The sequence below is a fragment of the Cervus canadensis genome, chromosome 21 (assembly GCF_019320065.1).
Source record: "Cervus canadensis isolate Bull #8, Minnesota chromosome 21, ASM1932006v1, whole genome shotgun sequence".
In the NCBI taxonomy this organism is placed as follows: domain Eukaryota; kingdom Metazoa; phylum Chordata; class Mammalia; order Artiodactyla; family Cervidae; genus Cervus; species Cervus canadensis.
Window position 1 is genome coordinate 8,905,814 of NC_057406.1, and position 70,409 is coordinate 8,976,222.

General features: G+C 51.2%; 2 protein-coding genes and 1 long non-coding RNA gene across 6 annotated transcripts in view; 1 reads left to right on the top strand and 2 right to left on the bottom strand.

The window, feature by feature from the left end:
- Positions 1–2,918: 2,918 nt before the first annotated feature.
- Positions 2,919–29,437, bottom strand: TAB1 (TGF-beta activated kinase 1 (MAP3K7) binding protein 1). Of its 2 annotated transcripts, none has more exons than XM_043440101.1 (11): positions 29,300–29,437; positions 15,358–15,494; positions 14,857–15,010; positions 13,860–13,946; positions 13,227–13,365; positions 12,167–12,280; positions 11,085–11,196; positions 9,273–9,417; positions 7,531–7,753; positions 6,386–6,548; positions 2,919–4,863 (listed from the first exon to the last, which is right to left on the bottom strand). In XM_043440101.1, the coding sequence occupies exons 1-11, from the start codon at positions 29,330–29,332 to the stop codon at positions 4,656–4,658; spliced, it is 1,515 nt and encodes a 504-aa protein (XP_043296036.1). In that variant the 5' UTR covers positions 29,333–29,437; the 3' UTR covers positions 2,919–4,655. The 2 variants fall into 2 exon arrangements, with proteins under 2 accessions (XP_043296036.1, XP_043296035.1); XM_043440100.1 differs by lacking the exon at positions 29,300–29,437 and adding an exon at positions 15,849–16,004 and having other exon boundaries at positions 15,358–15,491.
- A 51-nt stretch (positions 29,438–29,488) lies between these two features.
- On the top strand, positions 29,489–32,809 carry LOC122423257. Its single transcript, XR_006264112.1, has 3 exons — positions 29,489–29,609; positions 31,876–32,076; positions 32,559–32,809. It is a non-coding gene; the product is annotated as an uncharacterized LOC122423257 (long non-coding RNA).
- Positions 32,810–48,728: 15,919 nt separating this feature from the next.
- The window catches only part of SYNGR1 (synaptogyrin 1), a 31,324-nt gene continuing 9,643 nt past the window's right edge, over positions 48,729–70,409 (bottom strand). The window contains exons 2-4 of one of the 3 annotated variants that reach the window (XM_043440102.1): positions 58,108–58,345; positions 56,585–56,730; positions 48,729–52,492 (exon numbers count right to left, since the gene is read on the bottom strand). In XM_043440102.1, the coding sequence (XP_043296037.1) occupies positions 52,271–52,492; positions 56,585–56,730; positions 58,108–58,345 (606 nt within the window). In that variant the 3' untranslated portion in view covers positions 48,729–52,270. Of the gene's footprint in view, positions 52,493–54,988; positions 55,293–56,584; positions 56,731–58,107; positions 58,346–70,409 lie in introns of those variants that run through there. The other 2 variants (XM_043440103.1, XM_043440104.1) reach the window with 2 other exon arrangements.

A 70,409-nucleotide genomic window follows, 5' to 3' on the forward strand; every position in this document is an offset into this window, starting at 1 on the left:
GCCTTCTTTTCCTTCTTTACCCAGCTGAATGCTCCTTCTCTATTAAGATGTCACCCCACTCCCTCCAATCTCCCAGGAGCCTTCGAATCTTGGTCAGGTATAACCCCATACTGCGAGCCAGGACAGGGCCATAGCCGATTCCTGCCTGGTCTGAAGTTGAGGGCCAAGTCCCAGTGTTGGGGAAGGCCTGGTACCTCCCCTGTCCCCAAATCCCAGAGGACAAGTCAGACCCGGCGAGAAAACTCCAGTGTGACCTGTGATCTCAGAGGGTCCTTGTGAAAGTTTCCCTCCTGAACCCGGGGAGTCAGGATGTGTTAAACCCGCACTGAGGGACTTGTCAAATCCCACCTCTCAGGCCTGGAAGGTCCTTTGAAAATCATGAGGAAACCTCCTGGCATAGAGAAAAGTCTCAGGTTCAAATCCCTGCTCCCGTGTGATCCTGGGCACCAGCTTATCTTTCTGAGTCTTGATTTCCTTTTCTCTGTGGTGAGGTCACTGACACCTGCTGCTTGCCAGATTGTTAACTATTACATGAGACGTCATGTCAGGTACCTGCCTGGAACATCATTACAATTCATTAAATGATAGTTGTGGGCTTCGTTTTCACAAAAAGCTGAGCTGTATACCCTCATCTGTAGCTGAGACAGGGATCACAGAGCTTTGGGGCCTTATCCAAGGCCACCTGGGGCGGAGATGTATCACTCACAGAAGCACCAACTCATGGAAGGCCACCCGGGGTGGGCAAGCAGGCAGAGGCCATGCAGCTCAGACTTCAGTCAAGAACTCCAGGGGTACCTGGTCCTGTGGGATTCCAGACCCAGGGGTTTCCCTCTGGAGGTGGTGATTTGTGAGTCCAGGGCAGGGCCAAGGAATCTGTATTTTTAACAACTATGCCTTCTTCAGCGCCACACGTCTCTGACGGGCTGGGCCTACAGCTCAACGCTGCCGGCTCCATCAGATGCCAGGGTTGCAGCTCGGCTCACACACCATAAAGATGGACATCTCCATCTTTATGGTGTGTGCAGGTAGCCCCCTCTGACATTCAACAACTCACAGGTTTACTAGAAAGTCCTTATCCTGAGCAGAGCTCTGTCTCCTGATCACTCTTCAAACTCCCATCTGTGCTTTATTTCTTCATTTCTAAAGTGAGGACTAGGGACTTCCCTGGTGGTCCAGTGGCTAAGGCTCCATGCTCCCAATGCAGGGGGCCTGGGGTTCGATCCCTGGTCAGGGAAGTAGATCCCACATGCTGCAACTAAGACCCAACACAGTCAAAGAAATAAATAAAAACAAATATAAAAAAAAAAAAAAAATAAAGTGAGGACTAACAAGAGGACCCAGGGGACCTTCAGGCACACATCCCTGCCTGGCAGCACTGGGAGGAATGTGGGGGGCGGCCACCCTGAGGGTCTCCCTCACAAGTTAATGCCTTGCAGGTTCCCACCCGGTACGGAGTAGGTAAGAGTTTTATAGGGTCACCTGGGTCCCTCAACCTGGGAATTGCTGGGCTCCCTGCGAAGTGCCGAGGCCTCCGAACCTACAGGTCTGACATGAAGCTCTTCCTGAAGCATCAATTTACTTGATAATAAGTAATTAACTCACCTAGATATTCAAAATAAGTTATAAGACATCTAATTGCTTACACTTCCAAACTCTGGGGAGGGGGTACTGATGGGAGTAGTTTTCTATAGGGTAGAGATGTTTCCTATAGGAAAGTTCTAGAAACTTTCCCCAGGCGGTTCACCCACTGCCTGGTCTTGCTCCTCTGATGTTCCTTCGACTTGCCCAGGGGCTGGCCCATTGGTATGACCGAAGAAGAGGGTTTAGGTTGAGGGGGCGAAGGAGAGGAGTGAGCAGAGGACCGAAACACAGCAGGTGTCGGGAGGTGGAGGCAGGAGCCATGGAAGGTTCTTGAGCTCAGCATTGCCTGGACAACAGGAAGGCTTTGCTGAAGAGACAATTGCAGGCAACAGGCAGGGGCTTTGGCCTCGAAGGAAAGGGTGGGGCTCTGAGGTTGACCCTGGCCCACTGAGTGACTTGGGAGAACAAGGCAAGCAGGGGCTGAATGAGCCAGCTGGTCCGATAGCCTGAAGGTGGGGGGTGGGGGGGTCACAGAGGCAGGAATGGAGACCATGAACTAGTGTCAATACTCCTCAAAACTGGCTGCCTGACACTGTCTGTCCTCGAGGAGTCCCCCCAGACTCATGGAAACGCCCATCTTCACGCTGGGCTGACATCACCTCTGTGTGATAACAAAGTGTGTGCTCACGCCAAGCCTGTCTGGGTTAGCAGGGATCTATGTCTTTGTTTGGTTTCAAAGGACGGGGCCCAGAAAGAAGAATCATGAAAGATGCCCTTGTTGGAGGAAACGTTTGGGAGCCTGGCTGACAGCTTCCTCTGGGCTTCGCTGAGAAGAGGCAAGAACCACACCCGTGGCCCAATGTCCGGGTTCCTGGGACAAGCGCTGGTAGCACCTGCTACATGCAACGACTAGGCAAAGTCTTCACCATACATGACTTCACAGTGTTAAAGGGACGAGGTCTTAAGTCCCATAAAGCAGGAAGAGGCTCTTTGTGGACCAGTATTCATAGAATAGCTTCCATGCAGACAAAATCAAAACGAAGCTGAGGGACCCTCTCAATGTGTACTAACCGGTGAGGTTAGTTAGACCTGTCGGCCTCTCCAGATGTGCAAGGACCTGGGGGGGGGGGGGGGGCCTGGACAACACAGAGCTCTCCCTGGGGCTGGGAGACGGCAGCACTGGCCCAGTCAGGAGGCTGGTTCGCATCCCTGCTCTGCCACCCCGGCCTGGGGGGCTGGAGCTTCCAGGTGCCGAGCAGGGCAGGCAACAACAGCCACCTCCTGGGGCCTCTGAGAGTTACACGAGATACGAGTGAAAGACTCTTAACACCATGGCGTATAATACCACCCTTTATTATTTCTTTACTGCGGTAAAAAAGTGATTCTATTTCTAGAGACCAAACAGCATCACAGACACTCTTGGAAGAGAATTCCCTTTGTTCCCAATCCTCTGTGACTGATCTGAAATCTGCTCACCTGCACAACAGAGGCGGCCTCATCGTCGGGGTGGGCTAAGGGCTCCCTGCTGAGATCCGCGCCCCATGGAAACTGGCACCGTACTGGGCCCTGCCCTACCACAGGGAAACACATTCCTGGACCACAGAGCCAACAGGGACCTTGGAACTGGCCTCTGACTTTTCACACTCCAAGCACACTTGAGGCCACACACTCTGGCCAGTCCCTGGTGAGCTGTCTGGGGAGTTGTGGGCAAGAGGCTGGGAGCAGGAGGGGGTGGCAAGAATCCAGGGGCCCTCAGAGACTGACAGAAAGATGTGAGCTCTGCTCCACCACTAACTGGGCTTCCCAGGTGGCGCAGAGGTAAAGAATCCGCCTGCCAATGCAGGAGATGCAAGAGACATGGGTTCGATCCCTGGGTTGGGAAGATCCCTTGGAGGAGGGCATAGCAAGTACACTTGCCTGGGAAATACCATGGACAAAGGAGCCTGGAGGGCTACAGTCTATGGGGGTCATGAGAGTTGGACTCAAGTGAGCAACTAAGCCTACATGCCACCCCTAACTGTGTGACCTGGGCCTTCTTCCTCTTTTGAAAACACAAATGGCAATTCTCGCTGAGAGCCCTGGTGGCACCCCTCCCCACTGAAGGCAGACCACATGCGTGAAAATGGTCTAACTCAGGGCCTGGGCTGGCCGATCCTGCCCTAACAGTCTGTAGAAACAGTGCGTGTCTCCAAAGCTCTGGGCCACCCAGAGCAGCTCGTCTCCAAGACCTCTTCCCTTTCGGAACCATTTCCCACTGTTCCCTGTTTCTAACGAGCCCCACGGCCTGACCGAAGGCCTGTTTGTTACCCTGGAGATGACAGAGACTCACAGTCAGTGGTAAAGATCGCAATCTTAGCGGCTCCCCAACCTGGGGCTCCCGCCTCTAGGAGGGAAAGAGCCGCGCCGGCTCCTGAAGAGCAGCCACTGTCCCGCTCAGGCTGGGCACGTCCTCACCTCTCCTCCACCCGGCTCTGAGGGGGCTCCAGGACCACTGCTCCTGTTAGACCAGTTCCTTCCAGGTCCTTCCCCCATGACTGCCCCTCTGCAGTCATCCCAGTCCACCTGAACACAGGTGGGCCCAGGGACAAGTATAGGCCTCAAAGGTGCAGATGCCAACCGGAGTTCCACTCTGGAGGCCGGAGAAGAAAGGCGGGAACCACCACTAAGCTGGGTGGCGGGGGGGAGGAGGCGCCAGCAGTGGCCACAGGCTCCTCCAGGGCAGGCAGGAGCAGGAGGAGGCAGCCTCAGGAAAGCAGCGGCTGCGGGCCTGCGGCATGCAAGGCCCCACTTGGTGGGCTTGTGGCTGCCGCACTCGTGCCCCGCGTTCGGAGAAACACAGCGGTCCTGGCTGAGGCAGCCCCGTGCCGGCGCCGTAGCAAGGGGCCCAGTTTGCGCTGGCACACTCGGAGGACACTCTCCGCAGCACTGAAGGCTGTGGGTGCGAGAACGACGCAGGCTGAGGACAGGGCCCCTGTCGGCCCCCACGGCACAGGCAAACGGCAGGAAAAGGCCCATCCTGCCCAGAGCTGGGCCCCGTCCCCAGGCCCCTGCTCGGGCGGCACTCCGTGGCTGGGCTACGGCGCTGTCACCACACTCTGCTCGCCGTGGTCCACGCTCCAGAGGCGGTAGAACTCGGCAAAGTCCACGTAGGGCTCCACGCGGCCGTCCTCGCCAGGCGGGAGGGAGTGGGCGGGCCGGGAGCGGAAGAGGCCTCCGTCCGAGCTGGAGCTGCTGCTCTGGGTGTGCGTGTTGGTGGACTGCAGGGTCAGGGTCGGGCTCTGGCTGTGGGCACGACAGGGGCAAGTCAGTCACAGGCCTTGGCTCCCGGCCTGGGGACACAGACCACCTGCCCTGGCCAATCCCTCCGGGCACAGGGCTCTCTGACAAAAGCCATCACGAGAGCCAGCCCGGCCAGATGTTCTTTAGGGCAGATGAAAAGTGAAAGGCATTTGTGAAGTTCTAGCTACAAGTAGCTATTTAAATTAACTGGAATTAAGCAAAACGGACCACTCACTTCAGTGCTCAATAACCATGGGTGGCTAGCAGCTACTGTGCTGGACACAGAACATGTCGCCCTCCAAGCTGTGCTGAGCTGGACGCCATCCATTCCAGACTCTCTGAATCCATCCTACTCCAGACCCCACTGACCACAGGGAGGCCAGGATTCTTCTCCCAGAAAACCTCCTCACTCCTTCTTCCTCTGCTGGGTGGGCCAGGCCCACCCAGGCACCCACCCTCAGAGCCTGTAATGTCTGGGAATTACCTGCCAGCCCACCGTCCTGCAAACGTCCCGCACTGCCTAGCATTCAGCACTGGGCCAGCTCCGGGGGCTTAACTAAGCTCCAGTGCAGGGTGGAGGAAAGAGGCTGTTTGGAGCCCTGCGGAGCCAGAGGCACAGAAGAGCGGCTGGTCTCCCTGCCTGGTCTGGGACGACCGCTACCACGCCCCGCCTTTGTGGACACAGCTGGTGGCTCCTCTGCAGGGGCGGGGAGATGTCCATCACTCAGCGGCCTGGCAGCCCACTTGAGCCCACAGTGGCAGTGGTGGGGGGAGGTGGGCAGGGAGCCAGAAAGGCCCCCTGCAAGATAGAGGGAAACCTTCCTGGTGGCCCTTTCAACTGGCCAGCTCCTGAGTGGGCTGGGTGTGGCATCTCTATTATTCTGTGCGGGGGGGTTGGAATGTGGAAACCAGATCCTACCCCCTGCTGTGGCGGCTGGTGGAGGGGGACACACTCCCCAGAATGGAGGGGGTGGGGTGGACACCAGACCTGTCTGGCAGGTCTGCCCTGCGGAGTGAGGAGGGGGCCTACCCGCCACACCCCCAGGCTCCAGACCCCCGAGCTGTGGCCACCTCTCCCCAAGCCTGAAACTAGAGGCCTCACTTCAAAGTTAACACTGGACACTTTAGTCAGAGTGCACCGGCTCCCACGGGCCAGCACAGGTCAAACAATGCCCCACAAGCACGGGTGCCATGGGGTGGCCTCCCAAACCACACACTCCAAGCTGGGAGCAAAGAACAAGAGGAGAACATTCCTATTAAATGAAAACTGACTCGCGGCACCTGCAGGAAGAAGTGAACAGCAGGCTGTTGGCATGAACCGCCTGTTCCCACCCCACTCTGCCCGGCTTGGGGGAGCTGCTGGAACCGGATCTACACAGGCCTCCCCAGGGATGTGGAGTTGGGAAGTTCGAGAGGAACAAGACCCTACAGGATGCAGCCTGTGGCCACTCCATCCAGGGACCGAGGGCTGTCCTCGGGAAGCAGGCCTGCCTGAAAGCGGCTGGCGGTGGGCGTGGGTGCTTACTTGGTGAGGGTGGGAGTGGCCTCGTCCAGGGTGGAGGCGCTGTGGGCCCCGTTGACCAGCTGGCCCTGGGAGGGCATGACGAGGGACAGGGTCACGCTGGTCTTGCTGGTGCTCTGGGCGCTCGAGTAAGGCACGGACACGGGATACACGCGTCCTCCGGCGGCTGTGGGAGGAAGAGAGTGGTGGGCCACGGGGTGCGGCTGGCGGGGAACCCTGGGGTGGCAGGAATAGGACTGCGCCGGGGGTTGAGAAGATAGGCGGGGGCCCAGTTCGGTGCTCTGAGCTCGGCCCTCTGCCCCTTGAGACGGTGAAGGAGTATCTGGCAGAGACAGGGGCCTGGCCAGGTGGGGACCTACTCTCAGCAGCAAAGCATCGCTGGTGCTCAAGCAGGAGGAGAAACCAGGGCTGTGCTGCCTCAACAAAAGGGTTACTGCCTGGCTTCCCACAACGCTTTAACCCGAGGGTTAAGAATGCTCCTGGTTGAGGCTGGCCCAACAAAAATATGGTTGCAACAACAACCTAATACTACAGTAACCCCGCTGTCCGTGGGAGAACAAATCTCTCTGTGGAGGCCTGAGTGCTGGGGCTCGCTTGTTTGAAAAAAAAAAAAAGGAAACGCAGCCTCAGGAACTGACGGTCTTGACACTACACAGCACTGGGAGGGAGGGCAAAAGCGCAGTCACCTCTCTTCCTGGGCAGCTCGATTCAGAATGAAATCACCTCCAGCACACCCGACTGTGCCTAGGTCCCTTCCTTCTAGGGCCTCGGTGTCCCTTCTGTAAGAGCTCGTTAATGAGGATGTAAGGAAACACGCAGCTGAGGTGCCTGGTGCAGAGCAGGCCCTGGGCCAGCGGGTGCCATGGTCCCAGAGATGCGGCCCGTGGCGCTGCAAAGTGCTTCCCGTGGCTCAGGTCTTTTGGGGGAGGCCAGGGCAGAAGGTACTGTCCTGGTTTCACAGACAAAAAGGGAAACGTAAGCGCAGCTCAGAGAGCTTTCAAGTCAGAACCCGACCTGGAAGTGCTCAAAGGCAAGCCTCCCAACTCCACTCCACCCAAGGCAGCAAGGCCCAAGGCCTCAGCCGCTCTGCCCGACTCCAGCCCTGGACAGCGGCCTGGGATGCCTTCCTGTGCACGGGGCATACATACCTGGGGCTGGGGAGGGTGCGGACTGGCTCATCTCGCCCAGGGGGTAGCCAAAGTTCCGCACCAGCAGGGTCATGTCCTCATGCCTCGGACAGAACTTGGCACGTTCCCCGCCACTGGCGAAGGTGTCGCTGTGGATCCGCTTCACCCGGTCCACCACGGCCTGGGCCACCGCATCGAGCGAAGTCTGCTTGGCGAACTCCGTGTCAATCATGGCAGCGATCTCCTGGGGGTGGGGGGGGCAGGCACCAACCCGGTGAGGAAAGAGCAGTCCCAGGGACTGCAGGCCCCAACTGCACAGTCTTCACAATCTAATCAGGACACTTAGGGGTCACCAGCCAAGCCTGTGATCTGAGCTTCTCAAGCTTCTCAAGGTATTCAGGATAATTCTCCTGGAACTTTCTCATTAGAGAAGATATGACCTTGTGATTTCTCTGATTTTTGGCTTTCAGACCAAAACAATAGGGGAATAACATCCACCTTGCTGCATTACAATGAGGATAAAATGGATGTGAGGGCACTTTGGAGACTACTAAAAAGCCCAGTATAAACTGTCATTATGATTAAGCTTGCTTTCCTAGAACAAACTTACTACAGGAAATAATACGCCGTTTTTGTCAGAAACTGAGGATACAGGATGAAGACAGGGTCCCTGTCCCCAGAAAAGTCCAGTGTTCAGTGCATTCTAGAAGCCAGAAGAAGACACTACATAATCTTATTGTGAAGATTAAAGAAATGAAAAAAAAAAAAAAAATCACACTGCTGGCTGCAGTCTCTTGGGAGGTAGGAGGGTAGAAGCAGGTAACAGGAAATGACCCGGGCATGGTCCAGGGAGGTGGCAGAGATGGGCTCAGCTCCATCACTGACCAGCTATGTCACCTCAGACAAGACCCTGGACTCTGTGAGCCCCAAATTCCCTAATCTGACATGGCAGCAAGCCCTTGCCCCCACTACGTTATCAGGCAACTGGAAGGAATGAGATAAAATAGGTGAAAAACCTAGAACACAGGTGGTAAGAGACAGTTAGGCACCTAAGACTTACCCTTCTTAATTCTCATTAGGATAGAATCACAGATGGAAGGAGCAGCACCAGCTGAACTTCCCTGACCAACCCCGCCAGCCAAGGTCTTCCCTTCAAGATCATCCTTCAAGTGGCTGCCTCGAGTCCCACTTCAGAGACATACACACTCCGAGGCAGAGGGGAAAAGTAGAATCTCCCACGGGCTGAGGACCTATGTCTGCCTAGCCCGGCCCTCACCACAGCCCCACAAAGTTAAGAGGTCAGCATCCTCGTCTTAGAAACAAGGAACAAACTATAAATCGCCTACAGCTCAAAGAGGAAAGTGGAAGAGGCAGTGGAGTGGGAAGTGGGCAGGCCACACGAGCCCTTGTCAGGCACTCTGTGTACCAGGCTGCACCCCTGCAGGCCAGGCCCTTCCCAGTCTCCAGAGCCATGCCTGCCTTCACTTCCCTCACCCTCTTCACCGAGGCTCCGCTCAGGGCCCTGGGGACTGACACTGCTTCAGGCCGGGAAGAGCAAAGCTTTTGGGTGGGATGGGTTTGCTTGGAACACTGGGCTTTTTCTTCCCCCAGCATTGAACACAGCGATGTCTGGCAAAAGCATTTGGGAATCAGAACTCTAGGTCCCTGATTACTTTAGAGCTGAGCAGGAGAGCTGACTGCGGCCCCGGGGAGCATGCCACCCTGCGGGCTGGTCAGCCACACTCTGCCCACGCCCAGCTCACCTGGTTGGCCTGCCCAGGCCCGTGGGCTGCCTCCAGGGCCTTGTACAGCCCCTCAGACATCAGCACCAGGAAGCCCGTCACCCCATCCAGGGGCTGTGCACCATGGATTTCAGGCTCCGCGATGATTGGCTTGGACTTGGCAGCACTGTGGGAAGAGAGCAGAGGGGAGAGTTGTGCTTGGAATGGGCCCCGGGACATTTAGCCTGGTGAGAAGAATCTACACCCAGAATGTAAAATAAAACACACTTCTGACAAGAGAAAAAGAAATAGAGGAAAGAGCAAAACCAAGAAAACAGACCTGTCTTCTGAGGACAGCTGCTAAAATAAAGCTCAGCGGGCCAGGAAAGTCAGTGGGCAGCTGAGGTCAGAACAGCCAAGGTCAAAGGCCCAATCCTGGCCCCACTCCACATCTCCTGTCCATAAAGAAGTCCACATCTCCCCGAAGCTGACCTAGAGTCCACATACACTCCAGCCGCAAAGGGACCATGGACTGATGGCCCATCAGAGCTGGTCAATGTCAGGAAGTTCCAACACATGCACGCAGGGCAAGGGTAAGGGCACGTTCTTGGCAATAGGATTTAAGAGTGAGTCTAGAAACACCCCAAAGTCCATCAGCAGGGGCAGGTTAGGTGGGTGCTGACAGCTGACACTGGAATCCCAGGAGCGGCGACCGAGAATGCGGCAGCCGAGACTGCAGGCGTGCAGGACAGGACAGCACACGCCTATGCTGGAGAGTCAGGTGCACGACACGGCGTGGGGTGCGAGTGTCTGCGGGTGTTTTAAAAGAACCTGCCCCTCGCTGCACCCACCCACACACACACACACACACACACACACACACACGTATACGCTCATGTGCACAGAAGCCAGCAGCTTCTGAGGAAGGAGTCTGAGCCTAGGGCTGGAGGAAGACCCACTTTTCACTCCATATCCTGGGCATTTCTTGAATTGTTCTAAAATGCAATGTACCTTCCCATAAAGCAGATATAACCCCATGAATGAGAGACAAAAGGCTCCAAACTCGATTATTTAAACATTGTGAGGGTAGGAGTTGCAACACATGTGCTCTAAGACACCAGATGGGCATCTCTCTCTCTCTCTCTCTCTCTCTCACACACACACACACACACACACACACACAGTGTTCTCACAAACAGGGTCGCTGTGGTCCAGGACACAAGCTCTGAATCCAGGCTCCCTGGGTTCAAGTCTTGACTCAGCCCATTGTTAGCCTTGAGCCCAAGCAGGCCACCCACTGTCTGCGTGTGTCAGTTTCCTCATACGAAAATATCTTTGGGGCAGAAACAGCACCCACCTCACAGGGTCTGAGTGAGGACGGAATAAGAGAATGGATGTGAAGAACCGTGCACGGGCTTAGACGAAGGCTCACAATTATCACCCTCTCCCGTCTGCTATGAGGACTGGGTGGCGCCCAGCAGGGACAATCTACCCGGCGCCCCCACCTTGGCCTCAGCCATGAGAGCACTGACCAACAGCCTTCAGTCCGTTTCTGCCCACACGAGGCAGCTCATGCCAACTCTGGCCTGCCAGGCCCCGTGGCACTGGATGCTGCCCATGGCTTTGACCCAGCTCCCTAACTGACCCCTTGCCAGCCTGGTCTACAAGATCCCGACTCCTGGCCTGCTGGGTCCAGGGCCTGCCCCACACCAGCCTCTCTGGAAGGATGAAAGAATCTCCTTGGGCTCTGAACTACCTCAACTCTACCTCTTGTCCCCAGAGCCTACAATCTGTTATCTGCCCCTGGGCCTCTGGTCTTCCAGATAAACGAGGGGCGGCTGGGCCAGCGCTTACCTGAGGAGGTCGATGTCAGTGTACCCGTACTTGACCTTGTAGTCCCCGATGCGCCTGGTGCTCTCCTGCCCACAGATGACCCCCACTTGCTTGATCTTTCCTGCATCCAAACCTACCAGAGGGAGAAAAACACAACTCAGGCTTTGTTCATAAAGAAGAACCCAGGGACTTCCCTGGTGGTCCAGTGGTTAAGAATCCGCCTGCCAATGCAGGGGACGAGGGTTCAATCCCTGGTCTGGGAAGATAGCACATGCTTTGGAGCAACTAAGCCCAAGGGCCACAACTACTGAGCCCGCAGGCCCCAGAGCCCGTGCTGTGCAGGAGAAGCCACCACAGTGAGAGGCCCGCAGGCCACAGCTAGAGACCAGCCTCTGCTCACCACCGCCAGAGAAAGCCCGCGTGCAGCAACAAGGACCAGTGCTGCCAAAACCAACAAATAAAAAAAAAAAAAAAAAAAGAACAGAACAGAACCAAAAGCAGACGACACAGACATATCCGCAAAAACAAAGCAATGGGGACCCAATGAACAGGAAATGAGGTCACAGCAGGGAGCCTTGGAAGGCAGCTAACCCCAAGTCCCCCAGTGTCCCCAGCCCCTCTGCTGTCGGAACATGCCTGGCTGAGTCCCTCCCCAACGGGAGACGAGATCCAGCACCAGCCAACCCAGCTCCCTCTGCGGCCTGAGCTCACAGGGGAGGGCGGGGGTGGCCGTGGCGGTGGCTGGAGTCCCAGGACTTCTTTGGCCTCTCAGGCTCCACCAGCAACAGTGAGTACCAGGGACACTTGGAAGCAATCCACATGTGATAACGCTTTCAACCCTTACACCATCCTGAGTGTTACTGTTATCCTCGTTACACAGAAGGGGAAACTGAGGCACAGAAAACTTCAGTAAGATCCCAAATCACCAGCGAGCAAGTGGCAGCGCTGGGATTCAACCCCTAGGCAGGCTGGTCCCAAGCCCAAGGTCACAGCTCTTCCACGTTGTGCCTCTCTCTACACAGCCACCAGAAGGTGCAGAATGAGCCACCGGGTTTGACCCCCACCCCCAGAGCCCTCAGCCCGCACCGCCCCCCCTCACTCACCCAGCTGCGAGAGCCGGAAAAGCTCGTCCTCATTCTCTGTGGTGTGGTCCACGTTCAGCTGTGTCACCTGCAGACCATCCACCGTGGATTTGCATAGAAGTGCACGGTTTGTACCTGCAGCAGAATTTGAGCAGCTGAGCTAAGACTGAGAGCACAGCGAAGAATAGGACACGTTGTAAAAAAAGAGAGAGAGAAAAGGCAGGCATCTCACACACGGAACTTCACCAAAAGAGCAAAGAAAACAGGCTCAGACCACTGGAGTCACTAGTCAGGGAGAGCTGATGAGATTAAGGAATTAGTTTAAACTTTCCCAGTGTCAACCAAGGACGATTATGATCTTAATAAGAGACCTTTTTTCTAAGGAGACACACTGCAATATTTACAGAGAGCATGACAGGGTCGGGGTTTGCTTCACAACAAGGCAGGGACAGAGGGCTATGGATGAAATGAGACGCCCAGGGAAGGGATGTTGGGGCTGGGAGAGGGGCACACGGAAGTTCATGAAATGCTATTCTCTCTGTTTATACTTTTGAGTTTTTCTCATAATTAAATCTTAAGAGAAGGAGGAAGAGAAGAGGGACCGTGTCAGTGGGATCTCTCCGGAGCTCCTGCAGTGGCCTCCAACCGGGGGGCACCGGCTTCCCGGGTTCCCACATGGCCCTTCTTGGCCCACAAACCCCACCAGCCCTGGGACCCTGCCGCACCTAGCCCACCGTGGTCCCTTTCACAGGACGCCAGGTGGGTCTTCCACAGCCCAGCAGCCTCTCCCAGAAGAGGAAGCCACCGAGGTAGAGCAGAGAGGGGATGCAACTCCCCCGGCCACAAGCCAGTTAGGGCCAGAGCAGGGGCTAAAGCCAGGATGCCCACCTCCCAGCAGCTACCTCAAACACTCTGGGCTGGGACCGATATCGTGTGGAATAACGAGAAACACCCAGAGGCCTCAGGACACTCGAGCTGCAGGTCTTCTGTGTCTGGGGAGCAGGCTGGCTGCCCAAAGGACTCCTGGATCCTCAGGTGACTCTCCCCCACCGCCCAGCCCTGGGACAGGCAGGCAGCTTACCGACATTGGCCACATAGAGCCTGTTGTTGAGAAGAACTGCCACGACGGCCATGGCTCCTCCCGAGATCTCCTTCTCCAAGGCCTTGAGTCTTTCGAGGATCTTCTGATACTGAGGAGGCAGCTGGTGCTGAGGGACACCCTAGAAGCCATCATGGGGGGTTCAGAGTAGGCCAGGGCCTGGGAGACCGCCTCACCCACCTGCCCTCCCTTAAAGAGCGAGCATCCGAGGCCCGGCTGGGAGGGAAGCTGGCCACAGCACCAGAGCAAATGTCTTTCCAGACAACCAGGCACGACCTCACTCATCCCGGCAGCCCCGAAGGAGCCAAGGCAGGACGTGAACAGGCCAGGGACGAGGCCTGGGCCGATTCGGGCCAAGGACCGACCTGACAGGGGCTTCTCTCACACCCCTGCCCACCCTAAGCAGAGACTCAGAGCACGGCTGCTCACAGCTGGCCAACAAGGTCCCTAGAGGACAGAACCATCACCCACCCACATCCCATCAGGAACTATCCCCCTAATGCCTGCTGCTCTGGCCCAGCTGTGTCGATGGCGTGGGAGGGACATGGCAGATGAGTCCGTGCTCCAAGCAAAGCCGGGCCTTGCTTCTCCAGGGGCACAGGCTGGGGACATTACCTCGGGTAGCTGGGACTGGAGGCTCGCCTTCTCAGCCAATGCATCATCAATGGACTCCAGGAAGCTCCTCTCCACCACATCAAAAGCCTGGAGGTGGGGGACAGGGAAGCAAAGGCAGGTTCAAATACCACTGTCACCGGAGGCTGAAACACCCCTTACTGACAGCAACAAGTCATATCCAGCGCAGGTCACCACGCGATGGGGCTTCACACAGGGCACTAGAGACACTGCTGCTCCTGCAGAGCAAGGTCTGACAAAGGCGGCCCCTGCGGCTGGCACCTTCCGGGCGGCATCGCAGAGCAACCAGAGAAGCAAGAGACGGCAGAGGGGCTCACAGCACAGGCTTGGAGTCAGGCCGCCGGGGGGTGAATGTCAGCTCTGCGCCTGCTGGCCAGTCTCAGCCCCTCATGGATGACACAGAGGAAGTGCTGCCCCGAGAGTGACTGAGAGCATCCGGCCGAGCACCCAGCCTGGCTCAGAGTGAGTATAGGTCAGTGACAGCTAGCGTCACTGCCACATCCTGAGGACCCCCTGACACGGGCCACGCCGCCACCTTCCCCAGGGGCAGCAGCTGACAGTTCCTGGCACTGGTCCCGGGTGATCAGGCCTTTGGGTGGCAAGGCAGGAAAATAGCTGGGAATGCTGCTCTCGAGGAACCAGAATCCACCATTCTCATCTACAATTAAATGCCTCTGGACTTGCTTCCAAAAGGAGATGCCAGGAGCAGAAACTCCAGAACCGCAGCAAGCAGGAACGCAGAACTGGAAAATGACACCAGCCAACCAGGAGTGAGGGGCGCAGGGCCCTGGAGCTGCGATCACCGAGGCTGAGCATCTGAGCCTCATGGAAAGAAAGGGGTCACCCTAAACACCTTGCTTCTACCAGGGCTCAGCAACTCCCACCCCAGCCCTGGGTGCAAGGTGACGCCCATAAGCCCTTCCCCAGGAGGATCTCTGGGCCAACCCTGGAAGTCAGTCGGCCCGCCCGAGCCCGGTACCTGCAGCAGCACCCGCCGCACATCGGCCTCGGTGTGCTCAGCATTGAGCTGGCCCAGCAGGAGCTCCGCCGACAGCCGCTGGGCCACGAAGTTGGTCACCCGGTTGCCATCGTAGCCGTTGAAGACCCCATACAGGAAGCAGTTGTTCTCACTCCTGGCAGAGAGACAGGGCAGGAGAGGCCTGAGACCAGGGCTTCGCGGAAGACTGACTCTAGGTCCAGAGTGAGGGGATGAGGAAAGCAACCAGGGAGACAAAAGACACAGCGGCTGTGGCTTTAAGTGAGCATCTGGGTCCCCACTCTGGCCATGACCTTCTGGGATGCCCTCTGCCCCCAGGAGCAGGCCCTTGGCTGGTCTGAGGTCTAGATGCGGAAGGGATAGCAGCAGACACCACCTCCCGTGGGCCACGCTGCACTGTCAAGCCCCACACAAAAGAGCTGCCAAACCGCTCTTCTTGAAAGCCTGCTTCTGCCGCCCAGCAGAGCAGCGGCGGCACCTCACCTGAACTTGAGCCAGTTGTCCTCTGGCGGATGGCTTTCGGTGCCCTTGCTGTCAGCGGAGTAGCTGCGGTTGGAAGCTGAGCCGACCCCCGAGAGGTGGCAGAGCGGCAGGTCGTCCGTCCAGCTGGGCTGCTGCTCCTGGGAAGGACACCAGGACACCAAGATGCCTTACCTTCTTGCCCAGGGCAGACCCCACCTCATCTTCTTTTTCTTCCCCAGCAAAAACCTAGCAGGCCCGGAGCCCCACCCAGAAGGTTCCACTTCCTCCTGGAAAACAATGACGCGTGTATGAACAAACACCTGCAGAAGGGTTTGCATGGTTTCCGTCTAATCCACAAACGGTCCCCAAGAAACCCGAAAAAGACTGGAGTCCCCAAACGCAAGGCTCAGCAGTGGTCTCCAGGAATGTGCTCCACTACAGATGGGCACGAGTCAAACACACGGACACAAATGAAAGAAACTCATCGTGCAGAGCTCGCTGGTAGTCCCCACCTCACACTGCAGTCCCTCGGGCACTGGTTCAAACTGCAGATTTCCAGGCCCCTCCCAGAGTGTCTGATCCTGGTGGGCCTCAGACTGTCTGCAGTATAGGCAGCTCTTCCCAGGGGGCTGATTCAAGCCACCCAGAACCATACCTTGAGAAACTGACTCAGCCTCAGTCACTCTTCCTGGTACTAGGGTCTCCACCCCTGGTTCCTGCTTCACCCTGGGGTCCAGGCCCATCTGTGTCCACCCCCCACATGCTTCTCTACTAAGACCAGATGCTTGGCGTGCCCTGTCCACATTTCACTCTTTCTTCCTGTGTGGAACAGCCTCTTTGTCTAATAATTCTCCACGTCCTTCGGGACTCTGGCTAGCGAGTCACCACCACCAGGAAGTCTTCCTTCAGGAAGATCTTCCCCCAGGCTTGGTTGCCAGCCCTCTTGTGTATCCCTACTACACCTGATCCCCCCAACCCTGCCTGTGTCTGACTCCCATTCTACCCCATAGGTCTCAAAGCAGGCTGTTCAGTACAACCAAGATGGAGCTTTAAAACATGCACAGAACTGTCCAGGAGCCAGCTCAGACAGACTCTGCATTTCCTCAGTCTCCTTGGGGGACACTCTGAACACCTGCATTCTCTAAGCCCCGGAAACGACCCTGACACAAAGCCCAGGTGTGATCCACGGCATCTCACTGGAAGCCTCCCCTCCACCCGGCCCCCACCGGGGAGCTGTGCCTGGTTCATACAAGCATGCCCGTGCCCACCATGCTGAACTAGAGCAAACTACAACAGCTGGGAAAATCCAAGTTCAGCTCACGGAGAGTAAAATTTGGATTGAAACCTTTACTGAAAATTGAACAAGCATGAATACTGTGCACAACTTCTTACAAGTCAGCAGTCACAGTCTTCAAAAAAGGATGTGAAAACCACTTCAGCAGGCTTTTGCAATCAGATATGTAAAACACCTGTGGTTTAGCTTTTGTGGCACATTTCATCTTTTGTTTATTTACATACTGACAGGGAGGGACTTTATGGCTTTTTTTTTTTTCCATTTTAATTGCTTCTATGCTGCATTTATTTCAGCATTTTTAGTTGTATGCTTTGCACCATGGAGCAACTTCAGCAGGCTGTGGGAGTTCGTTTTTATTTTTAAATTAGCCTATAGTAACATTGCCTTTCTGGTGGGTAGGTCTATGAATTTTAACACTTGTAGAGATTTGTGTAACAAACCGAGACACAGAACAGCCACAACTGAGACAAGGAACAGCCCAGCAACCCCAAACATGCCCTCCAGGTGCCCCTTTGGAGCCACACCCTCCACTAACTCCTGGCAACCACCGACCTATGCCCCAGCACTATGCAGTCTTTTCAAGAACGCCATAAATGAACTCACGTGGTACATAACCTCCCCCCTTGTTCACTGTGGTTAACACACAGAAGATAAGCTTTATCATCGTAACCATTTCTAAGTGCGCACCTTACTGCTATTAAATAACTTCCCAACGGTGTGCAGCATCACCACCATCCATCCCCATAACTCCTTCCATCTTGTGAAACTCTATACCCATCAAACAAAAACTCTCCATTCTCCCACTCCTCCAGCCCCAGGCCACCACCACTGTACTCCCCGTCTTTTACGTGTATAACCTTTTGACGCTGGCTTCTCTCGCTCAGCATTATGCCTTTGAGATTTACCTAAGTTGGTGCCTGCATCAACAGTTGGTCCCTTTTTATTGTAGAGCAGTATTCCATCATACGCATGTAGTAGAGTTTATCCATTTATCCCCTGAAGGGCATCTGGGCTGTTTCCAGTTTTGGGCAATTATGAAGAGAGCTATTATAAACACTCACAGGCAGTTTCTGTGTGAACATAAGTCTTCATATTGCTGGGGTAAATACCTAAAAGTGAGACTACTGTTTAACTTTGTAAGAAACTGTCAAATTGTTCTCCAAAACAGTGTACTATTTGCACCCCACAGGTAATGCACAAGAGTTCCGGCTGCTCCACATCCTCACCACTACATGGTATTTCTTTTTCTTTCTTTAATTTAGGCATTCTAAGCAGTGTGTACTTACATCTCATCACACCTTCAATTTGCATCTCCTAATGGCTAACAATGATGTTGAACATCTTTTCATGTGCCTTTTTCGTCATCCACATTTCTTCCTTGGTGAAGCATCTGTTTAAGTCTCATGCCCATGTTTTAATTGAGTTGTTTTCTTAACTGCTGAATTTTGAGAGTTCTTTATATATTTTGGATAAAAGTCATTTCTTGCATATGGGATTTGCAAATATTTCCCCCAGTCTGTAGCCTGCTATTTCATTCACTTACTAGTGTCTTTTGAAAAGCAAGTTTTTAGCTTTACTGAAATTCATTTAATCATTTTTTTCTTACATGGTTTTTACTTTTGATGTCCTGTCTAAGAACTCTCTGCGCAGTCCCAGGTCAAGAGATCTTCCGTTTTCTTCTAAAAGTATTATCAGGTTACATTTAGACCTGTGATCCATTTTGAGTTAATTTCTACATAAGGCAGGAGATTTCTGTCAATTTTTCTTTTGCAAATGGATGTCCACTTTTTCCAATACTATTTGTTGAAAAGATTATTCTTTCTCCACTGAATTACCTTTGCATCTTTGTCAGAAATTAACTGGCCATACTTGTATGTGTCTATTTCTGGACTCTGTTCTACTCTGTTGATCTATGTGTCTATCCCTCAACCAACTCAATGATCTTGATTACCATAACTTTAAGTCTATATTTAAAACCTACATTATAAAATTGGTTAGTGTGATGCCTCTAACTTTAATCTTTTTCAGAACTGTTTTGGCTATTCTAATTCTTTTACCCTTCCCTACAAATTTTAGAATCAGCTTGTCTGTATCTACCAGAAAATCCTGCTGGAGTTTTGACTGGAATTGTTTTAAATCTATAGATCAATGTGAGGAGGTGCGACACCTTCACTAGGTTGAATCTTGCAACTCATCAACATGGTATATGTCTTTAAATGTCCTTGTGTTTTCTTTACAGGATTTTTAAAAAATACTGACAATTTCACCACAAGGGCTAAAAAGCTATCCTTTGACAACAGAAAATATGGGTGAAACCTGTGAGTGGAATAGGAACAGCAATAAGAGCTGGAATTCTGCTCAGCTCCTGGTGATGCTGGATATTTATTAGATTGGTGTGAAAGTAACTGTGGTTTTGCACTGTTGAACTTTGCTGTTTGATACTGGCATACATCCTTAAATAAATGTGGTTATGTTGTACATAATTTTAATGCACATTTCTCCTTTTTTTTTTTTTTGCTAATGTCTTATTACTGCTGTTTATTTTATATTTATTTTAGACTAGGGAAATGATGTTAGACACAAAGAAAATTCAAGTGATTTTCTTATTCGAGTTCAAAATGGGTCATAAAGCAGCAGAGACAACTCGCAATATCAACAATGCATTTGGTCCAGGAACTGCTAACGAACATACAGTGCAGTGGTGGTTCAAGCAGTTTTGCAAAGGAAACGAGGGCCTTGAAGATGAGGAGCGTGGAGGCCAGCCATTGGAAGATGACAGCCATCATCAAAGCTGATCCTCTTACAACTACACAAGAAGTTGCCAAAGAACTCAACGTCGACCATTCTACAGTCATTTGGCATTTGAAGCAAATTGGAAAGGTGAGAAAGCTTGATAAGTGGGTGCCTCATGAGTGATCGCAATCAGAAAAGTCACTGTTTTGGTTGGTAGGTGGACTCTTTACCACTGAGACACCAAACAAACCCTTAAAATCATCGTTTTGAAGTGTCGTCTTCTCGCGTGCTGAGCAACAACGAACCGCTTCTCACTTGGATTGTGACGTGCAACAAAAAGGATTTATGTGACAACTGGCAATGACCAGCTCAGCGGCTGCACTGAGAAGAAGACCCAAAGCTTCTTCAAACTTATACCCAAAGACAAACTTGTACCAAGAAAAAAGGTCATGGTCACTGTTTGGTGGTCTGTTGTCCGTCTGATCCACTATAGCTTCCTGAATCCTGGTGAAAACATTACATCAGAGAAGTACACTCAGCAAACAGATGAGATGCACTGAAAATTACAATGACTGTAGCTGGCACTGGTCAATAGAAAGGGCCCAATTCTTCTCCATGACAATGCCCAACCACATGTCATACAACCAACACTTCAAAAGCTGAATGAATTGGACTATGAAGTTTTGCCTCATCTTCGATATCCACCTGACCTTTCGCCAATGTACTACCATCAAGCATCTTGACAACTTTTTGCAGGGAAAATGCTTCCATAACCAGCAGGAGGCAGAAATGCTTTCCAAGAGTTCATCAAATCCCGAAGTATGGATTTTTATGCTACAAGAATAAACACTTATTTCTCATTGGCAAAAATGTGTTGACTTTAATGGACTGTAATGTGTTGACTATTCTGGGCTTCCCTGGTGGCTCAGGCAGTAAAGAAACTGCCTGCAATGCGGGAGACCTGGGTTTGATCCCTGGGTTGGGAAGATCCCCTGGAGGAGGGCATAGCAACCCTCTCCAGTATTCTTGCCTGGAGAATCCCCAGAGGAGCCTGGAAGGCTACAGTCCATGGGTTCGCAGAGTTGGATACGACTGAGTGACTAAGCATAGCACATTTTGATTAATAAACATGTTTGAGTCTAGTTATAATGATTTAAAATTCATGATCCAAAACTGCAATTACTTTTTCACCAACCTAATAACTCTTGACAGGTCGAGCTGCAGGGCAATAAAACAAAACAAAAAACTCCTTCACAGTAACACAAAATTGTTTCTTGCTCTAATCCTAACCTGTCTCATTTAAAAGCAACAAAAATGTCTGTTTTAATATAAGTGCAAGCTTTACTCTTTGGAATCCCCATACAGCATTACACGATAAGAGTATATTTGATTAATACATATATTCATTCAACAAATGTTTACTGAACATTTACAAAAGGTTGGCATTACCCCAGCTGCTGAGGACACAGCAGAAAAAATAACTAAGGGTCCTTAACTTGAAATTTCCTTGCTAGGGAGAGAGACTTCAAACATGTTATACAATGAATAAACAAGGCACTTTTAGACAGGGAAACGCACTATGGAGAAAACACATCAGGGTAAGGGGACGGACGGGGATGGGCAGGGCTCTTCTAGATGAGGACGTTACAGGAAGCCTCCCCGGGGAGGTGACCTCTGAGACAGACCTGAATGATGATGGAGCAGTGGTCATTTCAAGGAGCCTTCCACTTAGAGGGAGAAGTACACGTAAAAAGACCCTGAGGTAGAACATAAAATGAGTAGGTTTAAGGGAGCATGAGGCTGGCATCGCCTCTGTAGTGAGTAGCAGGAAAAGTAGCTTGTTCCTGTGTTCACACACATGCATGCACATGTGTGCCCAGGTGGGGACAAAGGAAGGCCTTTCAGGCCACAGAAAGGAGTTCACTGCCAAGAGTTATTTTTCAAAAAAGAGATGTTGCCCTAAGCCCGGGCACCACAACTACTGAGCCTGTTCTCTCTCTAGAGCCTGCGAGCCGCAACGACTGAGCCCGTGTGCCGCAACTACCGACGCCTGCGTCCTCCAACAGGAGAAGCCACAATGAGAACCTCGTGCACTGCAGTGAAGAGTAGTTCCAGCTCGCCGCAACTAGAGAAAGCCGTGCACAGCAACAAAGACCCAGCGCAACCAAAGATAAATTAATTAATTTTTAAAAAAGAGAGAAAGAAACATGTTGCCAATCATCCCCTAGATCTTAGATCAGATTAATATATCTTCATCCTCAAGAACCTCACAAAGGTCTCAGGAAACCTGGCAAGTAAATTTTCATAAGAAACTCCTTTTCTAGGGTCTCTCTCCTGCCTCCAACTGGGATGAAGTTAAGCACAAGATTAAGCAGAGGCATAAAAGCAACTCCTCAATCAGAATTGTCACTTGTCCTCTGAAAAGATGAGCCAAGAAGCCAATATTTGGCGTCCCGAAATACCATAACTGTTTTAAAGCAGGGGAGGAGAAGACATTTACACGTTCCAGAATCCTGCCTGTGATTAACACTGAGATTAAGATGGACTGAATTCGTCCTCTAATATGAGATGAACAATACAAATGTGTCACCCACGATGCAAAACCTGTCATCCATGATGCAATCACCATGCTTCCCCTGCCATCATCTAACTCCCACAAGGGACTTGAATCTTTCCAACACATTTATACTTTCCAGCAAAAAATAAATGATCACTCAGTAACTTATGGCCCCACTCAGCACTGAGAAATACACTATGAGAAAGACTGGTACATTAGTGTCTCTCACAGGAAGGAAACAAATTCCGATGGATGACTGGGGAACTCACCACGTCAGTGTGTCGTGGCAGGGGAACAATTCGTGTAAAAGCAGTTCACAGTGGGAGCACATGATGCTGCTCGCGGGAGCAGGCTGACGCTGCACTGGTGGTGGCAGCCGTGTGCGGCAGCCGTGAGCGCAGCAAGCTCCCCAAACCAGAGAGACTGTGTGTCTGACAGTGGTCAGTCTACTCAGCCAGCACCTTATTCTTCAGAGAGTACTTATGCCTAGTGTCTGGATGCTTAAACAATGTTAAGTGCTTTTTCTGAAATTTGATTTTCATAATGATGAGCTAGTAATATTTTGGAAATGTATTATTTTATTAACTGGCAATCAGTGTTTAGGTCAATGGGTAAGTACTCCAGGGCTATTTTTATTTAAAGGCAGTCTTTGTCCATAAAGACACTTAAGGAAATGGTAATTGATGGATATTTTCTTAATGTACCATTCTATGTATACTTCAGTCAGTCCAAACACCAGCATCTTACTTAGTGGGTAAACACAAGAGGCATTTGTATTCAGAACAGGAACACAGCAAGGATACTGCAACCTCCATCACTTAACAATGAATTAGAGGTATAAGCACATGCAATTAGACAAGAGAAAAGGAGGAGGGCATAAGACTTGGAAAAGACATACAGTTATCTCTATCTGAATTTGATATGACAGTACTTGGAAATCCCAAAGAATAAATAATAAAACCAACTCAAAGGAAATAAATAAAGGTGGCAGGATAGAAAATCAACACAAAAAGTCAAGCTTTCATATACTTAAAGAAAAGATCGGCATCTAGCCTCCATGTGAAAATTCCTACTGTCAACTAGAATAGCAAAATCTTTTCCCTCTGAAGTTCTCTAGAGTCAGTCCCCTGCAACCACATTCCTGTAAAGGGTTTTTTAAATCTAAATTTTTATCAGTTGGATTATATCGTAATGCTTTCATCTCAGCCTTCCAGCCTGTTGACACAGTTTTGAATCTCACCCTTTGACAGATGGACACTCTCACTCAGCTGTCTTGTACAGATAAGGCCTGCTATACAGAGTGTTCCAAATGATTTCAAAAAAACTGTGACCAGAACAAAAAGCGTGGAAAGCTAACCCACTTCCAAGAGGAGGTGTCCGCAGCAAACACAGAAGGGAAGTAACACCTCCACTGGAGGTTTATGATACTTGAAAAGCCATGTGTATTTTTGGAGCCTCAAATGAAGAGGTTACTGACCCTAGAGGTACAGTCCCAGAAACAAGCACATACTTTAATACAGACCAACTACTCATACATATGAACCACGCCAAGCCAAGTTATCCTTGTTTCACACTGGCACGCTTGAAACGCTGAGTTTCTAGACAACTGAACTTGGTTTGCTATTTAAATAAAGAAAAGAAGAAACTCAAAAACATTACCCAAAGAGCATATTAAAAAGTATCTACGGTAAGGCTGGGCCTCCCCTTTTCTGTCTAAGTCCTACCCATCCCCAAAGGCCCTGCTCAAATCTAACTGGTGCTGGAGGTCTGTGCTTCCCAAACCTCAACCATCCACTCACTATCTTCAACAAATTACCCACTTCGTGTTTTTTCTTTTCAATATTATTTATTAACTTATTAGGCTGTGTGAGGTCTCAGGTGCAGCACACGAACTCAGTTGCAGGATGTGGGATCTAGTTCTCTGACCAGGGATAGAACCTGGGTCCCCTGCATTAGGAGTGCGGAGTCTTAACTGAACCACCGGGGAAGTGCTTCATGTTTCTTCTTTAACTTGGCTTTTTTTTTTTTTTTAATTCAAATGGTTTCATTTTGAATGTAAACTTGTTAGTATTATAAGTGGAAAATGTTATTGCCTGCCAGATCATGACCACGATAAAAAGGAAAACAGAACAAGGTTATGAAATTCTAACTGATCTCTTGGCCCACTGTACTGTGAGCTGAAGCCCTGTTCTCTCTGTTGAAAAAAAGGGAGATTAGCAAGAATCAGAAAGGTGTTTGGTCCTATGTACATACTAGGACCAAACCAAGTCTATCTCTTGAGAGCATCATAAAGTTTGAAAGAGAACTAAAGAACAAATAACTTGCATAAGTAGTGATGACTTTTATACCAGCACACACTGACCACCTCATGAATGTGTCCTAGGCTCTGGGAAAATGCTGCCCAAGGCCACAGGGCCCTTTCCCTGAGCAACCATGTACACTGGGCACCTGCTCCCTAGCCATTAAGTCTGTGGCTTTGCGGCAACTCTCAGGTTGTAGCCTGGTACTGTTAATTGGCTCCTTTATTTCACTGATTCAAAGACATGTATTTTCAACATTTTTAATATCTCAGAAGTTGGTGTATTACAAATTAATCAATAGTGCACTCGCTTTCTTAGTAGTACATAAAATAATGATGTGTCTTTATAAGCAATAGTGTCTTAGACCCAATGACATTTGGGCAATTTCTCAGGTACCTAGAACTGCAGTCCCCACGGCAGCTCAAACGTTCAGTAACAGGCCACCAGAGAATTCCAGGAGGTGCTGCCCATGCTGGAGTGGGAGAGTACTGGGTCCCCCCTGATTTCAGCAGTGGCCCCCAAAATCATTCTCACCCTGCTGTGGCTAAGTAAGTTTCAGTTCTATTCTCCCCCCTTTCTCCACCTCCATGGGGATTATCCACACCAAGCGTTCCCTGCTGATTCTATTAAAACTCACCAGACTGCCTACCCTCTTGCTTCCTTCCTCCATGTTTCTGAACAATTTTCGGAAAGGTCATTTATTTTCTATTCACACAATCCACCCACCCCTCCACCCCTGCACCCACTGATGCATACTTTCTCCCCCGCCTACAAATGCCAGGCCCAAAGTGCTGCTCAAGCAGTGCTTGAGTGCCTGAACATGAGTCGTGAGAAGCTGAAAAGGGGGTGTCTCACAGCTCACAGAGCCGAGTAAACACACAACTGTGAGCATGGCCCACTTAGCTCTTCCATAGGTTACAAATTCATTTCTCACAAGAAAGAATCTGTTTCAAAAAGCCTAATTTTGACTGTGAGGGAGTTTCCAAAATTCCTATTTTGGTATACATTTCTCTAGTGATTCAACTATATTTAACCCATTAAGGGCGTTACACCGTGTGTACATATATTTATGCATTAGCACCTCATGTACATATGTGATCATGTCACATAAAATAGTCCATAAAAGTCCCCACGGAGACTCATCTCAAACTCTTGGGCAGCAGAAGTGGACAAAAGCATGATTCCAAGTTCAGGCCACAGCTTGAATATCAAATTATTGTATGAAAAGGCAAAGTGTTTTTGTGGTGAAAGCACCCAGATTCCTTAGAGGCAAAAAGGAAGCTAAGAAAGGGAGAATAAAGCCCCCAGGAAGATGACTCCGGGTTGGGGGGGACAGTTCTTTCTCTCCAAAAAGCCTAAAACACCCTGATGCCTCCTGCCATCTCTCTTTCTCAATGACCTCCTTTACCCTCCTTGCTTCTCTGGGACCAACTCCACTCCTGGTGCTGCATCTTTCACTAGGGTTTCCATCAAAGGTTCTCTATGTTTTCATCAGAGATATAGACCTAATACATTCTTAAAGAGGCTACTAGTAATTGCGGAGTTTACTGTGTCCCGGAGCAGCTAGACCACATTTTGATGGTATATGAGATGGTTACGGGTGATGGTTACGGGCTTAAAGAATGTTTTTACTTCAAGGCTGTATGTTTATTTTCATACACATTGGGGAAAAAAAATATGGCTAGGACTTGTGATATCATAGATATATCTGCTCAGGAAAAAACTGATTTCAAGTTGACTTTTTTACAATTAAGCAAGTAATAGTTTGAAAAGTGAAAAGTGAAAGTGAAGTCGCTCAGTCATGTCCAACTCTTTGGGACCCCGTGGACTGTAGCCCACTAGGCTCCTCCGTCCATGGGATTCTCCAGGCAAGAATACTGGAGTGGGTTGCTATTTCCTTCTCCAGGGGATCTTCCCGACCCAGGGATACGAACCCGGGTCTCCTGCATTGCAGGCAGACACTTTAACCTCTGAGCCACCAGGGAAGCCATACTTTAGGCAAACTTAAACTCGTGATTCTCCCTGCCCCCAAGGTCCCCCACCTCAGTAAATGGCACCACTGTTGTTCCAATGAAAACCTTGTAGTCCTTCTCAACTCTTCTCCCTCTGTCCCACACCCCATGCCTGATCTGTCAGCAAATCCTATCAGCTCTTCCCCGAAATGCAGTTAGAACCCGGTACTCCTCACCACCCCTCTGCCATCGCTGGCCAAGCCTTGGTCATCTTACACCTGGACAACCAAGCGCACCGCGCACAGAGCTGCCACTCTCGCCTCTCAAATGCCTGCCTCTGTACGGAAGGCTCTTGCTCCTGTCACAAATCAGATCGCTTCATGCCTCGACTCAAACCTGAGAGCGTCACATTACACTTAGCACAGAACCCAAAGCTCACATGAGGATCCACAAGGCTCCCTCAAACGTCAAGCATCTACCACTATCCCAACACACTCCACTCCACTTCAGCCATGCTGGCCTCCTGATGCTCCTCGAACAGGAGAGCCTTTGCATCCCTGTTGCCTCATGCAGGAATACTCCCTCCTACATGGCCCGTGCATCTCATCAAACGTCCAACAGTCCTCCCCGACCACTCTCTACAACAGGCTCTCCATCATCCTGTCTGTGAATCCCGCCTATTCTTCCTCGTACCACTTCCTGTGTTATATTCTAGAAACTGTCATATCATATACAGTCTGTACTGATTACTTCCTGTCTCCGTTACCAGAACATACGCTTCATGAGGGCAGAGTCCCTTGCCCCTACCAGTGCCTGCCACACAGTGAGTACTCGGTGACACTGGGAGGAAAAGAAATGCAGCCTTCATTCAGAGCAGAACTGAAGGTGGAGGTTCATGGCTGGAGCATAACCACACCAGGTCAGGCATGTAACATGTTCATTTAATACTAACAATGCTCCCGGGAGTACTCTTGGTTGGGGAAACCAAGGTTCAGGGAAGTTAAGTGAAAAATCAAGGTTCAGTGATGCTATGTGACTTGCCCAAGGCCATACAGGACTGGTGAGCTGTTTTATCAGGCTGTGAAGGGCCCATGTTCTTTTGAAGTTACTTCAAAAGCTCATCTTCTCTTCAAAAGACCTTTCAAGGCACTACACCACCTGGAGACCAAAGGTGAAACTCCTCAGGATGACATTCCAAGAAGCGCTCAGCTAATCTGTCAGCTCATCAGCAACTCCTCCCAGCCCCATGTCAACAGGTCCCCAGCCCCGCTACAAGCCTCCAATGACCTGGTCACATCAGGCCATCAGCAGCCCCTCTTCACACTGACAGGAAAGTGCTTTAATCACTGTATTTGTGATACATGCTTCTCCACGCAGCACTGCAAATTCAGTAAGGGTGGACACTGCTCTATTTATCTTTGTATCCCCAGGTCCAGTAACTACAGACCAGCATCCCTTATAGCCACCTGCGGAATGATGCTGTCTGAGCTCCTCTCAACAAGACTCAGGACAGTGGAGGGCAGGTCAAGCCTAGCACACATGCATGGACACTTGGACACCTTGTGAGCAGAGACGTCTTGAACATCATTAGGGTGGGAGGGGCCTAATGTGGGCACACCCACCATTCCTTTGCCTTTCATCATGATGCTATGTGCTTCAAGCTAACCAGCCAACTTTTAAAAAAATGCACACCACCCAGGAACAAATTCTGGAGCTAACAAAGCTCACCTCTATCTAACCCAAGTTACTTGGGCTCCATCACACCGACAAGGGAGGGAAGCTGGTAGCCACTCTTTTGGGCAAGCCAAGTCAGCCTACAACAGTTACCACTCCAGCACTTGCCACCATCCAGCCGGTATTTCTTCAATGTTTACTACACTGGGGACATTTGCACAGGGGCCCTGCCCTCCTACAAAACAGAAGGCTAGGCCTACCTAACCAACTCAAGGATGAGGCCAAACTGCCAGGCAGCAGTAAAATAAAGGGGCAGCCAAAGGTGTGGAGGGGAAGACAGCATTCCCCACCAGGGAAGGCTAAGCACTGGACCTGGCTTCAAATGCTTTACTCATTATTTTACAAACAAGGTATTAAATGCCCACCCAGTGGTGGTAGGCGATGGTGACACTCTTCATTGTAGATCATAAATCCCTCTCTTCACTTTCCACTACAGGAGGCAGTCAAGTCCACAGGCAAGTACAACAGACTTCGAAGTCTGAGGAGGACCAAGGTGACTGCCAACCTGCCCCGGCAGGTCAGAATCGGCCCATGGTGCCAACATGCACCATGGATGTGAACGTGTGTCAAAACGATGCAGAGGCTGGAGAACACCAGTGACAAGCCCATGAGGGTCCAGACTGAGAGGAGTGGAATCTCAAGACTACGCCCCCACCCCCATCCCCCACACACATACTACCTACTCTCACCTAACACCTAAGGAAACTGAGGCCAATGGAGGAATAGTGAATTAGAACCAGCGTCTGAACCCAGCCATTCCTCCCGTATAACCTAGAGGTTAAAAGAGTTTCTGGAATCAGAATCCCTGACTTTAATCCTGCCTCTGCCACTTACCAGCTGTGTGGCCTTGGGCAAAGGACCACCTCTCTGTGCCTCAGTTTCCTCATCTGTAAAACAGGAAGAATTACAGTATCTACCTCACGGGGCTGATATGAAAATTAAACTTACAAATGTAAAGCGACTGGCACAAAGCCTGGGATACAGTAAGTGATACACAACGGGCTGGTGTTGCTATGAGGATTAACGAACGACCTGCCCAGGGTCCGGGGTGGGCTCACTGCTCGGGCTCTCTCGGCGGCCGCGCGCTAGTGTCCCTGCAGGGTTCAGGACGCTCCTACCCTCCACGCGCCCTTGACGCTCGCGGCCGCTGGACCGCGAATCCGAGCCCCCGACAGCCTGGGCAGCAGCGCGCACGCGCAGGCCTTGCGGGGCCGCACGCGCCCCCCGGTCACGAATGAGGGGGGTGGGCCGGCCCGGGAAACGGGAAGGGTGACGGCCACACCCCGCTAGGGACAGGGAGGCAGCCCAAATGCGGAGAGGGGGCCGCGCCTGCACCCGACAGTTCCCCCGGGACTCCCAACCCCCCAGCCCGAAGAGCAAGTGGGTTCCTCACACTCTGCAGCAAGCTCCTCCTCTGCGCCGCCATCTTGGAGGGACCCCCGCGGACGCGCCCGCCTCCCGGCGGAGCAGTCGAAAAGGGCGGCTAGAGCGGCCCGAAGCCAGCCAGGAGGACCGCGCTATCGGGGAGCATGCGCGCAGCGCCACCCCACGGCCGAAGTGGGATGGGGGCGGTAGCGAAGCGAAATGCGCAGGCGCGCTTTTGAGTCCTTTCTGCTGTAGGGGATAAAGGGGGAAAAAGCGCGCTTCCTTTTGCGGTTGCCGCTCATCCTTTATTTGCAAGCATTCTTCAGGATCCGTGTCAGGTGGGGCTCCTAAAAGTTTGGTGTACTTTATGAGCTGTTTGGGGGCGGTTGTTATTCAGTCGCTTAGTCGTGTCCGACTCTTTGCCACCCCATGAACTTCAGCACGCCAGACTTCCCTTGTCCTTCACTGCCTCCCGGGAGTTTGCTCAAACTCGTGTCCATTGAATGGGTGATGCCATTCAGCCATCTCATCCTTTGCCTTCCATCACTCGCAGCATCAGGGTCTTTTCCAATGAGTGGGCTCTTCGCGTGGGGGTGGGGGCGGGCGAATTATTCATTCACTCAATAAATATTCTTTGGATGACTGTGCCTGATCCTTGGAGGGTGAAGCAGCGAGCAAGACAGGCCCTCAAACAGCTAACATTTTAATTGGGGAGGACAACGTTAATACATGTAAGTCATTCGAATGGTGCTACTGGCTGGGAAGAGAGTTATGGATGTGGCAGGCATGAGAGCGTGGCAGGTTAACTGACGAGGAAGGGCAGGAGGGTACCGCTAGTGGCGCGAGGAAAGGGAGGGGTGTGCTCAGGAAGCGTGGGTGACACAGAAGGCCGCTGAGGCGGGAACAGAGAGGGAGGGGGAGTGAAGTGAAGCGGGTAAGAGGGCGGACTCTGACCCTGCTGGCCCAGGCAGGAGTTGGGCTATTCATCTGGAGGACAAAGGCAAGTTGTTGACTTCTGAGCAAGTCATTGACAGGACCCTGTTGATAGAAAGATTCCTTTGACTACTGTGTGCAGAACTGGTATTTAGAAGAGGATTGGAGTGGAGATGAAAAGATAGATTAGGAGATTGTTTACTAGATCGAGGCAACAGTCCCTGGAGTGGCCTGAATCAGCTGATGGCCTTCGGGTGGACTTTATTTAGGAGATGAAACTGTCAAAGGTTGACGATGGATTGGTTTTGGATGATGATGGGAAGAGATGTGTCAAAGATTCAGATTTCTGGCAAGAACAGCTAGGCTTCTGGAGAGGGAGAATTTTCAGTTTGGACGTGTTGATGCTATTTCTGTTGTTTTTTTGCTTTGTTTTTGGCTGTGCAGCACAGCTTGTGGGATCTTAGTTCCCTGACTGAGGATTGAACCTGGGACCTCCACAGTGAAAGCTTAGTGTCCTAACCACTGGACTGCCACAGGATTCCCTGGACGTGTTGAGTTTGAGATGCTTTTGAGACATGCAAGAAAAGGAATCAGATTATTCCTTAGAGAGGACTAGAGCTCAAAGCAGAGGATTTGCGAGCAAGGACAACAGAAAGTGAGCAGCTGAAGAGGCAAGGGGAACAGAGGTGCCCCAGAACCCAGGGTGAGGAGGGCATGGGCAACATGGCATGCTTCGAGAGATCAGTTAGAAGATAACCAAAGAAAACCCATTGGATCTAGCCGTCCCAGGCCCTTGACCCAGGCAATTCTGATGGAATGGTAGGACAGAAACCCAGATGCAGTGAGTTGAGGAGTGGCAGGGAAATGGAGACACGAAGACCTTGAGAATAGGTGGTTCCTCCCAGTTGGTAGATTCAGGAGAGGGAGGGAAGGGAACATGGGTTTGAGGGACGGTTTTTTGTTTTAGCTTGGGAGAAACTTGAGCCTGTTTAAAAGCTGAAAGAAAGGCTTAATAGAGAAGAGCTAACATTCAGAAGGGGGAAGAGGGAGGCAGTCTATGACTGGGATGGTGATTCACCATCTTGCTGTCCTACCAACACAGCTAGCTCTGCATGGCCCAAGATGGCTCCTTGAGTTCAGCCATTTCATCTGAGTTCAGCCAGCAGAAAGGAACGAGACAAGTAGGAAGATGGCATTTGCTTCCTCTTTTTTTTTTTTTCAAATTAACATTTACTTGTAAGCAGTCTCACTGGCTTCCCAGGTGGTGCTAGTGCTAGAGAACCTGCCTGCCAATGCAGGGGACATAAGAGACACAGGTTTGATCCCTGGGTCAGGAAAGATCCTGGAGGAGGGCATGGCAACCCACTCCAGTATTCTTGACTAGAGAATCCCCATGGACAGAGGAGCCTGGTGGGCTACAGTCCATAAGGTCACACAGAGTCAGACACAACTGAAATGACCTAGCCTGCATGCACACATGCAATCTCACTGGCTTCCCAGGTAGCACTAGTGGTAAAGAATCCACCTGCCAATGCAGGAGATGCATGAGACGTTTGATCCCTGGGCTGGGAAGATTTCCTGGAGTAGGAAATGGCAACCCACTCCAGTGTCCTTGCCTGGAAAGTTCCATGGACAAAGCAGCCTGGCACACAGTCTCCCTTCTCTTTTAAGGAGACCCCAGAGGTGCCTCATGACGCTTCTCCTTACATCTCAATGGCTGTAACCTAGCCCCATGACCACATCTTGGTGAAAAGGAGGTCAGGAAATGAAGGCTTTGGATGGAGCCACAAAGTGATGAACTACAAGTTGCTGTTACAGAAAAGGGATTGGGAAATGAATACCAGGAGGCTAAGTGCAGTCTCTGCAGTGAAGGTAGGAGAGGCCTGCTGGTTTGTCAATTGAGAAAAAGTCAAAAGAATTAAGATTTGGAGTCCAGCCCACTTTCTAATTCTTGCCCCATATCCTGTCACCTGTATGACCTTGAACAAGCCACCTGCCCTCTCTGAGCCTCAATATCCTCTGTAGAATGGGAGTTATAACCTACCTGGCCGAATGACGGCAAGGATTAAATGAGATGTCACAGGAAGACCTGACCTATGGTAGGTACTGATGTTAATCACATTCAGATTACAATGTAATGTTTTAAAAAGAGAATACACACACATTGAGCACCTACTGGATGCCAGGAACTTGGGTATTTTTTTCATCATGCATTTATTTACTTCTCACTCCAACCTGGTGAGATGGGTATTGTAATCATCCTAATTTATAAAGCAGGAAACTCGAATTCAGCAAGTCAGCCAGCAGAAATGTCAGGATTTGAACTCCAGTCTTCTGACTCTTCATCTTCCCAGGTCCTAGCACAGAGCTTCTCAAAGAGTTTTGGGGACTTCCTGGTGGTCCAGTAGCTAAGACTCCCCACTCCCAATGCAAGGAGTCCGAGTTCGATCCCTGGTCAGGGAACTAGATCCCACATGACATCCCACAAGAACCAGCATGCCTCAATGATGAGCGACGATCCTGCATGCTGCAACTGAGACCTTGTGCAGCCAAATAAATATTTTAAAACAAAATAAACAATTTTTAAAAATTAAAAATAATAAAAGAGTTTGGACATTTCCTGACAGCAATGATAGGAGCATCTTGTTATTTATAGCAAGCACTTATCCACTGTACTGGAGTTTATAGATAATGAACGACGTGGCTGGAAGCTCTTAGATAACTTCTGGAACGAGGCTGATTGCAGAGGGACCAACCGTGTGGTTAGAGGGCTAGAGCTTTAGGGCCCCCACCCTCCACCCGAGGGGAGGGGAGAAGGGCTGGAAAGGGAGTTCGTCACCAGTGGCCAATGATTCAATCAATCATGCCTGGATAATGGAACGTCCATAAAAAGCCTCAGCGAAGGGTTTCAGAGAGCTTCTGGGTTTTGAATACGTCCACTTGCTGGGAGTGCGGCACACCTCAAACTCCATGGAGACAGAAGCTCTGCTCTCTGTGCACCCTAACAGAGCTTACCTATGTAGCTCTTCATGTGGCTGTTTGTGTCCTTTGTAACAAACCAGCAATAGTAAGATGTTGCCCTGAGTTACAGCTGTTACAGCAAATTATGGAATGGGAGGAGGGGGTCAAGGGAATCTGATTTGTAGCCAAATTGGACAGAAATGTGGGAAACCTGAGGACCCTCTGCTTGCAACTGAAAAGGAGGGCAGTCTTGTGGCACTTGACCCTTAACCTGTGGCATGTGTGTGTGCTAAGTCGCTTCAGCCGTGTGTGACTCTGTGCGACCCTGTAGACTGTAGCCCACCAGGCTCCTCTGTCCATGGGATTCTCCAGGCAAGAATACTGGAGTGGGTAGCCATTCCCTTCTCCAGGGGATCTTCCCAACTCAGGGATTGAACCTGCATCTCTTACATCTCCTGCATTGGCAGGCAGGTTCTTTACTACTAGCGCCACCTGGGAAACCCTCTTAACCTGTGGGGTCTGCACGAACTCCAAGTGGTTAGTGTTAGAATGAATTAAATTACAGGGCGCCCCATTGGTATCTGCAGAGGACTGGAGAATTGTTTGCTGGGGGAACCCACAAGCTTGCCCACTTGCCCTCAGAAGTGTCCTGCTGTTGTGGGTAAAAACACGTCAGTACGAGATGCCAAGGCCTTTCCTGGAAACCCTGTGAAGGAGGCAGACCCTCCAAGGCCCTTCCCAGCTCAGCCTGAGCTTAACTGCTTCAAGTTTCTCAAACAACCATGTGTTTCCTGCCTCCATCTTTGTCCCTGTTGTTCCCACACATGCCTGCCCAGTGAACTTCTGCTCCATCTTCAAAGCCCCTTAGCAAATGAAAGCCCTTGGCATTTTTCTTGATCCTCTAAGAGAGGAAGAATTTCCCTTTGCCCTTCTAACTTCTTTTTGGCTGGTCTAATAAAATTAAATTGGCAAAAGATAGATCAACAGGAGAAAAACAATCGAATTTAATTTCATCCATACGGGAGCCCCAAACATACGAAGCTCAAAGAAGTGACCAAAGCAGGCAGCTTTTATACCTTGCAGACAAAGAAACAATTATTTGTGAAGATTGGACAAAACAAAGGGCTTTTTGCTTGGGGTAGCAAGTTAATGAAGGAGTAACAGAGTTTGTTTAGGCAGCCTTCTTGGCCTTGAGACCTTGCATTTCACGTTTCTGGAGATAAGGATTTCTCCTCTCGTCCTGGTACACAGAGAATAGCTTCACATGGGAGATTTATTTCCTGCTTTCAAGGGGACAAGTGTTCTCCCATTGACTGTTCCCCAAGAAACTTTAATTCAAAATAATCAATTTGCCAAAGTGGCATATTTGGGGGCAGCCTACCCTGAACCCCATCCATTCCCTCACTACAAATCAGGCCTTCAGTCATTTTTTGATCATTTAAAACCATAGTTATTGTTTGAAGTGACCTTTCCAAGGACAGGAACTATAGCAGTTCAGCTCTGGGTCTCCTTGCAGGCCCCCAGGAAGCTGCTTAATGACCATGTGTGGCATCACATTGGTTAGAGTGAGATGGAGATGAATGGACACATTGGTAGATGAGGCAAGTGGGAGAGATAGTCCTAAGGTTCCCAAGTGACTTATGGGGAGCTGGAACTGCAACTTAGGCCTTCCAGACATATACCCCCAAGCCTCTTTCCATCCCTGCCCCCTAACCAATGCACTCTGATGGGTCCTTTTTCCAGAATTCCTCAAGTCGGATTTTCTAGGGAGCAGGAAGACGCTGGACTCAGCACGGCACTTGGGAGAACAAGTATGAAGTCATCACGCCTCCTGTTTACAGGACGCTGAGCTATGGTTTTTCCAGTAGTCATGTATGGATGTGAGAGTTGGACTATAAAAAAAGCTGAGCACCGGAGAATTGATGCTTTTGAACTGTGGTAGTGGAGAGGACTCTTGAGAGTCCCTTGGACAGCAAGGAGATCCAACCAGTCCATCCTAAAGGAAATCAGTCCTGAATATTCATTGGAAGGACTGATGCTGAAGCTGCAACTCTGATACTTTGGCCACATGATGCGAAGAACTGACTCATTTGAAAAGACCCTGATGCTGGGAAAGATTGACGGGGGAAGGAGAAGGGGATGACAGAGGATTAGATGTTTGGATGGCATCACCGACTCAATGGACGTGAGTTTGAGCAGGCTCCGGGAGTTGGTATTGGACAGGGAAGCCTGGCGTGCTGCAGTCCATGGGGTCGCAAAGAGTTGGACACGACTGAGCGACTGAACTGAACTGAATTGAACTGAGCTCCTAAGCAGTAGGGGTGGATCAAAGGAAGTCTGCTGGGGATAGGCCCCCTTCTCCTCTAGGGTCAGTGTGCCTGGGAACCAAGCTGAAAAGTGGATCCTGTTTTCCCAGGACAACCCTCTGGGTCAGGATTTGTCATAAATGTAAGTCTGCCAGAGGAACAAAGATCTCAAAACTACTCACCCCGATAACCATTTAAACAGGCAGAGCAAGCGCCAGGCGCCCAGGTGGGCAGGCTACCTGGCTGGGATGAGAACCCCGATGCACCTGAAGCACACACATGGCCCGGAACATCAGGTGACTCCCTGCCACCACACCGCGGCCTTTCCAAAACCCCGGCAGCAGAAGAACAAACAGCCATGCGGCTTGTCGACCCCCTTCTGGGAACTGAGACGGTCTGTGCCCGGAGTTTGGATCCACCCTTTGTCATGAGGTCTGCAGCAAGGCTTTCAGTGACTCCAGCCAGCTCCCCACGGAGCCAGCAGATGCCACCAGTCCTTTGTTCAGCCTCACACAGCCCCGCAGCGAGTCTGGTTTGCAGGTAACAGCTTGGAAAGATGACGTTAAGAACAGAGAAGAACATTTGGAAGGGAGAAGAGCATTTTCGCCCACATCTCGCCACCCTCATCCTCACCTTCCTTTTTGCTTTCTCTATTCTGACCGGGGAACCCAGGCAGCTATGTTGGCCTGCTTGCCAAAAAAGAGTGTGGAGACCAGCTTGGACTGGGCTCTTTGTCTTTCTGGGCTTTGCTTGGTCACTAGCATCTTGCCAGGAGACTGTGTGGTCTTCATACTGATCCTCTGAAGAGATGCATCAGAGTCCTTTGACTGGTCACCCCTTCATTTTCAAATGTTAGCTAATAAACATGTTTCCAGTTCAGAGCTGTTATAAACAGCTCTGCAGCAGTCATTCATGTGATTAAAAACTATTTATTCAATTTCCTAGAGAAGCATAGTGAAATACATGGGAGGTGGGGGTGATTTGCTTTACAATACTTTAGTAAAGGAGGAAAAAAGTAAAAAGGGGGGAGAGAGAGTGAACCAATGGAACAAATGGGGGTGATTTGCTTTACAATACTTTAGTAAAGGAGGAAAAAAGTAAAAAAGGGGGAGAGAGACTGAACCAATGGAACAAAATCAGTGTGCTCTGGGGTGATGTGTGTATGGGGTTTCATGGTGCTGTTCTGTCTTTTTTTTGGTATATGTCTGAAATTTTTCATAATGAAAAACTAAAAATAGAAATGTAAACACTGCCCTCTGGGAGTTCATAGTCCTGCAAGGGAAACAAAGAGCCAGGCCCTGGCAGAGCAGTGTGACAGGGCAGACATGGGGCTAGGGGACCTAGAAGAGAGCCACCTTTCTGACTTAGGCAATCAGGGAGGGCTGCTGAGAGGAAGCAACATCTTAGCTGAGGCCTGAAGGATACATAGTGAAGTGAAAGTTGCTCAGTCATATTGACTCTTTGCAACCCCATGGACTATAAAGTCCATGGAATTCTCCAGGCCAGAATACTGGAGTGGAGAGCCTTTCCCTTCTCCAAGGGATCTTCCCAACCCAGGTATCGAACCCAGGTCTCCTGCATTGCAGGTGGATTCTTTACCAGCTGAGCCACCAGGGAAGCCCAAGAATACTGGGGTGGGTAGCCTATCCTTTCTCCAGAGAACCTTCCTAATCCAGGAATCGAGCCAGGGTCTTCTGCATTGCAGGCGGATTCTTTACCAACTGAGCTATCAGGGAAGCCCATGAAGGATACATAGGAGGTGGTCAAATGACAGGGAAGGGAAAGATGTTTCAGGCAGAGGTAACTGCAAGAGTGTAGACCTGGTAGAGAGAGAAAGGTGGCAGCTGAAGCCTAAAGCAATGGTCTGTCTGGCTTCAGTGTTGTGCTAAGTCACTTCAGTCGTGTCTGACTCTTTGAGACCCTATGGACTATAGCCCACCAGGCTCTCCCGTCCCTGGGATTCTCCAGGCAAGAACTCTGGAGTGGGTTGCCATTTCCTTCTCCAATGCATGAAAGTGAAAAGTGAAACTGAAGTCGCTCAGTCGTGTATGATTCTTCGCGACTCCATGGACTGCAGCCCACCAGGCTCCTCTGTCCATGGGATTTTCCAGGCAAGAGTACTGGAGTGGGTTGCCATTGCCTTTTCCATTGGTGTTGGTGAAATTGAACCAAAGCTGGAGCAGAAGCAGGGCTGGACCAGTGGTGCTTCATGAACTGTGGGAGTCTGGGGGGCCCCGAGGTGCCTGGCAGCTGGGGAAGGATGTGATCGGATCTGGATTGGAGGATGATCTTTCTGATCACCGGGACTCCTGGGTGCACGGTGGATTGTGGGTGGTGGAGAGTGCCCTGGGCATCCTCACCTTTGTAGCTTTCTATTTCTCCTGAATTACTCCTTTAAGATCATTTCCAGAATGCTCACCCCCCATACCCTGCTCTCAATTTCTCCATGCACTACTTCTATCCTCACTTCGGTTTACCTCTTCAGAGATGCTGAGACCAATACCAGGGACGAGGGACTTTCCTGGTGCTGCAGTGGATAAGACTCTGAGCTCCCAATGGAGGGGACCTGGGTTTGATCCCTGGTCAGAGAACTAGATCCCACATCCTGCAACTAAAGATCCCACATGCTGCAACTAAGACCTGGTATAGCCAAATAACTAACTAAATAAATTTTTTTAAAAAATAAGAGAGAAAGAAAGAAAGGACTAGGTTTTACTCATCTCTGCAACCCCAGTGTTTAGCACACAGCAGACACCAAATAAATGCTTTGTGAATGAATAAACTTTTATTGAGCACCGAACAAGTGCCAAGCACTTTTCTCAATGCTTTACACACATGACTTCGTGTGCAGGGTTGTCATAACCACCCCTGTGGAATGTGTTACTATTACCCTTGGGTAGGATATGCCATCAGACTATGATGCAGGTCTGAAAGTCTGACTCCTGGGGGGATGGCCAGTGCGGGGGGTGGGGTAGGAAGGATATCAGATGGCCAGTAGTGCAGTCGGAGGACAGTGTCAGCCAGGCCACCTGGAAAGCCCTGGCTAAAGGCATCCTGTGTCTTGCAGGGACCAGCCCATGTTAGCTCCCTTCTGCTCAGTCACTGGCTGGAAGCAGCCTGTTCCTGCAACCTCAGCAGCAACATGAGGGTGGATCTGGAAAGGCAGCAGCTGGAGCCAACTGTCAGTGATAGGCACAATCCCCATTTTACATTCATGAAAACTGAGGCCCAGAGAAGTTAGGTCACTTGCCCAAGGTCACACAGCTAGGAAGCAGTGGACCTCCTTTGCTTCAGAGGCTGTCTGTGACCCCCTACTCTGTGACAGTGTCGTTAAGGGTTAAATCATGTCCTCTCAATTTCATATTTGAAGTCCTAAGCCCCAGAACCTCAGAATTTGGAAATAGGTTGTCACAGATGTAATATGCTGGGTGGGGTGGGGGTGGGGAGGAATAAAGAGGATGGAGAGGTGGAAATCCCAAAGGTTTCCAGCCTTAGGCAACTCAGCTAACTTCTCTAAGCATCTTGAAAGTGAAAGTGTTAGTCACTCAGTCTGTGTCTCTTTGCGACCCCATGGACTGTAGCCCGCCAGGCTCCTCTGTCCATGGAATTCTCCAGACAAGAATACTGGAGTAGGTTGCCATTCCCTTCTCCAGAGTATCTTCCTGACCAACAGATCAAACCTGTGTCTCCTGTGTCTCCTGCATTGCAGGCAGACTCTTTACCATCTGAACCACTAGGGAAGCCCTCTGAGCATCTTATCAATTGTTTATTTTCTTTAATGAGTAATTCTTAGGCAAAGCTATAGTTACCAGAAATGGATCAGTGGTTATCAGGGGTACAGGAAAGTGATTGAATAGCACTGTATTATTTTATAATCTTTTTTCCACTGAATGTAATTTTAATGTTTTATTTCACTATTCTCCTACAAGAAAGTTCTTACTTCCCTTATGGTATTCCACTGTAAAAGTAAAACCAAGATTACTTAACCAGTTTCCTTTGTATGATGTCTTGGTTATTTCCTGTTCAGGTTCAACTCAAGGTTGCATTGCAAATCCCTGTAGACCAAGATTTCTTAACTTTCTCTGAGCCTCTGACCACTAGGAGGAGCCTCCACCACCCCACCCCACCCATAGTATTTTAAAATGCACAAAATAATATACCAACGTTTATAAAGGAGGTCAATTATATTGAAATGCATTTATCAAAATATATATTTAAATTGGGTACAGTGGTCCAAAGAAGGTGTGAGACCGTGGAGCAGAGCCGCCGCAGCAGACCCGGAAACCCACAGTGAGACAGAACAGACCCAGCTGTGAGGCTTGAAGCACCCAGCCTCACCCAGCCACAATCAGCTGAAACCCACAACACCTACAGATGTGTGATTTTGTTTTAGAATAGTGTGTTAACACAGCAAAGGCTAACTGATACAGTGGGGGGAGAGTAGCCCTCCAGCAGAACCCATCACCTAAGCTTATGTCCCACTCCTTGCGACCCCATGGACTGTAGCATGCCAAGCTTCTCTGTCCATGGGATTCTCCAGGCAAGAATACTGGAGTGGGTTGCCACTTCCTCCTCCAGGGGATCTTCCCGACCCAAGGATTGAACCTGTGTCTTTTACATCTCCCGCATTGGCAGGCAGGTTCTTTACCACCAGCACCACCTGGGAATCCCCCAAACCTGGAACAGAAATGGCAGATAAGTGTATGAAAAGATGCTCCACATGTCTTTGCTGTTGTTGTTTAGTCACTTAAGTCATATCCATCTCTTTTGAGACCCCATGGACTGTAGCCTGCCAGGCTCCTCTGTCCATTCTGTCCATGGGATTTCCCAGGCAAGAATACTGGAATGGGTTGCCATTTTCTTCTCCAGGGGATTTTCCCAGACTGGGGATTAAACCCACATCTCCTAGCTTGGTAGGTGGATTCTTTATCACTGAGCCAATGGGGAAGTCCCCCCACATGGCTTTGGGGAACTACAAATTAAACAACAATGAAATACTACTACACATCTATTATTATGTCTAAAATTCAAAACATGGACACCTCCAAATGTTCACAAGGATGTAGAGCCATAGGAATTTTCCTTTATTGCTGGTAGGAATGCAGAACGGCACGGACACTTTGGAAGACTGTTCGGTGGTTTCTTGCCGAGTTAAACATAGTTTTACTGTATGATCCAGCAATTATGCACCTTAGTATTTATCTAAATGAGTTGAAAATTACATTCACACAAAAATCTGCACATGGGTGTTTATAGAAGCTTTATTCATGATTGCCAAAACTGAAGCAACCAAGATGTCCTTCAGTAGACGAATAGATAACAACTGTGGGACATCCAACCAATGAAATATTATCAGAGATAAAAAGAAATGAGCTATTGGGAATTCCCTGGCAGTCCAGTGGTTAGGACTCAGTGCTTCCACAGCCATGACCCCAGGTTCAACCCCTGATTGGGGAACTAAGATCAGAGTTATGCACATTTTTAAGGATTTTGCTGCAAATGGAAGGTTGTCTCCCAGTTTGCAGTTGCCATTTCCAGTCACCCAGCATAGAAAAAGGCCTGTCCTCCTGCCTCTGACATGCAGCCAAGGGTCCTGGAATTCTGGGGTTTGGGCCCTTGGGCAACACTGCTCTTTAATACAGCCTGTGAGACCAAGCTTTCGAATGTTCACTTTGCCAAGTGACTTGCAAGCCATGCTTCCTGTTTCCTGCTCTGACCTGGCTGCCACTCATCACCTGAGCCACCTCCCTTCCTCTGGACCACTGCCCTTCTTCCCAGAAATGGGTCACCTCCTGCCATCTGCTGACATCTCCAGGCTTCAGCTCCCAGGATGGCTTCTCTAGGCTCAACACTCTCCCTGAATTCCTTAAAACACAGCTACCACCAACCTAATAAGAATCGGACTGCAGGTTTCGGGAGAACAAAAGGCAGATTTAAACCGGAGGTCGCTGCTGCCAAAGTCCACAGTCAGGGATTCTCCACAGGGGTCACATGGCTGCTTTCTTTTTAGCCTACCTCGGCCTCTGGATAGGGGCTCAATGCCCTCAACTGGGCCCCTATTGCCCAGCGTGCAGACCACCCCAGCTGCCACCGCAGGGGAGAAGAATCCTGGCCTCCCATCTAAAGCGTGCTTCAGCTCCTGCTCTTGCACCTTCCTGCAGAGAGCAGTCCAAAACCGAGTTTGGGGTGGGGGCTGGGGGAGTCCTTTAACTGGTTAACCCAGTTTATATAATGGGTTAGAATACTTAACACCTTAGCCTAAAGCAGCTAGCTTTGAGCATCTCCAAGAGCATCACTTCACAGCTGCCTGACTAAGAGGGCTGGAGGAAAGGGTCTTTCCAAAACAATTCAGAACAAAGGGAGGATCTTCTCTGTAAACAGATCCCCTCTCCTGCCCTAGAATGCAAAAGCTGTTTATAACCTATACAATGACAGTTTCTATCATCAGCAGCTTTATACGGTGCATTCTCCCATGGTACCTCATGACACTTTTATTATTATTATTTTTTTGGGGGGTGGCTATGCCAGGTCTTAGTTGCATGTGGGATCTATTTCCCTGACCAGGGATCAAATCTGGGTCCCTTGCATTGGGAGCATGAAATCTTAGCCACTGGACCACCAGGAAAGTCCCAGATAATTTGGTAAATGTTAAACAGAATCTCAATTTGACTTCACTCGTATTTCTGTGATTACTAGAAAAATTGAACTTTGAACTTATTATTTCTCACTCTGTGAATTGTCTGTTTAGATTACGAGCCTGTATTTCTGTGCTACGCTTAGTTGCGTCAGTCGTGTCTGACTCTTTGCGACCCCATGGACTGTAGCCCACCAGGCTCCTCTGTCCATGGAATTCTCCAGGCAAGAATAGTGGACTGGGTTGCCATGCCCTCCTCCAGGGGATCTTCCTGACCCAGAGATCAAACCTGCACCTCCTGAATTGCAGGAGGATTCTTTACTGCTGAGCCACCAGGGAAGCCCTTTCTATCTGGTAGCATGTAGGAGAGATTTTTTCCCGGTTTTTCATTTTCACTTTATTTGTTGACATATGAAGTCTTTACATTTTTACATAGTCAGGTCTCTCGGTACTTTCCTTCCTGGTCACTGCCTTCTGTGTTATGCTGACAAAGACCTCCCCTACCCCAGATTCACAGAAACAGCCGCTTAAATGATTGTGCGGTGGCTCAGCGGGTGAAGCACCTGCCTGCAGCGTGGGAGAGCCCGGCTGGATCCCTGGGTCAGGAAAAGTCCCTGGAGAAGGGAATGGCTACCCACTCCAGTATTCTTGCCTGGAGCATTCCATGGATGGAGGAGCCTGGTGGACTACAGTCCATGGGGCCGCAGAGTCAGGCACAACTGAGCAACTAACATATTCCATTTGGAGTTTTAATGCCATGTAAAGGATCCAACTTGATTGTTTCCATATACATAGCCAACTTCATATTAAAGTCTAGTATTGACTAGTCTCTTCCACTGCCTTGAAATGCTACCTTTCTTAGTTTTGTAACTCTTATACAGCAGTTCTTTTGTTTTTAAAATCCTTACCCCCCAGGGATTTAACAATGAAGTAGCATCTCCAGGGCCTTTAGCACAAGAACATAGAATCTGCTCCAAACGTGTTGGTTCTTGTCCCTTCTCCTCCTCTTTTCCAGACCCATTTGCCCCCTCCTCATGCCATACACATCTACCATTTGACCTTGGGATTCTGGGAACAGTTCCAGATTCACAGAAGGTGCTAAGGCCTTTGCCGTTTGGGCCACCAAACTGCTTTTCTGGCCTGTTAGTCATCTTAGCCAAGGTGACCTTGCTGTGAGGATTGGATGGGTGAGCCCCGGGAAGAAGATGGTAGTTACAGAGTGCTGGGGAGGTGGGAGTGGGTGATGAGGGAGGTGACCTTGGAGCTGAGTCTAGGAGCACAGAGGAATTAGGCAGGCAGAGAAGGGAGAAAGGGCATTCTGGACCAAGGGGACAGCACGAACAAGGGGTGGGTTGGGGGGGTGTTGGGCAATGGTTGAAGTCATGGCAAGAGGCTGGAGACGAGTCTTGACTGCAGTATGCAAGATTTTCGATCTTTACTGAAGCATGTGGGATCTTTGCTGCAGCGTGTGGGATCTTTGCTTGCGGCATGCATACTCTGAGTTGCCCCATGCAGGATTTTTGATATTTCTTGTAGTGTGTGGGATCTAGTTCCCTGGCCAGGGATTGAACCCAAGCCCCCTGCATTGGGAGCACAGAGTCTTAGCCACTGGGCCACCAGGGAATTCCTACAGTGGATGTTTAAAGCCACAAGACCAGGTGGGTTCACCCAGGAAGCGAGTGTGGATGGAGAAGAAGGCCAAGGATGGGCCTGGGCGTCTGCCATGTTGACAGCTAGGGCTAAGCGGATGCCAGTGGCCCAACTGATGTGATTTTTAAAAAGCCTGCGGATTTGGAAAAAGTTTGAGGAAAAGGTTTTCAGTTCTGTTGAAGTTTTTCCAGTGTTTGAAGTAGCATTTTCTAGGACATGTAATTGGGACAGGCTTGGGAAGACAGCAGAGATGGGTGAAGCCAGAGGAGGGTGGATGGCTGACCAAAGCCAAAGCCTTTGCTGATCCAGAAACATTCAGAGCCAGGGGAATTGCTGCATAAAAGCCTTTAAGGATCTGTGAATTACTGGAAATATATACAGATATTTCAACAAAAGGCAGCGAAGTGCCTAAAAGCATGGATTTTGCAGGTGGGGCCCTATGGTGCTTCAGCCTCTGCCCTAGTGTGACCCTGGCGGAGCCCAGCTCCTCCTCGGTAGAATGTAGAATGGGATAAGCTTAGTGCCTCTATATCCACAGGTATAATGGAAGTGAAATAGATACTACAAAGTGCCTAGCATAGAGTTGGCCCTGAAAGGGAAAACACTGTTTTCTTCTATACTTCTACTCCCACTTCTGACACCAAAAGTGTATGGGTTTCCCACACCAACCAGTTCTCTGACACCAGCTGAGCGTCCTAACAGAAACTTATTCAGTCTTTTGTTTTTAAATAATTGTATTTATTTATTTACTTTTGGCTCTGTTGGTCATTGTTGCTGCGCGGGCATTTTCTCCAGTTGCAGCGAGTAGGAGCTTTTCTTCGTTGCAGTGCACGGGCTCTACGGTGCTTAGGCTTCAGTAGTTGTGGCACACGGGCTCAACAGTTGCGCTTCCTAGAGCGCAGGCTTGGTTACTCCCAGGTATGTGGGATCTTCCTGGACCAGGGATCGAACTCGTGTCTCCGGCACTGGCAGGTGGATTCTTTGCCACTGAGCCAACAGGGAAGCCCCCTATTCAGTTATAACACTATGCACCTGGAGTTAGGGTCCCATCCCTCAAGTTAGGAGGTCAGTTCCAGGGACTGCCCTTACTTCAGAAACTACTCCTGAGCTACTGGATATAAATCAGTGGTTCCCATGGTCTCCTCCTTGGGTTCAATAATTTGCTAGAATGGCTCACAGAACTCCAGATAGTGCTTTTTTATCATAAAAGGATGCCTTTCAGCAACAGCCAGATGGAAGAGACACAGAAAGCAAGGCATGTGGAAGGGGCTGCAGGATTTCCACACCCTCTCTGGGTCTGCCATCTACCCAGCACTGACCTGGAAGCTCTCGGAAGCCCTTTTGGCTAGGGTTTTTATGGAGTGTCATTACATAGGCATGATTGATTAAATCATCGGCCATTGGTGATTGAACTCAATCTGCAGCCCCTCCCCTCTCTCCAGAAGTCAGGGGCTAGGGCTAGACGTTTCAACCCTTTAATCACAGGATTGGTACCGCTGGAAACAATCCCCCATCCTTAGGGGTTTTCCTAGTCACCTCATGAACATCTGTTCAGGTATGGTTAAAAGGGACTTCTTATGAACATAAAAGACAATTCTCTTACCCAGATGACTCAGAAATTCCAAGGATTTTAGGAGCTCTGTGCCAGGAACTCAGATTGGATGAAGACTAAGTATATGTTTCTTATTATAGCACAATATTACAGGCCAGTCAAGTGTAGCTGTCTACTTGACAAGGAGACTAAAAGGAGGAGAAAAAAAAAGATTCAGAATTGGATTTCCCTGGTGGTGCAGTGGATAAGAATCCGCCTGCCAACTCAAGGGACACAGGTTTGATCCCTGATCTGGGAAGATTCCATATGCCGTGGAGCAACTATGCCTGTGCACCACAGCTATTGAGCCTGTGCTCTTGAGTCCAGGAGCTGCAACTACTGAAGCCCAAGGGCCCTAGACCCTGTGCTCTACAACAAGAGAAGCCTCCACAACGGGAAGCCAGCACACCGTAACGAAGGGTAACCCTTGCTTGCCACAGCCAGAGAAAGCCTGTGCACAGCAACAAAGACCCAGCACAGCCCCAAATCACTAAGTAAATAAATAAAATGATTTTTTAAAAAATCATACATTAAAAGATTCAGAATTGAATAAAGGGGAAATAGAGAGGGGGCTGAACTCATGGGTATGTGACCAGTGCAGTCACACAGGGTCCTGCTCTCAGAAGGGATCCAGTTTTCGGTTTACTGTCTGCACGTGGCATCTTGCAATCCTTAACAGTTTTCTCCTTGAGCTTCTTTTGTAAGAGAAATCCAACAGGACGACGAAGCATGTGTGTGAGCAGAGAAGATACAGCAGGTGGCATCAAGCAGGTTCTGGCCAAGAACGGCGGGCAGTGGGCAGTCTGGGTGAGGAGCAGTTGGCCTGGCCACCGGGCGTGCACCCACATGGCTGGGCAATCTGAGACACTGGGGGGCTGCAAGGGGCCAGGATTTGTGCCCAGACTGGCAACAGGAGAAGATGGCTGCAGTCCATCAAGGCTGTGATGAGAAGGGACCCCACATGGAAGTGGATCCTGTAGCATCTACAGAAATATAAATGCTGCAGCCCAAGTCTGCGAAAGAACTGCCAGGACTCTCGCGGTAAACTGTCAGTAAATTATTACAAAACCAAAGCATACACATGGATGTTGCTATGAAGCATGTCAGGGAGTCATTAGAATTCTTCAGAGCTAGAACCTCTCATTTTGAAAACTGCTGCAGCATTGCAAAGCAAGTATTCACAGGCTTAGAAATACAAATTAAATTTACAGACCATCTTCTATAGAAAGGAATTCCATTTTCATGTGAAGTTGCATTAGTGAGGAAGGCATGTTCAAAATTAATTTTTCCTTGTAACTGAAGCTAGAGCAAGCAAATGTATAAACAGGTTATTAAAATTATATACAAATCATGAAGTCATTCTCAGTGTCTTATACAACTGCCATAAGTTACAGAAAATGTTGGGGAAAACATGAACATGTCACTGTATAAATTTACATTTAAAATTACAAGTCAGATTTACATGAAATTGATTTGCATGGAGTTAAATCTTTTTAGAAAATGGTTCCACAAGAACCATTATGTGTAGATGTACTTCAGTTTATATTTTGAAAGTTTATTTGAAATTTCTCCCAATGTGACAGCCTATGAAATATTCTTAACAACTCCAGCAACAGCTGCAGCAGCAGAAAGATCCTTCTCAAAACTAAAAATTATAAAAAACTGTGATCTTGAATTAGCCAGGAATGATTGTCATAGCTTTCCATTATTTCATTTGAAATGATACTAGCAAAAAGTATGTGTTTTGATAAATGAATTTGCAAAAAAGTGAGTCAAAAAAGTTTAAGAATAGGGTATCATATTAACAAAGTATTATTTATTGTATTATATAAATTTATGACAATGAAAATTTGTCTTGCAATTTTAGGTTTATAGCGTTACTCACATATCACTGTTACCCCTTACTTAGAAGTAATAAAATATTTTGAAAGGAAAAATCTTTATATTTTAGTACCTTTAACTGTACTGGTTTTTTATTGCTTTTTTTTTGGCTGTGCCAGGTCTTAGTTGCAGCCTGTGGGATCTAGTTCCCTGACCGGGGATTGAACCTGGCCCCCCTGCATTGGGAGTGCAGTCTTAGCCACTGGACCACCAGGGAAGTCCCTTTTATTACTTTTCAAAGAGGCTGTGCATTTAATTTTGAACTGGGCTTTGAAAATAGTGGCCCTGATTCTCAAAACTAGTAATATTTTTTTAAAGCATTTTTGCATTTTCCCCATTTGTCCTGACTCTGTGACAAGCCTTTCAGGCTTTTACAGACTTCCCTCCAGTCCAGTGAACGGCCATCATATGATGACTTTTTGAGAACCAACATCAGTGTGGAGGGCTTGTCATCTTGGAAGGCTGGCAGTCTCCACTGGGATGTCCCATTCAGCCCTTTTGGGGACCCATCTTCTTGACCCAAGACTTAAGTCTTTTGAATCACTCGCCCACACCCACCCCAGAGGGCAGATCTGAGTCCTTCGTTGTTCATTTTCGAAGTCGTTTGGCAGGTAACATATGCGGTAAGTGCTCTGGCCACTGTAGAGCGGAGGGAACACTTGAATAAAGACTCACGGACAGAAAGTGCGAACGGAGAACAGTGGGGCTGCTGCTGTTGAGTTGCTCAGTTGTGCCCGACTCTGCGACCCCGTGGGCTGCAGCCCGCCAGGCTTCCCTGACCTTCACATCTCCCAGTTTGCTCAAACTCATGTCCATTGAGTCGGTGAGGCTATCCAACCATCTCATCTTTTATAAATCTTCTTGAAGAATGAGGGGAAAGGCTGTTACAGTGAGGCCCAGGGCCTAGCCAAACCCAAAGGATTGGAGCTCAGGCCCCCTGTGTCTTAGGGATCTGCTTCAAGTTAAGGGTCATCTGCTCAGAGGGGCCCAGGTCTAAACTGCATCTTCTGACACTCAGCACTTGATGCAGTTGAAATTTTTGCTTGCATGTTGGTTTAATATCTATCTCCCCTGCCAGAAGACCACCTCTGTGAGGGCAGGGACTGTACCTGGTTCAGTATTGAGCTCCTAAGGCCAGTACAGAGTCTGGCACTTTATAGGATCTGTTTAAGTATTAAAACAGCTCAGGGCAGCTAACTTTAAAAACAGTGTCCTGCAAACATGTGTGTACATAAGAGCACGGGAATGGTCTGGAAGGAATGAGGTCATGCTCCTAATCTTGGCTGCCTCTAGAATGGACCAGGCTACGGAGTGGCGATGGGGTGTGTGTGCGTGTACACAAGTCAAGTTGGGGGGTACAACTGTAATGATTTTACTTTTTAACTAAGCAATAATGAACAATAAAGGATGTTCTAGGTCAGGGGAGACAGAGGCGACGGGGAAACACCAAGCCACACTCGCGAAGAACAAAGAAACACCGTGACACTCTGCAGTCCGGGGGTGGGTTTTGAGTCTTCTCTTTATTACTATGTCACCAGAAGTCACCACCTTCACTTGGTTCACCACAAATGGACGGATGGCATAGAGGAGGGTGCCACGGGGCCAGGATTCACTCTTGAGAGACTTAACCAGGTGGTGGGGGAGTCCAGAGTGGGGGTCCAGGATGGGGACCGCCATTCACTGCGCACACGCACACACACACAGATATATTTGTGGAGCCTTATATTATACATCTTATATATAGAAAATATATATATTTATACTATACACAGGCAGTAACGCTGCGGGTAGGGCAGGGGCAGCCAGACAAGGGCTGTGGGCACCTGGGGATGGGGAGTGTCACATTGAGGGGCAGCGCCAGGAGATGGGTGGACACATCCATCCTCCCACAAACTCTTGTTGGGAGGGGTGCTCCCCCTTTGTGCTCCGTAGAGAATCAAAGGGGTCTTGGGCCAAGATTAGGGGCTCCCGAGGGGTAGTACGGGGGGGGGGGGTCTTGGCTACATGGGGAAAGCCTGGGACCCCCAACAGTCTTTGAAGATCAAGAATCACCTGGGAACCTGGGAAGGTTGGAGTGGGGAGAAGATGCTGGGACCCTCGGAGCTAGCCCCAACAGTTGCACCCCCAGGTGTGGTAGGAGTCACACCCAGGCAGATGACCTGTGACTGCACAATCAGAGGCCGGAGACCTGGATCCGGAACCTCTAGCTCTGTGCTTAACCGTGGACAAATCACTGTCTTCCTGGCCCAGACTTCGCCCCTGTAAGGGTCCTTGCAGCTCTAAACTCGTGTGGAACCCAGTTTTCCTTGGCCCTCTCTTGTATGCGATGGGAGGAGGGGGTCCAAACTCAGCAAGGTCAGACTGCAGGGGTGCCCTTCTCCAAGGAAGGGCTTGGAAGCAGGGGGGAGACAGCAGGGAGGGAGAGGGGGTACCACTGACCTGTCAGCACTGGCTCCAGGCTTGAGGCCTCCAGGGGATTGTCCTCAGCCAACAGAAGCAGCAAGACTTCCCCACCGACCACTCAGAAGGGGAGTCAGGAGCCCTGGGTCTCAGTCAAATCCTGCGCTCCACATCTCTGGTCCTCTTTCTCACCCACCAGGGCACAGCCTGACCACGGATGGGGTCCTGCCTGGGTGGCACCCCCAGACTAGTGGGGAAGGCTGAGTGAAATGATTCAGCACCCCCATTTCTGGCAGGGGGTCTGGTAAACCTTCCCATTCTGGGGTGGCAAGGAGATTCTGTAATAAATACCCAGTACCTTGCTCTCTCACCCAGCATCACCAGCAGCTGGTCGGTGCCCAGGGGAACAGATGGGCAGCACCATGGGGTCTCCTGGTACCCATCAGCAAGAGAGGGTTTTGGTAGGGAGGGGGCAAGGGGGAGGACTTCTCATAGCATCCTGCATGGGCACCGAACTTCTCTCTACCAGAAACACACCACGTCCACCTGCACCCTGACCTGCTTTGCAAACCTCTGGTCTAGTGCAGGCTCCACTGCTCAACGTGGAAGATACCAGAGTCCCATCCTGTCCCAACCTGGGCCACCCTAGGGGAGCCCCTTTCCCAGATGTGGAAATTTGAAGTCCCCAACAAGCAACTGTTACCCGGCTGTCTGGGGTCCTCTACCGACACTGCTGCCCCTTGGGAGGATTTGATCAGACCTGATCCACGCTCCACTGCTAACTCACTCACGCACTGAGCCTCAGTTTCTCCTTCTGTTAAGCGGGGGCAATGATGCTGCTTCTCTGCCAAGAGAATTCCCGCTCCTTCCCTCACTGCCACGCTAACACCGACCCATCATCCAGGCCCCTCTGTGGGGACCTGCAGTCCATACAGCCGTACTCACACAACACCTGGCCCCGGTGAGGGACCCTGGGTCCAGCGGTCAGTTTAACGCTCATCTCTGAGGACAGTCAGCTCCTTGAGGGCAGGGACCCCACCCTCTGCGTTCCTGCCACAAATGCCCCATCACTGCTGCATCAACAAGCAAGTGAGTGGATATGACCTGCCTCTTAGGGTTCTCGTGGGGGCTGGTGGTGGGAACACCTAGCACTGCGCCAACCCACAATCCCATTGCCCTGCTCCCCAAGGCACTGGCAGGTGGACACTGTCCCCAAACTGTCTCCCCGCTTCAAGGCCTCCCCATCCTATAAGGCTCAGTGGGGAGCCTGCATTATACAAGAGTCCCTCCTCACACTCCCCGTGCCTCCGGGGACACCTGCCACCCTCTCCCCTAGCCTGTGGCCTCCCCCAGACTTCCATGCCTGAGGGGCTCTCACCACTCATCTTGGGGACAGTCTGTCCCACAGCAGCAGCTTCCAGGTGGAGGCAGTGCTGGGTCTAGAGCCCTGTCTTCCCACAGGGAGCCCAGTCACTTGGCAGGCCTTCTGGAAGGCCTTGGCTTGGCCGTCCCCGCCCCTCGGCCCCCAGCTGATCCCGGATGAGGAAAAGATGACACAGTGTCCCAGATCAGTTCTGTTTCCTGGGAGGTCACAGGGGCAGGGAAGGGGGCACCTTCTGGGTGGCTGGATGAAGCAGCCCAGGTAGCAAGCCCAGCTCTGCCACTCACTCCCTGTGATCCTGGGCCAGGCACTCCCCCTCCAGGCCTCCTTGTCCACCCAGCCCCAGGCAGGGACTTAGCGCGCCACTCCTAGAGGCAGGGACAGTGGTCGTTCTGTCGGGAGGCCGTGAAGGCCTGCTGGAGCTCCTGGGAGGATGCACACAGCTCGGAGCGGTACAGGGGAGCCAGGCCGGCCCGCTCGGCTCTCTCGCCCGGGAAGGCGGCCAGGGCAGAGGCCGGCGGGATGTGGGGAGAGGGGCCTGGAGGCGGGGCTGTCCCACTGGGCGGAACAGCCGGGGCAGAGCAGGCCCCTGGCTTGCAGCAGAATCAGGGTGTCTCACGGGCTGAGGTCCCCAAGGCCTCCCGGGGGGGTGTAGCACTAAGCGGCACAGCCCTGGGCTCGGGGATGGGGGAAGGTGGGGACCCTGGGGGGCAGCAGGTGGTGGCCCCACCTCTATCACTGGCTGCCTGAGTGACCCTGACCTCGCCAGGACTCAGTTTCCTCAACCATAAAATGGAGACGGCCCAACACTCCGAGCAGGGCGGGGGTGTCACTCCTAGCAGGTGACAGCCCCCACTGTCCTGCGGGTACTCACACCCCGCAGTCAAACCTTCCCAGCATCCTCCCGGTGGAACATTCTCTCCATTCCTACCTCTGGTTAAGAGCAGGGCCTCCTCCACATCCCCTCTTCCTCGTCTCCGGGGACCATCTGTCTTAGCACTCATGTCAAGCACAGGCCTGACATACAGTAGGTGCTCGACGAAGGCTCGCAGACATAAGGAACGAACGCTGCACACACATGTGGACACCCCCAACACCTCACTGCCCCCGCCCACCCGAGCGGCCCTGGACCTCAGTGGAACCACCTGGAGGTGCCGGGCAGGGCAGCCGGGGAGGGAGCAGGGGGGCTGGGTGTGGAGGGAGGGGGCAGGGGGCAGCTGGGGCGGCTCAGGGGCAGGCGGGGGGCAGGTGGTCCCTGTGGCTCAGTAGCCCTGCGACTGGTAGCCCTGGGGCTCGGGCTCGAAGGCGCTGGCCGGCTGCTGGTAGGTGCCGCCCATGCTCGTGGGCTCTGGCCCGGTGCTGGGCTCCACGTAGGGGGCGTAAGGCATGCTGGAGTCCTGGCTGGGGTCCATGTAGTCCTGGGAGAAGAGGGCCGAGTCGGCGCCAATCTGGTACCTCTGGAAGGCCAGCACAGCCTGGCCCGCCTGGGGATGGGGGTTGGCAGGGACAAGGACAGGCGGGAGGGGGCGGTTAGGGGAGAGACAGACAAGAGCACTGGGTTAGTAGAGGTTAGTCCACAGGACACAGACAGTAGAGGGTTAAATATCCTCAAAACACGCTTGAAGGGGTCAGAGGAAAGCTGTCCTTACAAGCCAACCCCGAACTACACTGTCCAGCCAATAAGAACTTTGGAGATCACCTGCCTGATGACCCTAAAGCCAAAGGCTAATGAGGGTCAAAAAAAATTCTAGAGTATCCACTCTGGAGTGTTAAAATGGCCTAAGCCCCATAATATTCTTCTCCAACTGTGTTCTTAGGATGTTAGATGGGATGGAGAAAAAAATTTCTTGGTGGGACAGAGAAATGTTGGCCTCTCTTAAAAGTTATTTGGTCCCTCTTGCAGCTAGGCATAGCCATATGACTAAGTTATAGCCAATGGGTCAGCCCCAAGTTCCCTGTCTCACCCTTTGACTTGATGACTGGAATGCAGATGTGAGAGCTGGTGCTCTAGCTGTCATATTGGACAATTAGGTCCATGAGCCAAACTGTAGGGATGGAAGAGGCCTCAGTCACTAAAGACTTCTGGAGTCACTTATGCCAGCCCTGGACTGTCTTTCCAGACTTAACACTTTTTTTTAGACCACTGCATTTGTGATTTCTGTCATTTGCTGCTGAATCTAATTCTAACTGAAATGTTTAATCAAATAAGTTTGGGAAACTGAGTTAAACAGAGGACCACAGGAGTCATCAGAACTTTGAATGTTTCATGTATGCTGGGATCCCCAAGCAAGCAACCACTTATCTGACTACTGAAGTCCTTTTTACATAGAACTTAGTTGGGAAAGACTTGTCTATAGCATATACGCATAGGTGGGAAACCCTTTTTAAGTAAAAGCAATTACATTATCATTAAAGACAATGAAACTGATCACACCAAGCTAGGGAATAAATTAAATCTGTCATTAAAAGACAATGTTTACAGGCTTATGCTGAAAGCCTTCTCCAGAGGTCTTTCCAACCCAGATCATCTGCCTGTGATGGGAAGATGCTTATGTTCTACATACTTCTGTTTGGGGGCCAAGAAGACTGAGGCCTAGAAAAGGGGGGCCTCATGGAAGAGTCAGTGCCAGAACCCAGATCTGAACATAGAGGTCCTGCCCCTTTAGGCCAGGGCCCTCCCCATCTCCTTCCTTTTGATCGGCCTGCTGACAAGGCACTAATTCAGCCAGGAACCTGAGAGGGCCAGCAGGTGAGAGGCAGGGGCAGAAGTGCCAGGGGCCTGGGAAAGGCAGACCAGGCCTCAGGAGGTAGGCTGAGGAAATCAGCAGTGGCCCTCTTATACTTTCCATGATGTTGGTATGAGGTCCTGGCTACAGGGCGCCCAGATGCAAGAGCCTGGGGAAGGGAGGTGGAAAGCCCCTCCCCCACCCAGGGTAGAGGCCACGTCTTAGCACCCTTGAGCCATCAGTGAGTCCATAAGAGCACAAAGGGAATGGATGAATGAGTTCCTAAGAGGAATTTCTGCAGACATGGTCCTCCCGAGCTCCCTGGCTCCACTGCTGTCCTGCACAGAGGCAGAGGGCTAGAGCCGATGACCTCTGCAGATCCTTCCTGGGTGGGGCTCTGGCTACAGGCAGCTAGCGCTATCTCTGTGGTCACTTCTTCATCCCCGCTGAGTCAAGGCTTCTCTGAGCCATCCAGTTCAAAGAGCCACAGACAGGAGCTGTGGAGGGGGTGTGGGCCCCTGCTGGGCCTGGGTGCAGAGGTGAGGCTGGGAGTTCCGCTCAGAGCCCAGGGACCTAGTGGTCCACCTGGCTCTGCTTCTTCAGAGCAGGCGCACTCTCTGCGGCATCTCCACTGCGCAGGGCTTTGCCCCAGGGGCCAGTCTGTGTTCCAGGGCAGCCGAGGGCCCCGGGGAGGGAACCTGTGTAGGACTGGAGACCAGGGTCCTTTGGAAGATCAGGGATTCACCACACAGGAATCACTCCCAAAGGAGAGGTTATGAAGGTGTCCCTGACTCCTTGAAGAGAATGAATGAATGAACAGAAGAACTGACATTTATTGAGCATCTCTGTGCCAAGCCCTGTGCCAACCTTCGTTTCATCTGCACAACAGCGCTGAGAGGTTGGTTCATGACCACTCCTCAGTCCAGGGAGGTAGACTGAGGCACAGAGTGGTGCGTGGCTCTGCCCAGGGTCCCACAGCACACAACAGCAGAGCCGGACCAGGAGTCCTCTGCTGTGCCGGGCCAGGCCCCTCTCGGCAGCCAGCCTCCACGGGTACTGTAAAATCGGCCTTCACATTGCAGCTGTAGGAGGAGCTCTCAGCCCACAGCTGGGCACCCTGGCAGCTCTTACGGAGCCACCTCCGGCCTGTGGCAGCGCGTTTGAGAGAGATTTCGGTTTGTCTCTCTTCCCATCCCCAGCCTGTGGGCTCCCGGGGCCAGGAACCACCTCTGATTCATCACTAGGCACAGAACAGTTGCTCAATAAATGTTTACTGAATGAACAGACACATGAAGAATCAACAAAGGAGGTGATGAGGAAGTGGTGAGCCTTAACTGGCCCCTCTAGCCAGCCTTCCACTACCCTGCACGCCCTGGCATCTCGGCTGGTCCAGGCAGTGGGCCGCCCTTCAACCTTGCCACTGGGCATATACTTAGGGCTTCCTGCTTCTGGAAGCTGTGCAGGCCTACGGCTGTGCCGAGGCGGGAAACAGCGTGTTGTATTCCTCCTGGAAGGTAAGGTCCTTGAATCTCCGCACGGCCAAGGCTGCGGTCAGGCTCTGCCAGGAGAGAGCAGGGGTGAGGCCGGCGGGGAAGAAGAAGGGGCAGGCAGAGGCGCCATCAGGGAGGCTGGCTTCAGGGAGCCGGTCGGCACCTGTCAGTCAGCCATTCAGACTCCGCCCCTGGAAGTCCCGGTGACCAATCACTCACTCCTCCTCTGCAAGCCCCGCCCCAGGGGAAAATGGATGTCTCGGTGTCCACAAAAAGAGGAAGAAATTTGGCCAGGATGGGCGCAGGAGGGGGACAGGGGAGGCTGGCTGCAGCACGGTCTCACAGGAGTGGCCAGCGCTGGTGCCTATATACAGCGCCGGAGGGCTTCTCCTTGAAGAAGGCCGAGGACAGCTCAAAGGCATGGACGGGAGGGGGTTGTGGGAGGGGAAGGGAGACCCCTTGGGACAGGGGAACAGAGCCCATATGACCCTAGACATCTGCAGAAGGGAGATGGGAGAAAAAAAAATGTTGAGAGGACATGGAACCAGTGGGAAGGAGGAGCCAGTCACGCTGTCATGCTGCCTGGTGCTGGAGACCACCAGATCCAAAGTCCACAAAGGGGTGACCTCTGGCCAGGGGGGCCCAGAGACATGCCTTTTTTGACCTACATATGTATGTGGAGGTCACATATATATATGGGTTTTTAACACACAAAGATCAGAATCCACAGAGAAGTTCAGATTCCTGGCCTCCCTGGGAAAACCAGAAGCCCTGGCCTCTGTGGGTCCCTAGTCCTGCTCAGCACAGGGGCCAGGTAGAGGGTGCCCTTTCAGGATGTTTTACACCTGCCGCCCGGTCCACGCACTCCTTCTCTCATTCTGCCTGCCAGATGGGCACCTGTGTTTGTGACCCATCCCACTGCAAACCCAATCTCCCCATTTTACAGACAGGAAGACAGAGGCCCAGAACACTAGGGGAAACCCCAAGATTCAACCCAGGACTCCTGACACTCAGTCTCTGCTCCTTCTCAGCCTTGAATCTCAAAGCCTTATCTTCCCTTCGAGGCCTCAGCCTTCTCGTCTGTAAAAGGGAACAGTAAATAACTACCTCCCAATGACCAGAGTGGTTAGGAGGGGAATCCGTTCCCACAGGAAGAGTGCCCTGCACCAGAGCCAGGGTCTGCCATCACCCCCGACCATCCTGGCTGGCAAAGGGCAGCGGTCTCCCTCCTCAGGGAGCAGCCCCGCCGTGTGCATTGAGGCGGGAAGCAGCACAGAGACCCTGGCTGGTGTTCAAAGGCCCCCCGCCTGGGAGCCCGGCTGGGGCGGGCTGGTGTGGGCTGGCTGGACGGTGTACTCACCCACGTGAAGATGGAGAAGAAGGAGAAGGCGATGGCGGCCCGGGCTGCGTCTGTCCCCTCGTTCAGCGGGCTGTCCTTGGGCTCGGAGACCTGCCACTGGTTGGCCAGGAAGCAGAAGGCCACGAACCAGAGGAAGGCCCAGAAGGCTGGGGTGGGCGCAGGGCCAGGCAGCCCACGTCGGGGGAGGGCGGGGGGGAGGAGACGGGAAACCGAGGAACCGGGGAGGTTCGAGGGTGTGTCTCCCACGCTCCCCACCCACAGAGGGAGAGGAGGTGGGGGGTCAGAGCGCAGGAAGCAGGGGGGAGGCACAGGCGGGAACAGAGAGGCCGGCCACACCCGGAGCAGGAGAGAGAGAGACCCCGGGAAGGAGGCGGCCAGGACCGGAGCAGAGGCAGGGAGGGGCGGGCGGGGAGAGAGGGAGGGAGGGGGAGACGGAGAGACAGAGAAAAGTCAGTGAGCCTGGGCTGCGCTGCTCTAATCAGCCAGCACAGGCTTCCCGGCTGAATCCCTGACTGACCCGTGGTCCAGCCTGAGGCCTGCAGCTCTTCTGTGAGGGGCGGCCACCTGAAACACCCCCCACAACCTGGCTGCAGCCTCCCAGAGAACTGGACCGAGCAGGACGAGGGGACACGTCTGTTTGCAGTCCCACGGAGCCTGGAGGTGACTGAGGGTTCCTTAGAGAGCCCAGGTCTGGGAGTTTTAGGAGTGGGAGGCTTGTGGGGACAAGTTCTTCTCTGGATGCCCACAGTCTACCTAGAGAAGTCCAGAGCTGCCCTGGATGAAGAGTGTGTGTGCCCAAGGGGTGGCGCCTAGAGCCCAGCCCTTCCCAGAGGCACTGCCAAGGAACCCTGGGGCTCTGTGGAGCACAGTTTGAGAACCACTTGCGGCATATTTGTACCTTCAAGTCTGAGAGGCCCCAGGCCTCACTGCCTGCAGACCAGACACATCCTGAGAGCCCTGGAAGCGGCTGGAGGGACCCCAGACAGAGACCTGAGAGCCCCAGGCCAGGGACACCGAGCCCGGCTTCCTCCTATCAGTCTCTCGGATTCACGGGGACAGAGGCCAGGGTACCTCTGCCAAAGCCGCTTCTGAAGGGCAAGGGCCGCACCCCAGCTCCAGTCCTGACCCTCCCAGGGCACCTACTGTGTGCCGGGCCTTTGGCCATCACCCGGCTTAGTTCTCAAGGGGCTCCACCAGGGAGAGGGGCCAGAGGAGGCCAGTGAAAGCAGAGGAAACCCCTCTGGACATTGTGTTCCTACTCTGCCGTGAGCTGTGGGCTGTCTTGGGGTCTCGGGCCCCGCCCTGGTCCTACACGACCCTGCTGCCAGCCTTGTGACCCCAAATCTGTCCCTTTACAAGTGTCTGCACCTCAGTTTCCCCATCTGGAAAATGGGCAGAAGAGTGGCAGCCACCTCCCAGGTGTGTGTGAGGCTGAGCAGGACCACAGCCGGGATAGCCCCCTGCAGACTCTGTGCTGCTGGTGGGGGGAGGGGGGGGGCAGTGCCCACCGGGGTGGGGCTCACCCGAGACGCCGATGTCGGACAGGACGGCCTTCTTCCGGTCCTTGACGCTGCTTATCTGGGGGAAGTACACGTCCAGGGCCAGGTAGAGCAGGCAGGTGAGGAAGGCGAGCACGCCCACAGTCACGCCATAGCCGCAGGCGTTGGGGTTGCGGTTGTAGATGCAGAACTCCTCGCTTTCCGAGGGGCTGTTGAGGTAGCCCTCATTCACGATGGAGCCGAACACCACAATGGAGAAGACCTGCAGTGACAGGGGAGGGGCGGGGGTGGCCGTGAGACCCGGGGAGGCCCCTCCAAGGACCAGCCAGGGGGGGTGGGGGAGGGCTACCAACCCCCACGCCGGCTGCCTGCCCCTCTGTGAGCCCTCTTCACCCCAAACAGTAACAGGGCTGGGGTGAGGCAGGCAGGTCAGAGGGGGAGGCCCAGAGAGGGAGGGAAACTTGCTTGAGGTCACACAGCACAGGTGGGGTCAATCACTTCCTTCTTCAGCTGGAGGCACTGAGGATCCCCCCCATCAGAATCGATGTGGCCCCACCCCCCTTCCAGCCAGGTGCTAAGAGGCCTTCCTGGGCCCTGACACCAAGGTTCCTCTAGGACTGGACCCGGCCTCCCAGAAGAAGCCGTCTCAACCTTCCAGGTGGTGAACTGCCAAGCCCACAAGCCCCTGGCTGATTCTGGCATGAGCCAGCGCCATCATGGGTTCTGTGGAACAACAGGGTGTTCTGGGATCTCAGGCCCTGTCCTTGGTCCCATCCTTCCCTGATGCCCAGGCGCTGACAAGCAGAAAGAATGACAAATGAACAAATACACCAGTTACAACCCTGTCAATTACAGGGCAACCTGCAGGACCCCAAGTGTAACAGATGTTACCTCCTTTAACGCCCCCAACAACCTCCAAGCCAGGTCTATTTCAGCTGAGTTGACCGCCAGCAGGGGGTGGTCCCTCCTGACCCTACCTCCTGGTATCTACATCCTTGTGCTATCTCCTTCTCCTTGACTGTGGGCTGAGCCTAGTGAGTTGCTTCTAAACAGAACAGAGTATGACAAGAAGAGACGGGATGTCACTTGTGTGAGGAGATTACAAAGACCCAGCCTCGGTCAAGCTCATCCTCTCCGGCCCCTCCTTGCCAGCTCTGAGGGAAGTGGCTGCCAGGTTTTGAGCTGCTTATGGAGAAACACACTAACTGAGGGAGGTCTCCAGGCAATAGCCAACAGGGAACTCAGCCCACAGGGAGTCAGTCCTGCCAGCACCGTGTAAGTGAGCGTGACGACAGAGCTACCCTCAGCCTTCAGATGAGACCACAGCCCTGGCCAACACCACGATGTGCGAGGCAGTGGCACCTCACTACGCAGGTTCCTGGTCACGGAAGCTGTGAGGATACAAGCGCTTTTGTTGTTGTTGTTTACATGTGCTTGATTTATTTGGCTGCATCAAGTCTTAGTTGCGGCATGCAGGATCTTGGTTACTGCGTGCAGGATTCTCTCTAGTTTTGGTGGGCAGGCTTAATGGCTGCACTGCATGTGGGATCTCAGTTTCCTAACCAGAGATTGAACCAGCGTCCTCTGCATTGGAAGGCAGAGTCTTAACCACTGGACCACTGGGGAAGTCCCCGAACATTGCTTGTTTTAAGTCATTACATTTGGGGGTGTGCTGTTGAGAGAGTCAATTCCTAGGCAGACTGATAAGAAGTCCAGGGGTCCCCAAGAAGAGAGGGGTCTGGAATTCTCAAGAAGGAAGAAAGGACAAACTTTTTTTGTTCCTCTACATTCCTTAGGATTATATAACAATAATGTATCCTGCTTGAGGACAGTCTCTGGAAAAAACCTTCTGGCTAATCTTGTTATCTTAAGGTGTAAATTATGGGAGTAGGTCTAGTGAGGTCTTTACAACCTCCGGACATTCTTTTGATTCACTGTAATAACTAATTAGAGAGTATATAACTCCATGGCTAACACTAGCAAGGGGATACTCTTTCTGCCTTCTTCTGATGCCTATGTCAGAAGCTTTCTCTATCTCCTTTATACTTTAGTAAAACTTTATTACACAAAAGCTCTGAGCAATCAAGCCTCGTCTCTGGCCCTGGATTGAATTCTTCTCCGGAGGTCAAGAATCTCGGCGTCTTTGCATGGTTCAGCAACAACCTTTCATCTTGGGGGCTCGTCCAGGATTCTTCAGGACAAGGTAAGGATGCTTGGAGCTCTAGTTACACAAAGCTCTGAGCGATCAAGTCTCATCTCTGGCCCCGGACTGAATTCTTCTCCTCCGGAGGCCAAGAATCCCGGCGTCTTTTCATGGTTCAGCAACAACCTTTCACTGTGATGCAGCAGCAGCTAACGAACACAATCAGTATCACTGGTGTTTTGCAGATGAGATAGGGAAGGTGGTGTTAGTTTATGTGCCCAGAGTCACATAGATGGGACGTGGCAGAGCTGGCTTCAAACCCAGCGACCTGATTCTGAACTCCAAGCTTCTTCCTTCTGCCTCTCACCTCCCCTGAAACTCTGAGGATGAAGAGGCCCACCCACAGTCAATGGACAAACACACAGACAGGAAGACAGAGCCTCAGATGTGGCCTGCAGTGAGCTTGAGGTGTAGCTGTATAGGACTTTTTTTTTTTAACTTTATTTCATATTGAAGTATAGCTGATTAGGGGCTTCCCCGATGGTTCACTGGGTAAAGAATCTGCCTGTGATGCAGAGAGATGTAGGAGACACAGGAGACGTAGGTTTGATCCCTGGGTTGTGAAGATCCTCTAGAGTAGGAAATGGCAACCCACTCCAGTATTCTTGCCTGGAGAATCCCATGGACAGAGGAGCCTGGCAGGGTACAGTCCATGGGGTTGCAAAGAGTCAGACAGGACTGAGCACATAGCTGATTAACAAGGTTGTGTTAACAAGGTTGTAACAGTTTCAGGCGGACAGCAGAGGGACTCGGCCACACATACACATGTATCCACCCTCTCCCAAACTCCCCTCCCATCCAGGCGGTCACGTACCAGAGCTCCTGTGCTATACAGTCTTTGTTGGTTATCCATTTTAATGCAAAGGATTTTAATTGCCCATTTCCCACTTTGCCTGCCAATTTTTCCACAATAAGGAACTATAATTTCACTGTGAACCAGATACATTTTTGCCCTTGGCTAACACCTTGGATGGGTAGAGACTCCATGGCAGGTGTGAGAAAAAATATGAGAAGCATCATTTTTCTAGTTGTATCTTTAAGATGTCTACACATGGATTTTATAACATACTAGATACGTCAGTATAGTAGTAATATATATATAAAACAAATCTACATTTTTATAAGTATAATTGTATATTATACAAGTATATAATATATACTTGTGATTCAGTTTTTAAAGCTTATACTCGATTTATAGTTATTATAAAATATTGGCTATAGTCTCCATGATGTACAGTAAATCCTTGTAGCTTACTTTATACGTAACAGTTTGTACCTCTTAATCCCCAACCCCTGTATTGCCCCTCCCTGCTGGTAACCACAAGTTTATTCTCTGTATCTGTAAATCTGCTTCTTTTTTGTTGTATTTACTAGTTTGTTGACTTTTTAGACTCCATATATAACTGATGTACAGTATTTGTCTCTGTCTGACTTATTTCACTTAGCATAGTACCCTCCAAGGCTATTCATGTTGCTGCAAATCACAAATTGTCCTTCTTTTTTATGACTGAGTAGTATTCCATTCCAAGACGGATTTAGAAAAGGCAGAGGAACCAGATATCAAATTGCCAACGTCCGCTGGATCATCGAAAAAGCAAGAGAATTCCAGAAAAATACCTACTTCTGCTTTATTGACTACACCAAAGCCTTTGACTGTGTGGATCACAACAAACTGCAGAAAATTCTTAAAGAGACAGGAATACCAGACCACCTTACCTGCCTCCTAAGAAATCTGTATGCAGATCAAGAAGCAACAATTAGAACTGGACATGGAACAACAGACTGGTTCCAAATTGGGAAAGGAGTACATCAAGGCTGTATATTGTCACCCTGCTTATTTAACTTATATGCAGAGTACATCATGTGAAATGCCAGGCTGGATGAAGCAAAAACGCATCAAGATTGCCAGGAGAAATATCAGTAACCTCAGATATGCAGATGACACCACCCTTATGGCAGAAAAGGAAGAACTAAAGAACTCTTTATGAAAGTGAAAGAGAAGAGTGAAAAAGCTGGCCTAAAACTCAACAATCAGAAAACTAAGATCATGGCATCTGGTCCCATCACTTCATGGCAAATAGATGAGGAAACAATGGAAACAGTGAGAGACTTTATTTTTTCGGGCTCCAAAATCATTGCAGATGGTGACTGCAGCCATGAAATTAAAAGACGCTTGCTCGTTGGAAGAAAAGCTATGACCAACCTAGACAGCAAATTAAAAAGCAGAGACATTACTTTTCTAACAAAGGTCTGTGTAGTCAAAGCTATGGTTTTTCCAGTGAGTGAAGTCGCTCAGCTGTGTCCGATTCTTTGCGACCCCATGGACTGTAGCCTACCAGGCTCCTCAGTCCATGGGATTTTCCAGGCAAGAATACTGGAGTGCGCTGCCATTTCCTTCTCCAGGGGATCTTCCTGAGCCAGGGATCGAACCCAGGTCTCCCGCATTGTAGACAGACGCTTTACCATCTGAGCTACCAGGGAAGCCCTATGGTTTTTCCAGTAGTCATGTACAGATGTGAGAGTTGGACTGTAAAGAAAGCTGAGCGCCAAAGAATTGATGCTTTTGAACTGTGGTGTTGGAGAAGACTCTTGAGAGTCCCTTGGACACCAAGAAGATCCAACCAGTCCATCCTAAAGGAAATCAGTCCTGAGTATTCATTGGAAGGACTGATGCTGAACTCCAATACTTTGGCCACCTGATGCAAAGAACTGACTCCTCGGAAAAGACTCCGATACTGGGAAAGATTGAAGGCAGCATGAGAAGGGGACGACAGAGGATGAGATGGCTGGATGGCATCACTGACTTTATGGACATGAGTTTGAGCAAGCTCCAGGAGTTGGTGATGGACAGGGAAGCCTGTTGTGCTGTAATCCATGGGGTCACAAAGTCAGACACAACTGAGCGACTGAACTGAACTGAGTATTCCATTGCATATATATACCACATCTTCTTTATCCATTCATCTGTTTTTCTTTTTTAATATTTATTTTTATTTATTTATTTGGCTGCATGGGGGTCTTAGTTGTGGCACATGGGATCTTCATTGTGGCATGCAAACTCTTAGTGCAGCATGTGAGATCCAGTTCCAGTTCCATGACCAGGGATTGAACCCCGGTCCCCCACACTGGGAGTACAGAATTAACCACTGGACCACCAGGGAAGTTCCTATCCATTCATCTGTTGATGGACACTCAGGTTGCTTCCACTTCTTGGCAACTGTAAATGATGCTGCTATGAACACTGGGGTGCATGCATCTTTTCAAGTCAGTGTTTTTGTTTTTCTCAGATAAATGCCCAGGAGTGGAACTGCTGGGTCACACGGTAGTTCTGTTTTTAGTTTTTTGAGACACCTCCATACTGTTTTCCAGTATGGAGGTGTAGCTGCACCAATTGTAGCTGCACCAATTTACATTTCCATCAAAGGTGTATGAGGATTCCCTTTTCTTCACATCCTCATCAACATTTGCTATTTGTGTTCTTTTTGATGATAAGTATTCTGACTGATGTGAGGTGATATCTCATTGTGGTTTGGATTTGCATTTCCCTGGTGATTAGTGATGCTAAGCATCTTCTTATGTGCCTGTTGGCCATCTGCATGTCCTCTTTGGGGAAATGTCTATTCAGATCTTCTGCCCATTTTTCAATCAGTGTTTTTTGTTTCTTTTTTTTTACAGGGTTTGTGTGTGTGTGTGTGTGTGTGTGTGTGTGTGTTGAGTTGTATGAGCTGTTTACATATGCTGGATATTAACCCCTTATCAGCCATATCAATTGCAAATATTTTCTCTCATTCAGTGGAGCTGTCTTTTTGTTTCGTGTATAATTCCACGGACTGTATAGTCCATGGGATGGCAAAGAGTCAGACTCAACTGAGCTACTTTCACTTTGGTGTGCAAAAGCTTTCAAGTTTAATTAGGTCTCATTTGTTTATTTTTGCTTTTATTTCCTTTGCTTTAGGAGATAAATTCCCCCAAAATATTGCTAGAATTTATGTCAAAGAGTGTTCTGCTTATATTTTCCTCTATGGGTTTTACCTCACATTTAGGTCTTCAACCTATTGTGAGTCTGTTTTTGTATATGGTATGAAAGAATGCTCTGATTTCATTCATTTATATGTAGCTGTCCAGTTTCCCCAGCACCACTTATTGAAGAGACTACTTTTTCTCCATTGTATATTCTTGCCTCCTTTGTCATAGACTAACTGACCGTAAGTGCATGGGTTTCAAATTCACACTTCATGGGAGGACTGACTCAAAATTTTTTTCCTAAAGGAGTGCATGATCTAAAGTTTGGAGATCACTGGTTCATGACACTGTGTGTTAAGGATTCTGGCCCAAACATCCACCAGCAGACGAGCGGAGAAGTAAGCTGTGGCACAGCCATACAATGGAATATTATTCGGCCACGAAAAGGGGCAGAGTTCTGATACAACTGGAGGAACCTTGAAACTGATGAAGAAAGAAGTGCAAGAAGCCAGACATGAAAGGTCAGTATTATGATTTCTTTTATGTACTATACCCATAATAGGCAAAACATAGAAAACAGACTAGAGATCACCAGTGGCTGGCGAAGTGGAGAATGGGGAGTGACTACTTAATGGGTATGGGGGGTATTTATGGGGGTAATGAAAAAGTTTCGAAACTAGACAGCTGACAGTTGTACAACACTGTGAATGCACTAAATGTCACTGAACTGTATACTTAGAAATGGCTTATTGTGGGTAATGTGAATTTTTTTTCTGCAATTCAAAAAAAAGAAAGGATTGACAGGCTGTGTCCTGGTTCAGTCATGGGCACCGAAGTGGGCAGTGGCGGCCCGTGAGCCAACGTCTGCCAATCCTGACTTGGGAACGTACATGTCACCACAGCCCCAGGCCTCTGGAGGCCTCCGGGCTCACAGCTCTGCCCAGTCACAGGCTCCGGTATTCACAATCACCCCATGGAACAGTGAGGGTGATCCCTACTGCCCCCAACTGACACAGCAGGAAAACCGAGGCTCCGAAAGAGAAGGAGCTCACTGTCAGGAGCACAGGCTGAATCTGAGCCCACTTCTCCTCAATCTCAGCCCCACGTGCTCTTCCACCTGACCGAGCTGGCTCGGCCTCAGGAGGCAGACCCTAAAGGAGGGGTGACCCTTTATTTCCAGAGACCCAGGGGATCAGCAGGAAAGCAGGCCGTGGGGCCGGAATGGCAGGTCTGGCGTTCGGGGTCACAGGAGGGGAGAAGCAGGAAGTCCTGGCTTCAAAGCAGTCGTCAGACGGATCCCTGGGCTACTGACACGGCCCAGAGGAGCGAGGCAGATGCCAGCGCGGGGTGAAGGCGGGCTCTGACAGCCGGCTGCCTGGGCCATGCCCTGCACAGCTCCAGGGTCCACCGCTCACACAGCCCCTTGGACTGTGACCAGACCAGTCTAAGACTCCTACCAGAAAGCCGCCAGGTCGGGAATCTGAGGCTCTGTCTTCAGGTTCGGTCACTAGACGCCACTGATCCAGCAAAATGGAAAGACAGTGAAAGTCGCTCAGTCGTGTCTGACTCTTTGTGACCCCACAGACTATACAGTCCATGGAATTCTCCAGGCCAGAATACCGGAGTGGGTAGCTGTTTTCTTCGCCAGGGGTCTTCCCAACCCAAGGATCGAACCCAGGTCTCCTGCATTGCAGGCGGATTCCTTACCAGCTGAGCCACAGGAGAAGCCGGAGAACACTGGAGTGGGTAGCCTATCCCTTCTCCAGCGGATCTTCCCAACCCAGGAATCGAACCGGGGTCTTAAAAGCCTCTTGATTAGAGAGAGACTTCAGACACGAGGAGTCACGCAGACCGGATGGATTTAAATCCCAAGCCTGCTGCTCATGCTGTGTGGCCTCCAGCAAATGACTTTACCTCTCTGTGCCTCAGCTTGGTCCTCTGTAAAAATTAACCTTCCCTCCAGGGCGGATGGGAGAATGACATCAGCGAGTACCCAGAGCAGAGCGGCCAGGACTTCATAAGGGTTAACTGCCTTCTCCAGAGGCCCTGGAGAGAAAAGGCAGAGCGCCAGGAAGCCCTCTGGACACTTCCTGACAGACATGCTCCCTGGGGGCTGGAACAAGGGTGGGTCCCCCCTCCCCAAAGCAGGCTGCGATGAGGTTGTAGGGGGAGGGGAGCAGGTGGGCGGAAGTCCGGGCTTTGGGGACCACAGAGGAGGAACCATTAAGACAAGCCCTCTTGGGGGAGAGGAGCAAGGAGTCCTCAGGGAAGCCAGAGGAAAGTGCTGGAGAGGACATGTCCCCAAGAGGGGACAAAGCAAGATCAAAACAGCCTCCGAGGGGCCTGGAGAAGCCACAGGCAGAGCGGAAGGAGGGGGCCTCGGGCCAGCTCCCAGCAGCCTGTCCATCAGAGCTCCCCGCCCTCCTCTCCACAGACACAGCCTTGGGCAGGCATTCATCACAGGTCACAGGCTTCTGGTGCCTCACATTGGGCTGAGAGGGGGTGTCCAGGGATGACCACCTCCGTGGAGACACAGCTATCGGGAGCTGACCAGCTCTGGAGGGACAAGAGCAAGGGGGGCAAGAGCCTGCGTTACGTTAGCCTGGATGCTGAACCTGTGCCTGGCCCCTTGTCTAGTGGGTGGCCTCGGACCAGTGACTTAACCTCTCTGAGTCTCAGTTTCCAAGTCTGCAGTGGCGCCCTACTCTGCACTTTTAGATAACAGCACCTAAACCACTGACATTTCGTGAGGAATGAGTGAGGTCCTGCATGCAGGGATCAGCCGGTGACCTGGAGTGACCTGTGACCTGGAGCATCCAAAAGGTGCCAGACAGACCCTAAACGAGCGGAGTAGATAATGTAGGCCATGACCCATGGGAGGGAGGTGGCAGCGATCAGGGAGGGAACCCTGAGCAGTGATTTCTGAGCTGCGTCAAGAAGGAGCCTAAAGGAGCATCAGGCAGGACAGGAAGAGACAGACTGGGTGAACGGGGGTCGCTGATGTAGTGACCTTTGAGCAGACTCCTGTCTGCAGGGATGTAGGGCCATGGAGATATCCGGGAGAGACGTTCCATGGAGAAGTGGCCACAAGTGCAAAGGCCCTGGGGCAGGAATGAGCCTCGTGGTTGAAGAAGCACAGAGTGTGGCTGAAGGGAGAGAGCACGGGGAAGTCACCCAGGGATTCTAGGCGAAGGCGGAGTTTAGAAGGTGAGTGACTTGATCTGACTTAGGTTTTAAAAGAATCACCCCGGTGAGGTGGAGAAAAGACTGTGGGGCAAAGGTAAAAGCAGGGGGACCAGTGGGACCACGCAGCACCCAGCTGAGGGATTGGGGGGGGCCGCTGGTGTGGGTCAAGGGATGGGGTGAAGGGGTGGGAGGGGACTGTCCTGTGGAGGGGAAGTCACCAGAACCTGCAGACAGAGGCCCGCTGCTGGGAGGGGAGGGGGGCGTCGAGGGTCATGCCAGGTCCCCCAGCTGCAGGGCTGGGCCAGGACTGAGAGCCTCCCCGGGCCAGGCTGAGAGTGTGCTGGTCGAGAAACTGAGGCTCCAGGAAGGGAAGAAGTGCTGCTAAGAACACACAAGCAGGCCCCTGCAGTCTGCCCATGCTCCCTATGGACCTTCTGAGCAGAGGTGAACGCCTCTGTTTAGCCACAGTCTCCCCCGCCCACCGCCCCCGCCGACTCAGTGGGCTGCTCAGGGTCTCAGTGGGGGACAGGCCCATAGATGAATCCAAAGCAGGAGTATGTGCAGGGTCAGGGTGGGGGACGGTGGGAGGCAGCCCCCGCCGAGAGCAGGCCCCAGCCTCAGGTTTCTGTTCCACAGTCAGAGGGAGGAGGAACGGGGACTCCTCCAGGCCCAAGATGGGACTGAAGCACACACTCTTGACTCCTCGAGGTCCCTGTCCTTATTCTCATTCTACCTGTGTCTGGCGGGGGGCCTGCCCAGGTCACATGGCTGGTTGGGGTGGATGCAGACTCAAACCTGGGTCTCTCTGAATCCAAGGCTGGTGCCCTGTGTCGGGCGGCCTCTGGGGTGACCTGCTGAGGCCGGATCTACGGGGACGGCAAAGTGTACACAGAGCAGCCACTGGAGAACCGGAAATGAAACCCAAATGAAATTTGATGCCGGCCACAGCCGCAAAGGCATGGGAGGGAGACGCTCACCCCAACGAGCAGATCTGCTGCAGGGAATGGAGACAGGTCTGCAAAGGCAGAACCAGCAGCTGAGAAACAAGAGAAAATGAGGGTGGGGGCCTCGGGGGGCCCCTGGTTACTGGCAGGCACAGGAAAAACAACTTCTTTCCCTTGCACTAGAGAAAATGTTTTTTTAAAAAAAGCACCAAAGTAAACTGGGCCAAGATGTTGTTTTTTTTTTTCACCATCTTTATAATCCAATCCTGTGTCTAAAAAAAAAGAAAACCCAGATTCCAGATGGCATTTAGAGCAGAGCTATGCCAAACTCAGAAAAATAAATGGGCAGGGACCTCAGCATCTCAGGCTCCTGGATTCAGACACATAGAGACAGAGACTCCAGAACTGCCAGACCCTGCCTGGTCTCACATCTCTTCCTCTCCCACCCCACAATTCAGCCATCCCAGAGGGTTAGTGTGGGCAAAGTCACAGGCTGTTTGATCATTTTGCCCCAGCTGCTCCCACCTCCCAGAACGCACTTCCCCACCTTTTCCATCTTTCAGATAGGAACGAACTCCTTTGCACCTTTCAAGACCCTGCTGGGAGGTGGCAACCTGCAGCCGCCCTCTGGGACACCCTCTTTCCTAGTCACCCTCCCTCACCTGACCCTGCACTTACTCCTGCTTGGGAGTCATCTATGGGTTTGTCCCCTGCTGAGACCCTGAGCCAGCCCACAGCCTCCACAGGGGCCCTGCAACCACTTGACAAAAATCATCTCCTTTAATCCCCATCAAAACCTCTAAGGAAAAAAACAAACCTACAAACACCCCCCTACATGTTAGGAGATGCACACCACGGTATATAAAATAGATCAAGTTCTACAGGATAGCACAGGGAACTACATTCAATATCTTGTAATAACCTATAATGGAAAAGAATCTGAAAAAATACATAAACATATATGTAAAACGGAATCACTCTGCCATACACCAGAAACTAACACAACGTTGTAAATCAACTATATGTCAATAAACAAACAGCAAGAAAACACCCCCACAGAGCAGGTTTACTTAGCCCATTTCACAGAGAGGGAAGTTGAAGCTTATCTAGACTTTGACCTGCCCATGGCCAGCCCACCTGGAGCAGGTTAATTGTGGTGCCAGGTCTCCCAGGCCCAGCGCCCCCAGCCAGCCCCATTCCAGAACGCGAGCCAACCCTTAACCTTCAGCTGCCTCCCCATGAAGAAGTGAATTCCAGATCCCAAACTCTGGGAGCAGGTGAGCCCCAGGAGCGACAGCTGCTGTCCCGAGCCTGTCTCCACCCACAGTGCAGGAGGGGCCTGGCCCACTTTCCTCCACGTCTGTACATGGAACTGGCAGCCTGGGCCTGGACCACTGCCGGGCACCAGCCTAACTTGGGCTCCAGGGAGAGTTGGCCCAGCTGGTGGGGGGTGGGGGTGGGGGTGGCGGGGGAAACTGGGGGTAGCGGGGGGGAGGTGGGGGCAGAGGTCCCTGCTGTTTGCCAGGAACTTCCCAGAGGCCTGGCTTTAAACACCTTTGGGCACCTGCTGAGTCTTCCTCCATAAGCTAAGGAGAGATGAGGTCAGGAGCCTCCACTGCCCACCAGTCTTGCTATTTCCGGCTGGCATCTTCTGCCTCACCCTGTACAGGGACGTCTGCTCCCAAACCGGGCGTCTGGGAGGAGTCCCTGGTCCCAGCCTCACACTGCAAGGCAGCCAGCTGACCTGCTCGCTGGCTCTCCACTTGGCGGTCTGGGCTGCTGTCCGCCCCCAGGCCGCAATGTTGCACCCCCAGGCCGCAATGTTGCTGCCTGACCCAGGACCGCCTCCTCCGCGCCGGCTCCAGACGGCCACCAGGGGGCACTCACCATCCCCAGGTCTCATCAGTCCCTCCGGTGCTCTGCTCAGTCGCTCTGTCGTGTCCAACTCTGTGTGACCCTACGGACTTAGTCCGCCAGGCTCCTCTGTTCAGGGGATTCTCCAGGCAAGAACACTGGAGTGGACTGACACG

Excerpts from the sequence above, each read along its gene's own strand:
- TAB1 (XM_043440100.1), bottom strand. The coding sequence starts at position 15,989 with ATGGTTCTGGGTGGCTTGAATCAGCCCCCTGGGAAGAGCTGCCTATAC. Across the intron at positions 13,947-14,856 it reads TGCGGCGGGTGCTGCTGCAG|GCTTTTGATGTGGTGGAGAG; the intron begins GTACCGGGCTCG and ends CCCCACCTCCAG. Across the intron at positions 12,281-13,226 it reads GCTCTATGTGGCCAATGTCG|GTACAAACCGTGCACTTCTA; the intron begins GTAAGCTGCCTG and ends ATTCTGCTGCAG.